We start from the raw sequence: 72,089 nt of genomic DNA on the forward strand, positions 1-72,089 counted from the left end.
TATGCGACAAAGACCGTATTTGTTTCGCATTTGCTTAAATCTAACCATTTTAGTATAAACTAGGAGCGGCCAATCCAAAACCGGCAGCGCAACATGAGCCGATTTCTGATTGGTCGGCTGGCTTGTTAAATTTTCCTACGGTCTGTGTGGTGCTGGGGATCATAGACAGTGAAAGAAGGTGGGGATTTATTCCAATGACTCGAATCTTTTGAATCAAATGATTCATTCGCTGATTCTTTAAAATGATAGTTTTACCCCCAAATTTAAATCCTGTAATAATTTGCTCACCCTCACGTCCTTTTAAACCTGTATGACTTTCTTTAGTTTGTTTTGGTGACCATTGGTTTCCATTGTCAGAAAAAAAATATTATGAAATTTTTCAAATTGTCTTTTATTTTCCACAGAAATTTTTGAAATAAATTTCATTTTTGGTTGAACTATCCCTCGAAGTCTGGGGTTTTAATTTTTTTACATTCCATGGAAACCCCCCAAATCTTTTTTTATTAAATGTATATACCTTTTTATTTATTTGTCTAATTTTTTATTAAACCTTTTTATTATATATCTCCATGTTATTTTTATTTATTTTTACATTTCTTACAATAAAGAATGCATAGCATATTATTTAGTCATATTAAGATGCTATTTCGAGACAGTGAAAGAATCAGCCAATATCCTTTCAAATGAACCGATTCATTCGCGCAAACAAACGCCAGAGCCTTACGTCTCAAACTAGACCCGCCTCACATAATAAAACGTGTAGACAACCCGGAATGTTGTTTCTGACCGCTTCCAAAACACGCGGTTGCTATAGGGGGGTTGAGTCAGGCAGGACATTACATTACATTCTGTTGCTTCAACAGTGACTGAATGAATAGGCTGCTTACGACTCGTTTAATACGTTTATGGATTTGCGGACATGAGTGATGTATTTACGTTGCGAACTTGAGATGTGTTTACCCTGTAGGTGCGACGATGAAGCGAACATGATCAGTACCGATGGCCCCTCCACCACGTGCGAGGAGACCCGGGACGCCGGGAAGAAGAAGAGGGGCAGGCAGCCTCCAGAAATGTTGCACCTCATGTTCGCTGTGTCCGTGTGGCTGGTGACGGGCACCACTATATCCAGCCTCAACAAATGGATATTCGCCGTGTACAATTTCAGATACCCGCTGCTTCTGTCAGCCCTCCACATGCTGACGGCCATCGTGGTGGACTACGGACTGATCAAGTGCAGGGTGATCCGACACAGAGGCGTCGGGGAGCAGGATTTAACCACCAGCGCCAAATGCAAGGTGTTCCTGCTGAGCTTGACCTTCTGTGCCAGTATCGCGTTTGGCAACGTGGGACTCAATTATGTGCAGCTCTCGTTCGCGCAGATGATCTACACCACAACGCCGCTGTTCACGCTGGCTATCTCCACTCTGATTCTGGGGAAGCAGCACCACTTCCTGAAGTACACCGCGATGATGCCCATCTGCCTCGGGGCGTCGTTCAGCATCATGGGCGAGGTCCAGTTCGACCAGACCGGCTGCCTGTTCGTGTTCGCCGCCACCATGTTAAGAGGCGTAAAAACCATTCAACAAAGTACGTTTTATTTTGTAATCATTATTAATGCCATTGCCATATAAAGCAGGGCACAATGATATATATATATATATATATATATATATATATATATATATATATATATATATATATATATATATATATATATATATATATATATATATATATATATAAACAGTTATAGAGTACAATGAATAATAAGTTAAACATTATATATACACACTAGAGGAAAGGGGTTCTTCAATAAAGTAATAAAGCATTAAGAATGTTAGAATAATTTAAGCGAACCGGTTCGTTCGAACAATTCAATTTTAATGAATGGTTCACTCATACGGTGCCCGGGAGATGCATTGGTCGGTCCACATAGTTTTGTCGCGGCCACGACATCATAACTCGCGGGAAAGTGATAATATGACTTGTCATGTTGAGGGAACACATTTTTCTCGTGGTCACAAGTTTAATGGGTAAACAAACCTGTGTGACCATAGCAACCAGGGATGGAAATTAGCACCCGCCACCAGCCAAATCCGGGTGATTTTTTTTGTGTTGTGGCGGTTAAACTTGCTTCGCCTACCGGCCACCGTGGCGGGTAAATAAAAATAGTTGTTCCCAGTACAGTGTTTGCAGCTGAAGTTAGTGACGCCGGCGGAGTGATATATTTGTTGGTTATTTACAGTGCTTTTTTTTTCTCAATGGATGCGCAACGCACCTGTATAATGTACCTGAAACTCTAGTGTTAAGGCGCACAAATCGCCGTTGCTTTCTCTTACACTCACACAGAGAAAGAGAGAGAGGGGATTGACGTGTTACATTTAAACAATATTATTTGTTGTATTTTCCTGTCAAAATAACAGCGTTCCTGTGAAAGATTTCAGCTTTCAAGAACAGCTGGTTTTTCCGGTAGTGGGTGGAGTTAATGCGCAAATGGCAATCTCATTGGCTGGCGCTCACTTATTATCGTCCCTGTTTTGATTTCAGCAAATTAGTTCGAGCGAACGCACAAAACCTAATTAATATTCATGAATCCAGTATTATCAGTATTTTTGTAAGATTTTTTTCCCCAATTTTTTTTTTTACAGAAACAATGAATGACCAAAAAAGCACCACCACCAGTCCAGTTAAAATGTTCAGTTTAAACGACTAATAGAGCTCGGGCGTAGACGTTATGGAATGGTGCATTGTGGGTAACGGCGGCCATTTTAGAGGCATCGCAAAGCAGGTTTGTAATAAGATAATAAATAGCCGGTCTCCAGAAAAAGTTATAGAACGTGACAAAAAAAGTTGCCTATACCTATACGGACAAACTTAATAATGAAGCCAAACAACGCTACTTAAAAAAAAAAAAAAGAGGTTGTAGGCGGAATCGATCCCTATGAACACATGAAAGTTTACCAAGCCTCAGTTTCCCTGATAATTTCTCCTACCGGGTCTGTGGAGTGAGCGCTTACACCTCCGATCAATTAAAAAATTTAAAGTCACTGGAGGCTCACCTGCAGATCACAAATGGATCTGCAAATTAAACGTGGCGAAAACAATCGTTCTCACTAAGGAAATGTTAACATTAACCAAGCATCAGTGGTGACACACACACACACACACACACACTTCTCAGATTCTGCGAGCTATGAAGCTTGTCTATGCGGGTTTGTCACACTTCAGGAGTAATTACTCACCTATCATACTTGCAAAAATCCACTGTTTTCATCCGGTAGTTCTGTAATCCGGTATAATATTGACGAACATTCACCTCAGACACAACCCACCATTCACCAAAACAAGACGCTTAACTTCCTATTTTGAAGTTCGTTCCATTTTTTTTATTTATTTGTTTTTTAAACAAGTTGTTCAAATTTGTTAAATATAGTCAGCACAAAAAGCAAATTAATGTATTATAATGTATGTATCTATGTATTATAATATTATCGAAGGTGATGGTTTCCCTCCGTACAGCGGCGACCCAAGCCATCTGACGCCTCTTGGTGATTTCAGACACCTTGTGTTTTTTTTCCAAGTAGGAAAATGTTGAAAACTAATATGATTCACGAGGCGTTTGCCCTGTCGATCATGAAACCGATTACAGCAGTTCACAATACAGCAATACTGAACCATTTTCCAAAAAATAATCAAAATTAATTACCAAATGACCAACGTTACCTAATGCCTACTATACAGTACATCTACTTCTGTACCGCGATTCCCACAATGCATTGCGACGTCACGCAACGATCCCGAGCTCTATAAGCATTCAAACATGGTTATCAAGTTTACTTCTAATTAATAAAGTTCTATTCTTAAATGATACTTGATTATTATAAAGTTTGACTGACTGGCGAGCAGGGCCCCCCCCCCACCCCCCCCCCCACCCCCCGACAACTACCGTATTTTTCGGACTATAAATCGCACCTAAGTTTAAGTCGCATCAGTCCTAAAATACGTCCTAAAAAACTTATATAAGTCACACTGGGCTATAATTTATTTAGAATCCAGAACCAAGAGAAAACATTACCGTCTACAGCCGCGAGAGGGCGCTCTATGTCTTCAGTGTAGACTACAGGTGCACTGAGCAGCATAGAGCGCCCTCTGGCGGCTGGAGATGGTAATGTTTTAACTTTAACTTCAATGGTAAACAGGGAGAGCAAGCGAGAGTGCAGTCAATTGCTTCTGTGTCATTGTCGTTCTGAGCTCATTCTTCACTCGTTTTAAAAAAACCTTTCGATCCCTGGAACATTTAGAATTGTAGCTAAACGTCTGGCGTCCTTGTCTTTCTTTAACTTTCTTTTTGCAAAACCACTCAATTGACGTCTGTCCATTTTTATTCATTTTCTGTAGCCATTAAAAAAATTACACATTTGCGCGTACTTGTTGTGGACCAACTCAACTCTGACAGATTGGGGGCGGAAGGGGGGGGGACTGATAGTGGTCATGTAATCTTTATTTATTTATAATTTATTATTATTATTGTTAAGTTAGTGTTCATAAACGAGCAATTTATGGTCTTTTAAGAATTTTAAGGTAATAATAAAACAGTTGTTGTGAATGGTTGGTGCCCCTTGGCACTGGCCCAAGTGCCCTTATGGATAATCCGGCTCTGCTGGCGAGTAAACTAAAATAATTACTAGCCAATGGCGATTCAATTGCCAAGGTGTCCGTAGAGGGTTTTAAGTTGTTATGTAGAAACAACATTGTATCACTACACATGTTTGACAGCTCTGGCATGACGAGACGCGTAAAAACGATATATTAAAAACAATGTGCGTTGTTTTGGCCACAGTGGCCAGTGGACGAAAAAGTTAATTTCCATCCCTGATAGCAATCCTAGGAATAGAAATCCATCCTTTTGAAGGGTGACAATGATTGTCTTCTGGATAACTGTCAGATCAGCAGTATTCTTCATTATTATGTAGCCTAGCGAACCAATTTAGCCATATAGATTCAGGGTTCTCACAGTCATGGAAAAAACATGGAAATAATTGGGAATTTTAACTGTAAATGTCAAAGTAATTGATAGATTAATTCTCATGTTCAGCTTCAAAATATTTAATTGGATATAAACCGCTTTTTGTAGAATCCCTTATTCATTTATTATATTTAATATTTGTATACATTTTTTTGTAAAAAAAAAAAAAAAAATGATTGAAAAAGTCGGATGCATATAATGCACTTTCTCATAGCTGCAGAGCGTTTTTCTGATCTCTTTGACAATAAAACGTGTACAAAGTTATAAAAAGGAATTTGAATCTGTATCTAACTTAATCATCATTCAAAAAGCCACTGGCTGTTTTAGTGATGTGAAAATATTCTTAACCAAATGTTCCAGAGAGCAAAGCCTATTTTTTGTCTCCCCATTTGTCTAGTTCACAATCTCCCGGTGGTTATGTGTTTAAGTTCCTAGTGTGTGTCTGAATCCGAGAGGAGAACGTCCTGTCTGCCAAAAGCTGGCACATCCCGTTCCTGACACTCACCCGTTAGCACTGCTGTTGTTTTTCTAACCCGATTTCCCAAATAACAAATGACCTCACACTAACGATAGGGATTAGACCCTTGACTGTTTTTGATTTCTTAAAATGAGAGTCAGTTGAGCTCCATTAGTTTAAGTGACCTCCTCCCAAGAGTGATTATGTGGGTGTCTGGCCCTGAGAACATCAAAGCCTAACCTGTTTTGTACACTGTTAGTGTTTTTATGACACTATATCTCGTCAGATACAGCCGCAGCCATATATGCTAATGTTATTCAATGCTATGTGTGTCAAAGAAAATTATTTAGTCATTGTAGAATTACATAACATATCCTGCATCTAAATGGGCAGTGCCTTGTTTTTAACAAAGTCAGCGTTGTTTGTTCGATGTGTACAGTACAGCAATGACCGGTCAATATTAGGAAACCATGAACTACTGCTACTTCTGCTACTAATAATAATGTAAAAAAAATAAGGCAAATATATTTTTGCCTTCGTCAGGGTGTGATTATCACTTTAATAATATTATTATTAATAATAATAATAATAATAATAATAATAATAATAATGATTTAATGTTGTGATTGAAATTTTATTTTGAAATTTATATAATTTAAACCAGAGGGGAAAATATCATCAAAAATGTTAAAATTATAAATTTAATGTAGACATTTAGATTATGTATAATGTTTAAATAGTGCAATTCATATACAATGAACAGTAAAAATACAAAAAATAAATTAAATTAAAACTAAATGTTTAATAATTCATTTATTAACTACACCTTTAAATAAATAGGCAAATATATGTTATTATTATTTATTTAATTTTTTTATTATTGGTTAATTATTTAAACCAGAGGGGGAAATATCATCAAAAATGTTATTATTATAAATTTAATGTAGACATTTAGATTATGTATAATTAATAAAAAAGAAAATACAGAAAAATACTTTAAGCTGAATTAAATAAATTACATAATGTCTATAAATTTATTTAAACAATTTACAACCCCCAGAGATATTCAGAGATATTAATTAGCAATTACTCATTTTCATTCAGAAAAATGTTTGATTATTTATATATATATATATATATATATGTATATGTGTGTGTGTGTGTGTGTGACAACGGACCACAAAATCAGTCATAAAGGTTAATTTCTCGAAATTGAATCTGGAAGATACAAAATATCTTCATGGAACGTGATCTTTACTTAATATCGATAGGTTTCAAAAACGATTAATCGATTAATCGGGGGTGGGGCTTAATGCGGGGGGCGGGGCATGGCCATAATGTATATAATGAAAACATCTGAAGATTGTTATGAAAATGAAAAAATAAAAAAATAAAAATCTGACATGAAAATCTGTCTTGAAAACATGAACACATGATTAGGACAGGTTAGATTATGATTATGATGAAGCAATGTTATTAATAAAGGAGCACGAAATATCTGCCTGAGGTGAAGAGTATACCAATAAACGGAAGCTGAGATACATATCAGACGTAACATTACAACTTGTATCAGCACAATAGGATGCTAAGTTATGCGTTAGACAGAGAGAGAGAGAGAGAGAGAGAGAGAGAGAGAGAGAGAGAGAGAGAGAGAGAGCGCGCGAGCTCCCGCTGATGCGTTTTCATGACAGCGCGCTGAAAGATGGGCAAGGACAGATTTTACTATAGATTCCTATAAAGTTCTCATTATAAATGTATGGCAGATTTGTGTTATATTTTCATCTACGTTATTAAGTGTAATAGTTGTAATAAAGCTGTATTTTTAAGTTAAGTTTTATTTTCCATACACCACCTGCGCGTTTTCGAAGCCATATGAATTGAATTATGCCCAGAAATATGACGGAAAAAAAGCTCGGCTGCATTATTATAACATCAGTAATAAAATAATAACAATAATAATAGAAAAATAAAACATTTAAGAGAAATATCATTATCGTGCATTGCTTATATGAGCATGAAACGAATCGCTGATATGCAGCGATTTCAGCATAATTGTTCATGTTAATTAATCAGATATAGACTAGCTCTAGCAACTTTTATCTGGAAAAAAAAAATAAATCGCCCATGCAGATGTGAAATTGACCGAAAGTGTAACTCGGATTGCGCTTTACAAACACGAAAGTACAATAAATTCACATTAGTGTCACTATCGTTATTTCTTATGTAGTATTCTAATATTTAATTAATATTTTGTATTAAATTTGCACTTTCTGATCAACCAAAATATTATTTAAATATTATTTAACACTATGGAAATAACTGATTATTGCTAAATAATTGAATAAGATTTAAAATATATTTAAGATAAAAACTATTACAAACAAATAATTTTCGTCATCTCTACGAACATGTTTAATAGGCTACAAATATATCCAGTGCATTTTTATTTTATAAAGACCATTTCATTATTTGTCTGTGATTTAAAAATTAACACACAAAGATACTTTTTCTTTTTTTGCTACTTTATTCAACTGCATTTTTTTTTTACAAAACATTGTCTTCCAGTATAACTTTAGCAGCATATTTTGATCCAGCGGTGAAACGTAGTTTTTAAAAAATAAAGAAAAAAGTTCACCACGTTTAACTAAACAACTATTATGAGGTATAAAACAGAGACCAAATATCCTAGATATTTTAACTATGGCTAAAGCTCAAAACTGAAATAATAATATTATTTAAAAAATGGATATTATATTTACCACGACCGGTGAAACATTCAAATGTCTATGCAAAAAGATAAGTCGGTCTACGTGCTCAGATGAGAGCTGAGTGTGCAGCCTGTTCACATTTAGAGGAATAAATTCGCTCCGCTGGAACAGATGTTGCAGGAACAGCCAGGTACCACTGGACAAGTAAACCTTCTCTGTCCCTGAAACGAATGGGCAGCAAATCTTTCATCACCATTTCAGCGAACAGCTTTGTCGTCTTCTCGGTTCTGCCTGCATTGCATTTAGGTCTTACGGCAAGTGATTCAATGCTCGTCTGAGTTTCTGCTCTGTTATCGCCAGATATTTTATGTACACATTTTAGATGATAGCGCATTGTATTTGTTGTAGATTTGTGTGACAGCTTGGCGCTGCACAGCTTACCCTGAACTGTATTTTCATCGTACTTATATATATGGAGAGATACTCCATGTAGGCATATGTAGGTCATCTGTAGGTTTTATGTTTCAGTGGCCTATTTTAGCTGTGACCATTGCAGCAGAGGTCAAGGTTGTCTACTGTATACATCGCACCGTAGCTCAGCATGTGCTTTAGTAAATGACTATCCAGATGGCAAGAAAATGTGTCAGTGCTGAGCAACTACATATAGAGGTATAATAGCTCAACTGAAACATTCTTTCTTTTGTATATGTATAATTATCAGGCATCTTGCTCCAGGAGGAGAAGATCAACTCTGTCTTCCTGCTGTATCTGATGTCCATCCCCAGCTTCTGCATCCTGGCCGTAGCCGCCCTGGCTCTGGAGAACTGGGCCGCGCTGCAGTCCCCTTTCCAGTATGACCACCACCTCTGGGGTTTCATCTTGCTCAGCTGCCTGGGCTCAGTGCTTTACAACCTGGCCAGCTGCTGTGTCATCACCCTGACCTCCGCTGTCACGCTGAACATCCTGGGGAACCTGAATGTGGTGGGGAACCTGCTGCTGTCCCAGCTGCTGTTTGGGCACGAGCTGACGGCTCTTAGCTGTGCTGGAGCTGCGCTCACCCTCTCAGGCATGATCATCTACCAGAACTCAGAGATCATCGTAGCTTACATCGATGCACGGAGAGACAGGACACCAACCGGTGGCAGTGGAGAGGACGTGGCTTGTGACTCGAGCATATCAGAGACTCCAGAACCTTGTTCAGAAGAAGAATTATCTGCAGAAGAGAGGACAGATAATCAGGTCCATGAGAAATCAGACTGAAGCGACTGAAGGCTGAGTTCCAAAACCTAGTGAGCTGCAGTGCTGCTGTCTATAGACAAACACCAGAATTGTTTTCTTGTAATGGAGCACAAAATGAAACAACCACTTTCTTTAGATGAAAAAGAGAAGCTTGGAGCAGAGTTACTATAGTTAACTAAAACTGAAACTAGAACCATAAAAATGTTAAATAAATGATAAATGAAGTAAAATATCACTAAAGTTTTATTTTCGTATTATTTTAGCTAGTTGCAGAGACAACATTTCTCATTTTAGTTTAACTTGATGTATTAATAAATTTTTTTTTTTTTTAATTGTTACTTTAAAGTTGCCACCTTGTGGACAAACTAATTAGTGCAAACTGATTTAAGACTCACCTGTGAGTTGACTGTACAGAGCATGTGCGATTAGAAACGTCAGTCTGCGCACATACAAACAAAGTATATTTTGGGATTAAAGTTTAGCGATAGCATGTTGCTAAACTAATACTGTAATATATTAATAAGCATAAAATAACAGAGCACAAAAATAGTGGAAAAAATTGTCTATTTTTAATTAGATTGAACTGTTTCATTGATACATTTCAGCCCTTTATATTTACATTCAATGTTTCCCTAATTTGTCTACCATTTTTGGATAAAAAAATTATTTTTCCACTGAGCTCATCACAGTGCAGTATGTATCATAAAAGATATATGTAGTTTTGATACTAGGATGCTTCGATGAAGATGGATCAGCCTTCATGCCGGGAGTGGGTCTATGATGCCTTCTAACGCAGTTGACTAGATTTTGGAACCGAATCATCCAGTGTTCGCTGGTTTAATATGGAGTCTGATCAGATACGAGGTCTCCTGGTTGGCGGCGATGATGAAGATGATGGTGATATTGGAGGTGTAGTTTCCCCCAGTACTTCCTCACTGTGCCAATATATCTTTTTAAGTCAACCTTCCAATGGAGAAGCACCATCTACCAGAGACTGACTGAAGGAGTGAACACATGCCTTTTTTTTAGCAGATGCTGACTGCAACCGTTTGTTTGGATTTTATTATCTCTGTTTTTGCCAACACACACTTCTAAGTGTGTAAAAACTCCTGCAAGAGCATCAGGAAGATCTCCAGTATCCTGCCATATTCATTCTGTGACTGTATGTTTATCTAATGCACTGTGAAATACAACTGCTCCATTTGCTCGGGTCCTCTTTAACGGTCAGTATAGCTGTTACTGGACTTGTTCGCACTTTCTGAATACTAGAGATGGACACACACACAAACAATACATAGGAATAATGTAGTTTTAGATACTGTATCAGCCGTCTTGATTTGGTGATATGGGACGGTACTTTAAAGGCAGATTTCTGTATCCTGTGTTCGTTACAGCACTATCAGTTTTTATCTTGGTTATGTTTACATAATGGAGACGAGCAAGAATACTGAATCCTCGCTCGGGTTCACTTTTATTCAGCTTGGTGCACTATTCAGACGTTTGTTTTATACCTCTCTGGTTTAGAAGAAACAGTCAGCTAATATTCTTCTTCTAATTAATACAAATATGTTTTTCTTATGTCATTACTGCAATGCATCCGAATGATTTGGTTTGACACTTTTTCTCACATTGCAGTCAGTAAGGAGAACTAGGAAATGTTCTAAGAATATATGTATATTTTTTTGTTAAAATATGAATTTTTTTTTTTTTTATAAATAAGCTGTATGAATACAATCATGTTCCATCATAGGCAGGCAGGTTTAAACTGGTGCCTCTTCAGTAATTCCCAGTGCAGGTAATTATTTATATATCATGTATCATACATCTTTGGCACACTATGATCTCTTAGGAGAAATCAAAATGATATTCATTCATTGTCCTCAACTAAAGGCCTCCTTGCTATTGCTGGTCTCCTCTGAGTGGGTGCCCATGATTTTTCATTAGTTTCTTGATTGATTAGTTCTATTGATTTATTGACACCTGCTGAACAGTATTATTCATTTCCCTCCACTTCGATTCATGCGTTTTGATGCTCTTACAAAAAAATTCACACTAACAGAAGTTCTAGACCAAGGTACATATCAAGGTCATTCCCTCAGAGTTTTGTTGCCATCTGCTGGATAGAAAACATTATTACTATGACTTAGTTTTTAATGAATTGAAGTGCATTAGATGCAAATATATGAGAGTTTGCCTGTTTCTCAGCGTGCTGGGAATTCAAAGCTGGGGTTTAGTATCATAACTCAGTCGAGCCATTTTTGGGTTCTTAGATTTGGCTAACTGGAAATGAATGAGGACGTGAATGTATCTTTAAAGTGTAGTCTTATGGAGCCATGGTAAAAGCCTACACTGATTCAAGTGTGCCTACCTGAGGGCTGATTTCATGAGGAACACCAGCCTTTTCAGCTTTATTTATTAAGGTCTCAACTATCCATCCATGCTTCAGTGATTGCACTCATTATAAGAGCATCATAGGAAAAGCATCACACAACATCAATCGATGAACGGCAGTTTATTTGCTGTGTTATTAATTGTTTATGGTGGTATATTTTGAAATTTACACAAAGGGGTGCTAACACTTCGGTTAATTGGCAATGCATGCATAATTAATGGTCTACAGCAATCAATTTAAAATGGTCCATTAAATAGCCTAGCTGATACACCAGTCTAAAGGTCCAGTCACATTTACTGTAGATCACTAAAATTGATTTGCATAAGGGTATAAACTTTCCCTACATGTTCTTCATGCAAATTCGCCTCATTGACCAACAGAAAGCTGATTTGTTTAAATGTGACCTCTGTGTAAACTGTGCTTCATACATTGCTACACTGTTGACAGTAGTCAATGGGCTTTTGTGACCGGACCTTAAAGGGATAGTTCACCCTAAAATGAAAATTTTGTTATCATTTACTCACCCTCATGTATGAGTTGCTTTCTTATTTTGAATATAAAAGAAGATATTTTGAAGATTGCTGGTAATCAAACAGTTGGTGTTTCCTATTGATTTCCATTGTATTTTTTTTCCTACTGTGGAACTCAATGGGAACCACCAACTGTTTGATTTCCAGCAATCTTCAAAATATCTTCTTTTATGTTCAACATAAGAAAGCAACTTATACAGGTTTGGAACGAACTGAGGATGAGTAAATGGTGACAGAATTTTAATTTTTGGGTGAAGTATCCCTTTAATACTGCAAGTGGCACTGCGTATTCATACTGTGTAATGTTCGTCATAAACACAGCGGTCAACTTCAATTACTATAAAAAATACTTGTCAACAAAGTAAGTAAAGTTTCTGATACTTTTTACTCTTCACCGTCAAATATGAGGTGAGGCTTGTCAGATAAATACCTCAGATTATTGCTTATTCCTGTGAAGAATTTGCAGAAATCTTACTGGGTCACTAATGTACCAGATGATGTTTCAAATGCTGAGATCTCAACACTGATGGTTTTGATGTGTCTTTTATTGCTTGCAGTGCAAAATTGCACTGATGATTTGCATAACTGTATGGCTCCTGTGTATATATGGTTTCTGATGTCAGCAAAATATCAGATGTAAATGCTTATTTTATTCTATTTATGTATTTTACAATAATAAAAAACTGTTAATATACTGGTACAAAAAGCATAGAGTCTCATGCTTTTTGCTGTCACACATCAGTATAACAGTATGCTATTTTAGTATTAGTTAGCCGGATGCTAAACCTTGTTAGAAATATGTTGTTAACATGCAAGAAACATGCTAGCAACATTAAATCAAACTATACATATGTTAAAACATACATGACATGACAATCATACTAGAAAATGATGATACATGTTAGCAATATGTTGAAATGTTAAAACATGTTAGAAACATGCTTAAAAATGCTAGCAACATTAAATCCAACTATAAACATTAAAACATACTAGCAACATGGTAAATCATACTAGACACCCTTTAAAACATGTTAGCAATGTGTTGAAATGTTAGAAATATTCTAAAACATGCTTAAAATGTTAAAATATGTTAGACGTTAAAACATGCTAGAAACATGCTAGCAACATTAAATCAAATTCTAAACATTAAAACATACTATTTGTAATCTATTGACATGTTAGAAATATGTTAAAACATGCTAAAAATGTTAGCAATGTGTTAAAACATGCTAGTAGCATGTTAAAATGAGAAATATGTTAAAACATGCTAGCAACATTAAGTCAAACTATAAACATGTTAAAACATTTTCACAATCTGTTGAAATGTTAGAAATATGTTAAAAAATGCTAAAATGTCGAAATATGTTCGCAATGTGTTAAAACATGCTAGTAGCATGTTAAAATGTTAGAAATGTGTTAAAACATGCAAGCAACATTTAATTATAAACATTAAAACATGCAAGCAACATGGTAAATCATACTAGAAACATGTTAAAACATGTTTCCAATCTGTTGAAATGTTAGAATTATGTTAAAACATGTTAAAATGTAAAAATATGTTAGCAATGTGTTAAAACATGCTAGTAGTATGTTAAAATGTTAGAAATATGGTAAATCATGCCAGCAACATTTAATTATAAACATTAAAACATGCTAGCAACATGGTAAGTCATACTAGAAACATGTTAAAATATGTTAGCAATGTGTTGTGATGTTAGAAATATGTTAAAAAATGCTAAAAAAATATGTTAGCAATATGTTAAAGTATGATAGTAGCTTGTTAAAACATAATAAATACCATGTTATGTGTTAAAACATGCTAGGATGATAGTGGTCTAGTATGGTCTGGGATTTTGTTTTCCTGTCTTAAAAAAAAAAAAAATACTGAAAAACTTAAAATGGAGATGAAAGGGCCATTAAAATATTAGCTTTCAAAATAGCCAATATAATAACATGCCACAATATGCATGTTAACATAATTTTAGCGTGAAAAATATAATTGACCAACCTTTTCTGTGTAAAGCTATTTACAAATGTACAACTTTGTTGGTGTCACAACATAACGCTGCACAGTTTAGCAAAACTAGCATGTTAAAAGTTATGAATCATTACATTGTAAGTGCCTTTGCACGACTCCGTCACTATAACAGCACCACTTGTGTATTATTAATATGCCACATTAGTCACAATGACTCACTAAACATCCAGTCTAAGTCAAGGTTTCCTTCACCCTCACTGTTTCCATGTGTCATGCTAGCTCACCTCTGCCAGCAACTGACGGAGATTCCCATCAGCCACCACTAGCTGGAGCCAAACACTGCTTTATCTTTACACACACAGAACGCCTCCATCACACTGTAATGGTGTGAACATGAAGATGTAGATGTGCCAATGACACTTCTGGCCCCTGCTTTTGTAGATAAACGCCATGATGAGCATGTTTATGTCTGCATAGGAGAAAAGGATGTGTCTGACCTGTGTAAACATAGAGATGCTGCTAGGCAACATCACTCTTATGCCTTAATAAGGCCGTGTTCTCCATCTGTCCCCTCATTCACTGTTTAGTTTTGTGTAGAGCCAGGCCACCTGCTTATACAATCATTGTCAGCACACAGCATGCTGGGGGAGAACCATTAATCTCAATGTTTCCTTTCCTCTGGTTTTCAAATGTATAAATACTCTGATGCCCCTTCTGAAAGTGAGAGTGTTTAGATGAAATGATGACCCAGTGTGATCTTGTGAGTAAAGACCGACAGAAGAGAAAGATCAGGAGAAGCAGTGCCAAATACGTCACTAATACTTAATGTCCCATTCTGCTCTTTCCACTTTTTTTTCCTGGTCCCTTCAGAAGAGGCTGAGGTGGAGGGGTCGGGTGGGAGGGGTCTCACGGTGGCTCTGAAAAACTCAGTCAGTCCAGCATCTGAGTTGAGCTGAGTGTAAGTGATCACACAGATCCGACTGCAAGACCTTTCCTCTCGGACAGCTGCTGCGAGATCGGTGAGCTACATCTTTCTGTTTGTCATTTTTGCAAGATTTTACAAGAACTTTTTTTCCATCCATCTTTCAGTGTAATGATTGTGTGATTACATAACAGCTATTAGATCAGTGTGAGAGCAAATTGTTGTTGAGCGGTTATATAAATTCTGTCGACATTATTATGTGCTATTAGGGTAAAACTGTATCCTGGGATGCAGAAACAACATTACCCATTGTGCTAGCTTTTACCCCACACATAATACCCAACAGATCCTAACATAAAGCAGCACCAAAGTGTATCTGGACGCCTGAGGCATCTGCAATCACAGAGCTTCTCTCTTTTGCTTTGACTTTTAATCAACTGGTCAACACAGGTGTCCTTCAGTGTAATTTATTGCTTTAACTATGAACATGATCCACTTATGTATGACAACTAAGTCCCCTAAAGGGGAATTATATGAAAATTATATTTCAATGCTCTGCATTCCCCCAAGAAATGCTGCATTCATTCACAAAAGAACACAAAACATGACATGGGAGCAAATAAACTATATTTTGATGCTTTTGTGAGTGAACGCAGAGTTTGGGGGAATGCAAAACATTAGTGTGGCCAAATTGTACTATTTTGTCCCCTTATTTTAATTTAGTAAAATTGTGGCCATTTAACTAAAATGATGAAACTGATTAATAGATTGTGGGAACTAATTAGTACCACATGGACATGATTTACCTAAAACAAAGGAACTAATTAATAACTTGTGGGAAGAAATTCTTATTTTGTAGCCACAATTAATTAATTAATTCACTTTTCACATGTCATGTATGTACTGTGATTTTGGTGAGCGAATGCGAAGGTTTTCGGATGAATGCAATAATTGCTGAGTTTTAAGAACCAACAGTTTCATGAACAAATGCAAAACATTTGTAAGAAGATAAAACTGATAAAGAAAAGAAGTTGGAAAGGAGGAGGACAAATAAGCAAACTGATTTTCTTGGGGAACACAGGGGAACTTTTGCAAAAGGAATTTAAAAGTTTTGTGAGTGAACACAAAGCATTGAAATTTATGTTTTATTTTTCCTCCCATCTCTTATTTTTTCCATCACCAGCCTTTGAGGGCTCTGTAGACAACCACAAAATGCCCTTATACTTCATTTTGAACAGGATATATCATTCAAAACATAAGAAAATCTTTTTTGATTAAAAATGAATGCCTGGTTTGATATTTTCTATCTGATGCAGTGATATTAAAACATTTTAAATATGTCTTAAAGGGATAGTTCACACAAAAACAGAACAAAAAAAAAATATATTTTTTTTTCATTCAATGTAAATCGAAGGGGTCTAATGTTGGACCCCACTTTCATTAACTGAACTGAAGTAATTAAAACATTTATTATATAAAATATTCCACAGATGTCTTTTGCCTTTGAGTCTCAGTTGTTTACAGGACTATGGGCTGAAGGTGCGAGAAACATCCTAAAGCACTGGCTAATGTCAGTGCCAACCAGCATGGTTTCTGTTTATGTTGAGATTAATATTTGGACATTGCCATTCGGATGTTCTTTCCCCACGTACACATGGAGATACACACATCTCGTAACCTGGCTCCATCAACACGTCCTGTTCCTCCTTCTGTCCCAGCTTTCACTGAAGATGGAGGGTGAGAAGGGAACATTAGAGACAGGTACCAAAGAGCAACCTGATATGACGTGTCCCCTGACAGCCGAACAGCTGGCAGCTATAGAGGACGAAGAGATCCTTAATAATATGGTAAGAGGCAACTAATGGCGCTTTGGGCGCAGTGGGTTTGTTATCATGATTTGTCTTAACCATATTTAGGAAAGTGTTTCCCTTCTGTTCATTGCATGTACCAGCTAGATAAGGCTGTGGATTTCGAGGAGAGGAAAATGATCCGCGCTGCCATGAGAGAACTGCTGAAGAGAAAGAGGGGTGAGGACTGGGACGTGTCCTTAATATCACATATTCAGTATATATGGCTCAGATTATTTTTGGGTGAATCTCACGAAATAGTCAGAAATACTGAACACATTTAAGCCAAAATAAATGAATGTATTTTGCATAAAGAAAATGAAGTTTTTTTTTGTGATGTTACTGTAAACATAATTCATAATCTGCTGTACTGTCTTTAGTATTTATGTTAATTAGTCATACTTAGTGGGGGGAAAGTATCTGGACAGGGCAATTCTCATCACTGTCAATGAGATTTTTTTGTGTTACAGTAATGCAGCTTTGGGAAATGTGATCAATTGTCATGAAAATAATGTCATAATGCACCTCCTGCCCCCTTTTTTTACTTAGTGTTAATAAACATTCAAGTTTCATTATCTTTATCTCATTATCATATTCATCATTAGTATTACCATACTGTTAAAACTAACTGAACATGAGTTGAAGAGTGCAACAAATGCTACCATCATATAAAACACGTACAATTTCAATTATAATGATATTTAAAATAAATTAAGAGTATTTTTGCATTACAGTAATAAGAGATTTTAAATCATAGTAATAAAAAAAATGAACTGGTTTTGTCTTTAATTGGCAAGAATTCATGCAATAAAGCAAAAGATCAAATTAATAAAATAATGCAATCAAAAAGGTTATTGTTGTCTTAATATAATGTTCTTATCTTTTTATAATAAATATAATTCTATTTTTTTTGTCAAATAATAGCATAAAAAATTTAGATTTGAGGTTTTTAATGTTTTTTGAAAGTCTCTTGTGTCACCAGGGCTGCATTTATTTGATCAAAAATACAGTAAAACTGTATATTTTGTAATATTACAATTTAAAATAATTATTTTCTATTTGAATATAATATACTTTATCATGTACTTTATTCCTGTGATCACATGCCTTCAGATATCAAATTAATATGCTGTTGTGCTGCTCAAGAAACATTTCTGATTATTATCAATGGTTTTTAACATTGATAATAATCAGAAATGTTTCTTGAGCAGCACAACAGTATATTAATCTGATTTCTGAAGGCATGTGATCACAGGAATAAAGTTTTGCTGCTATGTATTTTTGTTGTTTTTCCAGGAATCTTAAATAAATAGTGAAATCTATTAGATACCTATTTTTTATTAATTTTTTGAGTTAAACTCCTTTGTTTCTGTCAGAGCGGCGTGATAGAGAGCGGGCGGCTCGAATGGAGACCCTGCATCAGCAGGCTGGTGGAGGAAAGACAGCTGCTGGTCTGAATAAGGACCAGAAATCCGCTAATGTTACGAGCGGAGTTCAGTACAATGCACAGAGTGAGTGAACATTATTCATGAGGATCTGAACATTATGTACCTGCTCTTCAATCTGCAAGGCTTTGATAACCGTCCCTATCTCTTTTTACCTTACTTTGGTACAGGGATGGCTCAGGCAAAAACATTTTCTCCACCAACCTCTACTTCCTCTCCAAAAACTGTGGGCAGGTGAGTCATTCCTAGAGTCATTACAGGACGGCAGCATGGGACGTATCCCATTGATCGATTGTGTTGTTTTGCTCTTGAAGCCTGGCTCAGTCCCATGTGGCCAGGGTTAAAGTGCCGGGCGGCTCGGCAGTCGGGGGCCCAAATACCAAAGATGTCAAACAAATGCTGCTGGACTGGTGCCGAGTCAAGACTGAACCATATGAGGTGGGCCTGAAGAGACAAAACAAGATCAAATCAAACCGTTTCTGTTTTGCTACATGTCTCAGGCTCTGCTAGCCTCCTAGTGTGAATCTCACGGAAACATCCAGGTCACATTTCACCCAAAAATATAAGAAATTACACATTGACATAAAAAAAAAAAACGATTTTATGACTATAAAGATTTTTGGCATTATGAAATTATTTTTATTTACTTATTGTCATTGCTGTAACGCATAATTAATTTAAATTCTCAATTTTTATTCCCTTTATTACAACCAAATACTGTATTTTTTTAAATTATTATTATTTTTGTGTGTGTGTGTGTGTGTGTGTATGTGTGTGCGTGTGTGTGTATGTTTGTGTAAATCAAAATAAACTGAACAAATACTGGAGGTATAATTTTTTTTTTTATATATATATATATATATTTTTGCAAATTTAGAAAATTAGGTGTGAGGTGTGATTTATCATTTAAACAATGCAAAACAAATAATTTATTTATTTCTTCTTCTTCACAGCTTTGTTGTGATTCTCCCTCTTTTTCTTGTTTTTATGTTTAGGGTGTGCACATCCAAAATTTCTCGTCCAGCTGGGCAGACGGTCTGGCGTTTTGTGCCCTGGTGCACAGATTCTTCCCAGAGGGCTTTGAGTATTGCACTCTTGACCCCAATGATCGCAGGGCCAACTTTGAGAAGGCTTTCAAGACTGCAGAGTAAGATTTGACACTTTTTATTGCATCCATCTTTGCGTGCCAAATAAGAGCATAATTCATGAAAACAATGTCACCATGCAAAAAAAAAACAAAAAAAAAAAACATAATGGTCCTAAAAATGAGTAATTGTCTTTATGCGTGTAGGAGACTAGCTGACTGTCCTCGGCTGCTGGACGTTGATGACTTGATGCGGATGCGAGAGCCCGACTGGAAGTGTGTGTACACGTATATCCAGGAGTTTTACCGCTGCCTCGTAGAGAAAGGCCTTGTCAAGACTAAAAAGAAGATGCCATAGACACTTTCACATTTTGTGCATTTTCACTCTAAATAACCAAAGGACTACAACAGGCACACAACATAGCACACACGTGACCTGACCTGAAGCTTCAACCAAAGACCAGTCTATTATGTACTTCTGCTCTTCTCGGTTTCATATGTACACGCATGCAGTGGATGAGGATTATAACCTGCATGGTTTGTGCTCGGGTACAGCTGGGGCTCTGAAACAGCGCATTCCACTGAGATTACACATGCATTAATCTCATTCTATGCTCAGAGATTGTGTGAATGTGTGTGTGTGTGTATAGCTTTTTATGGTACTGCTACTCCCTGTTTTGAAAGCGCTCCAGAACTGAGACATCAGGCTTATAAGGGCATGAGATTTAATGTGGAATTATACTTAACTTAGATTTATTGTTTGTTTAAAAATATACAGAAGCTCACTTTTACTATTATATACGAGTTTGGAAACAAAAACAAAGCCTTGAAAATGTCTAATTTGTTTCCTATAGATTAGAAATGTCACCTGCTTTTGCTTGTAGGTTGAAATATGACAGCTTGAATAATTTTTGGTTTCCATGGTCCATGGTACGAAGCATTTGCTTGGTACTAAAAAGAAAAATGACCATAGACCTGCACTAAGAGAGATTAGGTCCAATCAAACCCCTCACTCAGGGACAGGCAGGCCCTTGAGGCCTGTAAGACGCCTGTAAGTCTTGTTTCAAGAGACCGGTGGTCATTTCCAAGTGCTTTTGAAATGTTCTTGACACTTTGTTTGCTGCATGGCCAATGACTTAAGTGCACTTTAGATGTGTATTTTGAGCATATTGACACTTCTGTTGTTAACTAATAATGTATGAGAAAAATATGACATGAAAAATATAATACAACTTATATAAGCATTGTTATCTAGTACTTTAACTCGTACAAGTGCAATTCCTGTCAACATGTATCATTGATTAAATTATGGGTGTTATTTTCCTCCCACAATGCCTCACCAAGTGTTTGCCAAGCATTATTAAATGTGATAAAAATACTTGGCAAAGCAATTATCCTAAATAAACATTTTTAGGTTAGTTTTTGAAGTTAGAAATTGGTGCAGCAACCGGAAACATGATGAAAATGGCAATATCCATTCAAATAAAAGTCATGAAATAACTTTAAATCCATTTCTATGTTCAAATAATATTACTGTTGTGATAAAGGAAAACTAACTAGCCTAATATGATTTTCATGTTTAATAACTGATATCGAGGACATAGTAAATTAAAACTATAAACTGATTACCTCTTATTACAATATTTTCAAGTTATAAATGAGTGCAGATGTGGGTATTACAAAAATGGTAATATCCACTTAAATAACTAATGAAATTAATAAATTTTTATGTTCAAATATTGATGTGGCAAAAGAAAGTCAAGAGTCTTTACTAGTCAAGAGTCTGTTGAAGATGTTTCATGCACAGTTTTCGCTGCCTTTCCTCGTGCCCTCTTGGGACTGACTTATCCACTCTCCATCACACCAGTGTACGCCGGTGCAGAGAAACAGGACAGGCAAGAAATTAAGAAATCAACTTAATTGTGCTTTTACAAAATGAAACTTGTCAATGAGGCAGTCAGATATGATCTCTTAGTGACGCACACGGAAACACAGCAGAGAGATCAAAACAAATAAATTGTCACTAATTAGAAGTACACAACGAGGATGTGATGAGTGGGGTGGGGCCGAGAGCCATGGGAACTGAGTAAGGCCAGTGGAATAATTGAAAAGCACCTGCAGCACTCACCGGTCTCGAGTCCAACGGAGGAGCTCTGGAAGGTTAAAATGAGGAATGACGACAGTGAAGGACGAGCGCAAAACACATCCTTAATTATAATCCTCATCCACTGCATGTGTGTACATACAGTATGTGTTTCGATTCTGTTTGTGCATGGCAGTCATCCGTGAGGGGCAGTAGCGCTATTTTGTTTATTTAATTATTAATGTTTTGTTTAAATGTTTGCCAGTTCCTGCCTCCTCCTTCCCACCTCCTTTTTCTCGTAACTACGAACGTTACAGTGTTACAGAGGATTTGTAAAGAAGAATGTCAAAGGATTTTGACATAGGCCAAGAGGTGACTGGTTTTCCTTTGCTAAAGTAAGGAAACTTTGTCTTTTTTGATCCTGTAAACAAACACTGGTTTACACAAGACTCACTGGGACATGCGCAGCGCTGACCTCATACGTCAGGCTCCCAGAGCTGCTTCAATTTACAACTGTTGGCTCAAACTAGTTTAAGGTGATTATTATGTTTTATATATATATATATATATATATATATATATATATATATATATATATATATATATATATATATATATATATAATTTTATTTATTTATTTATTTTTTTCTTACAAAAACACATGGATTCTCTACAGGACACCTTTGTTCATCCTCTGGAGCCATGTGAGACACTTTTTTTTTTTTTTTTTATAGATGGGCACTTTTTATTTCACTTCTTTTGGACTGAAGCCATGCAACACCCACTGACTGCAATGATAGCGCTTGAAAGATCAAAGACAATTTTTAATATAAGTCTTACATATATATATATATATACATACAGGTGCATCTCAATAAATTAGAATGTCATGGAAAAGTTCATTTATTTCAGTAATTCAACTCAAATTGTGAAACTCGTGTATTAAATAAATTAAATGCTCAAAGACTGAAGTAGTTTAAGTTTTGGTTCTTTTAATTGTGATGATTTTGGCTTAACAAATTAGAATACTTCATAAGGCCAATAAAAAAAAAAACATTTTTAGTGAATTGTAGGCCTTCAGGAAAATATGTTCATTTACAGTACATGTACTCAATACTTGATAGTGGCTCCTTTTGCTTTAATTACAGACTCAATTCAGAGTGGCATGGAGGTGATTAGTTTGTGGCACTGCTGAGGTGGTCTGGAAGCCCAGGTTTCTTTGACAGTGGCCTTCAGCTCATCTGCATTGTTTGGTCTCTTGTTTCTCATCTTCCTCTTGACAATAGCCCATAGATTCTCTCTGGGGTTCAGGTCTGCTGAGTTTGCTGGCCAGTCATGCACACCAACACCATTGTCATTTAACCAACTTTTGGTGCTTTTTGCAGTGTGGGCAGGTGCCAAATCCTGCTGGAAAATGAACCTTCAAAAAGCTGGTCAGCAGAAGGAAGCATGAAGTCCTCCAAAATGTCTTGGTAAATGGGTGCTGTGACTTTGTTTCAAAAAACACAATGGACCGACACCAGCAGATGACATTGCACCACAAATCATCACAGACTGTGGAAACTTAACACTGGACTTCAAGCAACTTGGGCTATGAGCTTTTCCATCCTTCCTCCAGACTCTAGGACCTTGGTTTCCAAATAAAATACAAAACTGGCTCTCATCTGAAAAGAGGACTTTGGATGACTGGGCAACAGTCCAGCTCTTCTTCTCCTTAGCCCAGGAAAGATGCCTCTGATGTTGTCTGTGATACAGGAGTGGCTTAACAAGAGGAATATAACAACTGTAGCCAAATTTCTTAACACATCTGTATGCCTTGACCCCAGCCTCAGTCCATTCCCTGTTAAGTTCACTCAAATTCTTGAATTGATTTTGCTTGACAATCCTCATACAGGTGCTTCTCAGTAAAATCCTCATAAGGCTTTGGTTCTCTCAGTTGTTTGTGCATCTTTTTCTTCCACGCCTTTTCCTTCCACTCAACTTTCTGTTAACATGCTTGGATACAGCACTCTGTGAACAGCCAGCTTCTTTGGCAGTGAATGTTTGTGGCTTACCCTCCTTGTGAAGGGTGTCAATGATTGTCTTCTGGACAACTGTCAGATCAGCAGTCTTCCCCATGATTGTGTTACCTAGTGAACAAAACTGAGAGACCATTTTGAAGGCTCAGGAAACCTTTGCAGGTGTTTTGAGTTGATTAGCTTGTTGGCATGTCACAATATTCTAATTTGTTGAGTTTTTTGTTAAATGTGAGCCAAAATCATCACAATTTAAAGGTTTGGAATGTGTTTAGCATTTTCTAATATTTAACGTATACTTGAGAAAGAATTTTATCTCTTTATTGAAGATTTGTCCCAAGACATCGACGTGCACAAGCTCTGAGCTATTATGCCTAGAACTTTCTTTAAAGATTGCCCTATTGATCAGAATCCTGTTTATTAAAGGAAATATTCCAGAATGTTAAAAGGATAGAATAGACATGTTTGAAAAGTTGAGGATTTCGGGGAGTTGAGGATTTCTTTGACTCGGTTTCATTGGAGATGACCTCGGGTGGAGGAGAGGGTACCTCATGCTCTGTGGCGGGAGGGAGAAGAGGATCAGTGAATGGTTTTAGCAAGGAAACATAGAGATGGCACAGAGTGAATTTCTCTTGATATATCAGGCGACATCTTGGGCCATATTTGGCCACCAGTAGCGGTTCTGGAGAAGTGAGAGGGTTCAGGGGCTGCCTAGGTGCCAGGATCCCGGAGAGGTGTGAACAGAGTCCAGAAGAGCCAGACACAGGGTGGATGGATCTGGTCGTCGAGTGCCCACTGGATAGGAGACATGAAGACTGAAGGTGGTAGGATGGACTCTGGCACCCTCTAACCAATGCCGCCTTTCAGACAAATCCAATCCAGTTTTATAAAAAATTGTCTTTGCTCTTCCAAGCCTTTCAATGGGGGTAAGCGGGTGTTTGTTGTCAATAGTTCAGAAGAGGTGAAATAAAGGCCCCCTGTAGCAAATCCATGTGTGGATTCAAATGTAATAAACACTTTTTTTCTCACTTCTGATGACTGTTGGGAACCAGAAGACGTGTGGGCAGAAAGGAGACAGCTGTAGGGGAAAAGCTGTTCCTGAGTCTCCTGGTCCTTGTACAGAGGCTTCTGAAGTGCATCCTGGAGGGCAGGAGGTTAAACAGTCTATGGTCAGGGTGAGAGGAGACCTTAAGAGTGCTGTGAGCTCGATTTAGACTGCATTTTCTATGGATGTCCTCAAAAGAGATAAGTATTGTCACTGTGATGTGTTGGGCGGTTTTTTCATCTTCCTCTGCAGTAGAGGGCTGCATTGGGTTTGTGCTTCCGCGGGACCCAATGCAAATCTTGGGGGAGCAGGCGAATTTACCTTTTCTGTGGGTGGTCAGAAAATTTGACAGGAGACCTGCAGGGAACGGTGGTGTGTAGTAGAAATGGAGTCAACACAAGAAGTTGAGAAGACAATTAAAGCTGCTATTTACTTGACAAAAGGCAAGTCAGTTATCTCTCATTTGTCACTGGAAAAAATTTGTTTTATTTTGAGCATTCCCGCCAGAGCATGTGAGCAGAGCATTCTATTTTGTTTTATTTATTTTGTTTTGTATTTATTTTGTTTAAATTATACCTAGTGTATTTTCAAAGTTCTCTGTGTTTATTTAATGGTAAAGTGATTTCCTAGTTAATCGTTTGGTGCATGTATGCAGTAGGCCTACCCTACGTTTTAAAACTGAGGAGCTGGTAGTTGCGGTTTTGTTTTAACAGTTATTGTTTTTTAAAGCTAATAAAAAAAATATCTTAAAAAAGGCCATGTGTGGTGCTTTGGTTTATCATCGGTTACATCATATTATTTAAATACAACCATGTTTATTCTGGTTATTCTGGATGTTAACTTGAACTAATATTTAGTCTGATTACCTATTTGTGTACATTTTTCACAAGCTCTGAGATAAAGTCAGCGGGAGCGGGCGGGAGAGGACACAAGTGCGGGCCCGGTCATACATTCAATGGGAGCGGGCGGGTGCGGGTTTAAGAAAACCGTCCCATGCAGGGCTCTACTTTGCAGTGAAAGTGAAAAAAAAGTGACGTGACGTACAGCCAAGTATGGTGACCCATACTCAGAATTCATTCAATTCACCGGTATAAGTTCTTCTTCAGTGTCTTAAGGAGGAAAAGGCACCGGTGAGCCTTCTTGACCAGGCTGGAGGTGTTTGAGGTCCAGGTCCTCAGAGATGGTGGTTCCCAGGAACTTGAAGCTGGAGACATGTTCAACAACCATCCCGTTAATGTGGATGGGGTCATGCATGCTTCCTTTCTTCCTCCTGAAGTCCACAATGACCTTTGTCTTACTGGTGTTAAGGAGCAGGTTGCAGACAGGTGCTGAACGTCCTCCCTTTAGCCAGTCTCATCATTGCCTCTGATGTGGCCAATAACCGTGGTGTCATCTGCAAACTTATTATTTTGTCTTTGGGTTGTTATATTTCTCACAGATTTCTGCTCGTTTTAAATCAGATACAGATAAAGTAGCACAGTAAAGATTACATTCATTTGAACACATTAGTGAGAGCGATTGCATGTGTGAATTAATTCTACCTGGCAACGTCTCTCTACTAGTGAAGCTGTGGGATTTCGTTATTACGAAATAAAATCTTTTTTATTGAGAAATCACAGAACAGTGTTTGACAATACATTTACATGCTGAATGATTCTGTGTGGGTGCGATCTATGCCTGATGTATGAGCTACTGTCTGTATGGCCTATGTGTGTGCATTACAGTGCGGCAGCGAATTAGATTAGAACGGCAGTTAATTTACCTGTACAATATGTGGTTTAAAACATGCCTTTTCTCCCATCCAGTAATATAATCACACATGCATGTGTCGTGCTTTCAGAGTATCGGTATTTAATTTTAATAAATGTGGAAGTCCTTCAAAGATTCATTATCCTGTTGCACCCTTAACATGACCAGCGACTAGTCGACATCAAGCATAAAGCGTCAAGGCAGACTGATGACATCACTTCCTTGTTTGGACCCAGTGTTTGCAATGACAGCACTGACATGGTCGTTGTTGGGTAAGAATGTGGTGCATTGTTCAGTTTTCTAACATCACTTCCATTCTTGTTGTTGAATTAATGAAACTTCCTGTGCATCCTCTGTGCTTTTTCTCATTTCCATTTTCTTTTTTGTTATCTTATCCTGGTTGTCCTTGTTTTAATGGTATTCTTTTCTCATCTGTCTTTATTTCCTGCTTCTGTCCTTTTCTTTATTTATTTTAGACCGCAGGAAGTAAACTCTATGATAAACAAGCAGCTCAAAGATACTCTCTTCACAGACCAGTGGAGTGAGCTCTGCATGGAGACACTCAGTCGTTTTGGACATATGTATTGGTCACTATGAAACCAAATGCATATCAAGTTTAAAGGGACAAATCACCAAAGAAAAATAAAGGAAATGTTTTCATGATTTACTCACTCTGATTACGTTCTAAACCTGTTTTACTTACTCTCTCCTGAGCAATGCACAAGAAGATATTAATGGCCTCCCAAACTGTTTGGCTACCAGCATTCTTCAAAAGATCTTATTTTGTGATCCACAGAAGAAATAAAATGTGTTGCTGTGTGGTCATTAAAATCTTCTGATTGGTTGTTTCTTATGCAGTTGCTATTGTGTTTGTGATGGCTGTGAGCATGTTGCTAGGCGGTTTCTGGGGTTTTTCCACAAGGTGGCAACACTGATGTGACTCTTTGTTGCAAAAAGATGAGACCGAACAACAACAGCAAAATACTAGAGACACAACAAAATTAGATACCCATGTTGGTGAGCACTTGTGTGAGGTGGTTAAGACTCAACATTTTTATATAATTCTAGTAGAAAAAAGAAATGTTTTCTTTTTTAAATTGCTTATAACTTCTGGAAAGAAATTGTACAGACACTGGATGAAACTTTCTAGTGTGTATGTGTCCTGCACCTGTTTTTGTGCATGCTATCAAACGAAGTGTACTGTGAAGGGTTGTGTGTTCATGGCAAAACTGAAATATACTTTGGATAAAAGGGTAAAAATAAAGTAAACCTCACCTTAAAACTCATTTTTTTAGGATATGATTGGATTTAATTAAACATTTGTATTATTTTTTTTTTTTAATTGTTGTATTTGTTGTTGTTTTGATTTGTATTTATTTTCATTTTCTTGCTTGTTGTATTATTTTATACAGTGTATTATTTGTCAAGGACTTATTCAAAAAATTTTCTCACACAGAGCAGATACCCCCCAACATGTACAGAGTCTGCAATTTTTCAGGAGATAAATATTTACAGATCAAGTAACATTTATGACCAAAAACAGTTCTAAACATTTATATCACAGGATTTTGATGTGAGAGGACAACAGGAGATGGACTTTTCCCCTGGAAAAAGCATTATAATGGATTATTTACTGGTATTTTGGTCAGAAGTGACGGTTTAAAGTTAAAAGCCTTAATGATGGATTTGTTTCTTACAAACATGCTGCTTTTCAGACTCCTTTTCTGACGGCACCCATTCACTGCAGATGATCCATTGATGGGCAAGGTATATAATGCAAAATTTCTCCAAATCTGTTCTGAAAGAACAAACTCTCCTACATCTTGAATGGCATGAGGGAGAGTAAAGTGTAATTTTTGGGCGATCTATTCCTTTAACTGCCTTACTATATGAGACGCAATCATCTATTGTTGGGTCTCTGGGAAAATGTTATTGCTCCATTTTTGTTTATTTCCTGACTGTTAAAATCAGGTGGTAGCAGTATTGCCACCTTGTGGACAAACTAATTCAAGGTGCATGTGCAAACTGTTACTACTAAGGATAGAATAATAGGTATGCACACATACAGTATGTGTGTGCTATGTTGATGATGAAATTTACATCAGATGCTCTTCATGCAAACCCTAGTGTACACGTAAATGCTTAAGTATACATTTGGATTTGGTTTGTTCAAATCGTAATAGGTATATATGCCTTCGTAAACCCCACTCATAAAGGGTTCAACTTCAAATATCTTTATTTCCCTCTAGATGGAATCTCAGAGGAAGCAAGGGGTTTTCTTACTGGTGTTTTCCAGGTTCTGCCACCCTCTGTTCCTCAGAGGAGTACAAACCCAAAGCACACGCACTGGGTTGGGAGACTACTGGGTGAATCAAATGAGAAAAGACGTCTGGGAAAGAGTGTCTAATTTTTAAATGCTTATGTGATCAGTGATTGTTGTGCTGCATTAATACTTTAATACCGAACATTAAATATCTGCATAATGTCACGACTCCTGCCGTGTGATGTCTTTGATGATTACAGGAAAAGAAGAGTCAAAGGGGGAGCGTGGAAATTAGACTGCGAGCATGTTTTTGATGATGTGACCGTGAGTGTGTTGTTGTCAGCATGGCTCCAGGCTCATTCTGCAGTCTCCTGTGAGTAGGACACAGTAAGACACGCAGCAGCTCTGTTTCTGATCTGACTTCCACACACATCTCTGATCAAGTGACTGAACACACACACATCAGCTTCTAACTTCTATGATTGGTTTAGCAATTCATTCAGTAACTCTTTTTGCAGGTTTAATTGAACCCACTTGCTTGGTGTGCAAGTTTAATGAGTGAGTCATTGAATTATTTACTAAACAAGTAACACTGAATATTTCATGACTGAAATTAGTTTAATTATCCTTTATTAAAATGTGCATGTCTAAAAGGCTCCAGAAAGTATGTTTAAGCATCAGTTTGCCCAATTTTGTAAACTGCATGGCTTACATTTATCAAGCTATAGAAAAAATAAAAATATGAATCATTAGGTGTTAAAAAGAAATTAAGTTTTTACATCATTTTAATTGTAAGATTGAATCACATTGCAAATTGAATGAACATGTCCCCACTTGTTTAGTCAGCAGTATAATAATTATTAATATTGATACATTTTTGAATTAGCTCATATACTTTTCAGTTTTCATTATAGTTTAAGCATTTTTGTTGTGCTTTAGTCATTTAATTTTTTAAAGAGCTTTAATTTTTTTATTCAGTTTTAGAAATTGTACTATTTAAAATCATTCCTATCAATTAGTTGTCAAGGCATTTTTTTTTTAGATTAAATGTTTCATCTAATATTTTTATTTTATTTTTGTTTTATTTTGATTCTTTTCAACTTCATTCAGTTTATTTCAATGACCAAAATCTTCATTGTTTTAATAGATTATTCATAGTTTTAGTTAAAATAATAGTTAATATAATAACAACACTTTCAATCAGTCAAATGTTTATCAGTCCGTTCTGTTCATTCATGAAGGAGATAACTGAGTAACTGACTCATTCTGTGAAGTGTATTCAGTCGATCAATTCCAGCCTTTCCAATCAACTGAATGTTTGTTCTTTCTTGGAGTTTGACAGCTGTGGTCACCATAAACTGTTATTAAATGGGAAAAAGCTGCATGAAGATTAAAAATGTTAATTTGTCATTTTGGATTCTATGGAAAAATAACAGCATAATAGTTTAGAACAACATAAGGGTGAGTAAATAATATCTATAATAATGTTGTTTTTTTCTTTCACCATTAAAATAGACACTTAAAAATACAGCTTACTATGGAGGGCAGAGCTACTGTATTATTAATGTCTTTCATTATCCTCTGGCTCTATATGTTTGTCCCTGTGGAATAAAGAGGGCGTAAGTGCATGCATGATGGTTTTCGGAGACCCTGTGTGCTTCCTCAGCTGCCACCTGCCAGCTCACATGTAGCGGATGGAAGACTTTGAAATTGTCATGGATGTTGTCAAACAGTGCTCACGAACACCCCTTTGAATCATAGTGGACATAGGATGAGGTCTCAAGGCTACATCAAGTGTGCCATTTGGAACGGGGCCATAAAGGAAACTGACTGTACAGGTGCATGTGATTTCAAGGGTATGTACAGATCCAACTGTTGAAGCAATGTTGAATATATCAGCTAATCTCAGAATATTGTCCTTGTCTCAGTCACATAACACCAGATGTCTCTACAGATTTTTTTCAGTCTGTAACCACTAGAGTTCAGTAATACATCTATAAACAGAGCGGCTGGATTCAGCTCTTCAGCACACCAGATGTTGTGATGTCTGCTAGGTTGGGATGTTGTTAAAAAGATAAAGTGAAAGAACACTTCTTCTTTTTGTTTTGTCTTTGACACAGCTCAACATGGCGAAAAAAAGCAAATTCGTTCTGGAGGGGTTTATGGAAAGACCCCTCAATTTCCCACCAACCTACAAGTTTGATGTGTGGGGAAACTTTATTATATCATCTGTAATCCTTTTTAACACGAGTCTTCCTGTTCCTGTTCTTCTTGTTCGAATTAATGGCGGTTGACATGCCAACTTATGGTGTATTACCGCCACCATCTGGACTGGAGTGTGAAGCATTAACAGGAAACAAGGAAAAGAGGGAGAAAAAAACTGTTAGTATTAATATGAAATTTAAATTCTACTTTCTAATCCTGTTCTCTTCAGATAACTAGTAATTTCTATCATAATACTTGTCTGTCCCGAGGCACAACTTAAAAGATTTGATATAGTGAAATTAAATACTCTTTTGTTTCTCAGTTTCTTAAATAACTCCTCTCTTTCTTATACTGCACAGTGTAGAAGCACATGCTCAATAGTCTCTGCTTCACTGCATGTAGTACATAATCCTGACTGATTTTTCCTTACTATGAATAATGAATGTTTTAAACCAGAATGTCTTATTTTCTTTTGTTAAAGCATATTCTCCCTTTTCCAACTTGTTTTTGGATATTGTAGGTGTCTGCTCTTTAAGTCCCACATTTCCCATCTATTAAGTAAAAAACTACTTTTCATTAAAGCTTAGTCAGTCCACAGCATATATATTTTTTAAAGAAATTACACAAATCATATTATAGAAAATAATTTGTATTTTTAGTGGTATTGTATTGTGTGTTGTATTGGTGTTTGTTATATGTGTATAACTGGTCTGCCTATCTTGGCCAGGACCGTAAAAGAGATTTTTTTTAACCTCAGCGAGGTTCTTTCCTGGTTGAATAAAGGCTTAATAATAATAATAATCACAGTGGTGTTGCCGAAGTGTGCCATGTATGCTCCACAATCTCAACAATAATAATTATTCAGACATTTTCCCCAGATAATCTCCCAATGAATACATAATCTCGCACCAAACCCATGCAACTGGTTGAGCTAGTGTTACTATGTTGGGCAGGTTAGGAAAATTTAACAAACAGAGCAACATTATGAAAGAACCACTGAAGGGCAGCCTTTTCTTTTCCAGGACATTAACCTATACATTACTTATCATCATAGAAAAAAATACACGCTTATCAGTACAACAAATCCACAGAATAAATCATTAATTATTTTGATAAATGTGAAGTGACAAATAATATGGAAGCTTGTTTACAAAAAAGTTGATTTCACTAATTCCATTCAAAAAGTGAAACTTGTATTCATTCATTAAACAAAGACTGATATATTTCAAATGTTTATTTCTTTTTATTTTGATGATCATAAATGACAACTAAGGAAAACCCCAAATTCAGTATATCAGAAAATTAGAATATTTTGAAACTGTTCAATATTGAAGAAACCTGGTGCCACACTCTGATCAGCTAATTAACTCAAAACATCTGCAATGTGCCACGTCATCTGCTGGTGTTGGTCCACTGTGTTTTCTGAGGTCCAAGGTCAACACAGCCGTATACTTCAGCCGTAAACCAGGAAGTTTTAGAGCACTTCATGCTTCCTGCTGCTGACCATCTTTATGGAGATGCAGATTTCATTTTCCAACAGGACTTGGCACCTGCACACAGTGCCAAAGCTACCAGAACCTGGTTTAAGGACCATGGTATCCCTGTTCTTAATTGGCCAGCAAACTTGACTGACCTTAACCCCATAGAAAATCTATTGTGAAGAGGAAGATGTGATATGCCAGACTCAAGAATGCAAAAGAGCTGAAGGCCACTATCAGAGCAACCTGGGCTCTCATAACACCTGAGCAGTGCCATAGACTGATCGACTCCCAGCCGCATTGCTGCAGTAATTCAGACAAAAGGAGTGCTCATGCTCATACTTTTCATGTTCATACTTTTCAGTTGGCCAAGATTTCTAAAAATACTTTCTTTGTATTGGTTTTAAGTAATATTCAAATTTTCTGAGATACTGGTTTGGGGATTTTCCTTAGTTGTCAGTTATAATCATCAAAGTTAAAAGAAATAAACATTTAAAAAATATTGGTCTGTGTGTAATGAATGAATATATACAAGTTTAACTTTTTGAATGGAATTAGTGAAATAAATCAACTTTTTGATGATATTCTAATTATATGACCAACACCTGTATGTAAACTGACTAGGTGTGTTATGCTTACTTTCTCTTTCATTTATGTTTAAAAGATCTGTTAAGAGATTATTATTTGACAGTATGAATACAAAAGACACTTTGTTGTGTAGCTCACAACGTAACCACAATGTACTTGTTTGTTGTCTAGTATCACATGCTGTGATACCCACTCTTTTGGTTTCATTTATATTTTTTATTAATTACAATATATATATATATATATATATATATATATATATATATATATATATATATATATATATATATATATATATCTTTTTTTTTTTTTTTGCTGTTAGTGATTTAATGAGCTTTTTTTTTATCACTTATTAAATTCCTTCATAAAAATAGAAAAAAAAACAGTCACCCATCAAATCTGTATTTTAAATTTTAAAATCTTATTATGTAAATTTGTTTAGGTGGGATTTAACACAACAAGGATTACGCTGCATATGTGTGGGCCAAATCTGAGCATTCGACACAGGTAGGATGTGTGCGTAAGATGTGATGAGATCTGAAAGAGACTAGCAGTCTGACCCTGAACTTTACGTCTCTCTGTGTGTGCACTGGACAACACTTAAATCCCAAAATCAAATCATTCCTGGATAATATTGGATTGAATGCTTTAAGATGACTGAACAGTATTAGTAACAAAGAAGATTTATTGTGTAGCCAGTGCTGACTATCATGATCCTTAATTTATTTTATTCATGACCTTCAGGTGACGCTTCCTGAGGAGGATCTGCCTCAAGACTGAGACCAGAACAGGGTCAAGTTTTAACTGAGACTGAGACCAGAAGAAGGTTGAGTTCATTCTTAAGACTGAAACCAGAAAAGGGTTGAGCTTGAGCCAAGACAGAGGCCCGAAGTCTGAGTCAAAACACAAAAATGTGGTCATGTTGTCATGTCATGGACTTGGGAAATTGTACTTAAATGTCTTTCATTACACTTTATTATCAGTTCTTGCAATCCCTGGGAACCAAAACAATGACCTTGGCATTGTAAGTGCCATGCTCTACTGTTTGAGGCCTTGAACCACTATATATTTGTCATACAGACCACTTCTTTACGGTGCTTTTTTGCAATATTTGAAGCTCAGAAACTCTCTGTTCATTTTAATTGAGCATGGAAACATGCTTTGAAAAGTCTCCATTTGTGTTTTGTGTAAGAAAGAAAGAAATAAGGTTTATAATCATGGAACAAAGCGATTTTAACTTCTGTATAACATTAGAATCTCCGATATTCAATTAAGTTTAGTTCTATTTTATTTTTATAGTGCTTTTTACAGTACAAATCTTTGCAAAGCTACTTTACAGAAAATTAATATTTCTATAATATTTAGTAGTAGCTTATCAGTGGTGACTCAGTTTATGTACATATTGCAGAAATTTACAGAAAAATCTAAAGACATAATCAAACAGACAAATAACTCTATTAACAGCAATTATTATGATGCAATCATAATTATGAGCAGAAACCCACCCTCAACCCATCTCTTTTAGAGAACCAGAGACCAGTTTCCCTTCTTCCTTTCATTGCAAAAACACTTCAGAAGTGGACATTCAACTGAGGCTGCCTTGCTTTCAGTTGTTGAAGTCCTAAGCGGAATCCAAATCTTCAATACTTGCCTTGATTGATCTGTCCGGGGCTTTTGACATCCTCCTGTCAACCCTACTGACAAAGGGCATCTCAGGAACCGCACTTCAGTGGTTTGAGTCTTACCTATCAGATAGCTCCTTCAAAGTATCTTGGAGAGGTGAGGTATCCAAGTCGCTGCATCTAACTACTGGGGTGCCTCAGGGCTCAGTTCTTGGACCGCTTCTCTTCTCTGTCTACATGGTATCATTAGGTTCTGTCATTCAGAAACATGGCTTTTAATACCACTGCTATGCTGATGAAACTCAACTCTACCTCTCATTCCATCCTGATGATCCGATGGTAGCTGCTCGCATATCAGCTTATCTAAAAGACATTTCTTGCTGGATGAAGGACCACCCCCTTCAACTCAACCTTGCCAAGACAGAACTGCTTGTGGTTCCATGAGACCCATCATATCATCAAAATTTCACCATCCAGTTAGGCACATCAACCATAACTCCTTCAAAAACAGCTAGAAACCTTGGAGTTATGATTGATGATCAGCTGACTTTCTCAGACCACATTGCTAAAACTGTCTGGTCCTGCAAATCAGGCCCTTTTTTCGGAACATGCTGCACAACTCCTTGTTCAAGCTCTTGTTCTGTCCAGGCTGGACTATTGCAATTCTCTCTTGGCAGGTCTTCATGCCAGTTCTATCATACCTTTACAATATATCCAGAACGCAGCAGCAAGATGCATTTTTAATGGTCTGAAAAGAATACATGTCACACCTCTGTTTATCAATTTGCACTGACTACCAATAGCTGCTTGCATAAAATTCAAGGCATTGATGTTTACCGACTGTGACGAGTGGGGCGAGGCCGACTGCCGCGCACAAACGAAAACCTAACACAACTAAAATCCAGGCCTGGTCCTCTCTCGTCCTTCACTGTCGTCGCTCCTGTTTTATATCCTTCCATCTCCTCCATGGGACTCAAGACCGGTGGGTCGAGCAGGTGTCTCTCATTTCTCAATCACTCCACCGGCCTCGCCCCATTCCCATGGCTCTCGGCCCTGCCCCACTCGTCACACCGACAAAACCAACACTGGCTCTGCACCCCTTTACCTAAATTCATTACTTCAGACTTATGTGCCCTTTAGAAGCTTGCGTTCTCCAATTGAACGTCGCTTGATTGTGCCATCCCAAAGAAACACACTTTTATGGACTTTTAAATTAAATGTTCCCTCCTGGTGGAATGACCTGCCCAACTCAATCCAGGCAGCTTAGTCATCTTCAAGAATCGGCCATAAGCACATCTATTCCATTTTAATTTGACCCTCTAACTTTAGCAATCTCTATTGTAATTCTATTTTTTTTTTTTTTAAAACATTCAATTAGCTTTCTAATCTTTTTGTATTCTATTTGTTTTCTTTTCATTTATTATACAATTAACAAAAGCAAAGAAATACCTCTAACACTAGCTTGCTCCATTCCTTTCTATTCTCTATTCTATTCTATCTGTTTTCTTTTTATGTATTATATTATTTAAAAGCCATTGCAACATGTATTGCTTTTAAGCTAACTGAGACTTGTTATAACACTTATATCATTGCTCTTTTGTTGTTTTTGATTGCTTTCATTGTCCTGTATCATATACCTGTATCTTGTTTATTGAAGATGCAGGGGAACCACCAAGTAGTGCATTACACTAGTCCAGTCTAGAGGTCATGAATGCATGAACTGGCTTTTCAGCATCAGAAGCTGTTAACATGTTTTGTTGCTTGACAGTGTTTCAAAGATGGAAAAATGCTGTTTTTGTAACATGGGAAACATGCTTTTCAAAGACAAGTTGCTGTCTAATATAACACCCAAATATTTTAGAAAAAATAAAAGTACATCAGTCTTAGTTACAAATTGTAATATACGAGATTGTGTGTACTGTTTTTTATATCTCGGTCTTATCCGAATTTATTTTGAGAAAATTATTTGTCATCCAATCTTTTACATTTTCATTTACATTAATCTGGAAGTTTCATCTGGTCTCGTTGAGATATATTAGTTGAGTATCATCAGCATAACAGTGAAAACTAATCCCACAGTTTCTAATATTATTACCAAGGGGCAACGTATTTTGAAAATAGCAGAGGAACTAGGACAGATCCTTGTGGCACTCCATATTTTACTGGTGATAAATGAGATGACTCACCATTTAAACAAATTTAGTTGTAGCAATTGGCCATTAGGTTCTAAACCATCTTAGAGCCTGCACTTAAATACCTGGATAACTTTGTAATCGATCTATGAGTATGTCATGGTCTGTGGTCTTGAATGTGGCCCTAAGATCAAATAAAACTAGTAATGAGATGCAGCCTCGGTCTGACACAAGAAGCAAGTCATTTGTAATTTTAACAAGTGCAATTAAATGATGGTGGTATGAGTTGTAAGTATTTTCTTTGAATTTCATCCTTTTTTATTTTTCTTTACAGGTGCAGCTGCCCGTGTTTTTGCTGACAGCACTAGCATGTCATTTGCACTCTGCCAGTTCTGATGACAGCTCTGAAGATGACAGTATGCTGGTCCTGTTGGCCCCCAGCTCTCGTAGCCCCAGCCCTGGAAACCAAAGCAGCAAACGGCGCACTTTACCCGGCACTCTCCGGGACACCTCTTCCCTCTCTGCAGTCTCTGAGTCTGTGCCCACGTCCCCGCAACAGAGCTCCTCCCCTCACCCCTTGGCCAATAGCAAGAAAGAGTGTTTGGTTTCTCCAGACACATTATCCTCGCCCTCCCTCAGTCCTCTCAGTCCACGGAGCCCTGTGTCTCCCGTCAGTGCTCCAGAGGCTCTGATAGCAGCCATTTTAGTCAGGCGTAAGCAGATAAGAAAAGTAGGCAATGTCATTCTCTGACCAAACCCCCCCCCCCCCCCCCCCCTATCAATTCATTTCTAGAATTGAGCAGATATCGTAATGCTACTTGAGTGAAAAAACCTATAAAAGGTCGTCTTCTGGTGCCCTTTCAGACCTGCAGCTGTTAGTGCTCTTATGTCTCTTTCTCAGTTCTCAGTGGCTTTGGCAATAGAGATTCAACTGGTCTATCCTTTTTTCGTTATTTAATGATGATAGATTGTAAATGGAGACAGTACAACTGTGGACATCAGCCTTATAGTGCAGGACAACCTGACCCAAGGTAAAACTGTCCTTTTACCATAGAATTAAAACAAACAGTGATGTTAGCATTCATCTCAGCATTTACTTGTTGGTCTGGTAGTAAATGAGTACACATATGCATGTGTTGTGTATGTGTGTGTGTGTGTGTGTGTGTGTGTGTGAGAGAGAGAGAGAGAGAGAGAGACAGAGAGTGTGTGTGTGTGTGTGAATACATACTGTGCAAAAATGTACACTAATAAATATCATAACTGTTTGCCCTTTAAATATCAGGAGGTGATAAAATTTAAATAAGTCTCAGACTGACAGTACAAAGATTTCATTGGCACATCATCGCAAATATATGAAAAAAGGTCCTGATTTTGCATATCTCATCCTTTATTTTCTTGCCATGTTTTCAACAGTACAGATCATCTGTAAATGGCCAGAACTATTGACCTCGCTTGTCCTCTTTAATTGTATATTATTTTGTTAGAGAGCAAAGAACACAGAGTTTGTTTAGAATCATTTAATTATCTACACATATTGTCTTTTTTTATAAATTCTAATTCAAATCATGAACTGTGAAGTACGGAAATGTGTCAAAATGTACGAGGACACAATACTAACATAAAAAAAGAGAAACCGATTGTCACCAATTATTGAGTCTTGTGAAGTAACTCACAAAGTCAGTTGTAGGTTTAAATGAGAGAGAGTTTTAGCAAAGATGATATTACTGACTTTTCAATAAGACTGTTCTCTCAACACTCTTAATAATCCTGTTTTAGGAGCTCTGAGCACTTAGTCAGAGATTGGAATGATTGTTTAAAAACTATTCCAGACCTGGAGGCGATTAGACACATTGTGAAAGCAATTGTTTCGGAAGTTCAAAAGCCAGAACCAGAGAGCAAAATAGTTTTGTAATATATTGTGAGGTGTTTGATTAATTCGTAATTGACAGAAAACATTGCACAAAAGTTTTTTTAGTTTTCATTTTTAAATCATCTCCCTCAAGCAAAAAACAGTCACCTGGCTGCAACGTGATTATACATAAGAGTCATTTACTCTCACACTCCAAAACCTTGCCAGGTGCAAGTTTACGTCATTCATGTAGATACATACACAGAAATAAAATCAATCATTGTTTTGTCTGGCAGAATGTCTGCTATTCCTTTAAAGCAAAACTTTATTCTTAAAATAAATATATTTTTAGACCTTCAGAGCTTGCACAAAACGTAACATCTGCATCTAAATAAAGTTACTGTGGTTATCTCTTACATAAATATATTTATTATATATAAAATCAACAGTGAAATTCTGATAAAAAGACACTCTCTACTATGATGCTCACTAACAAGGAACATTTTCACTGTTTGCATCATAACATACCAATTTACAACACAAAAGGCAATAACAATAAGGTGTTGTAAATACTGCTAACATACAGTAATATCAAATACCGAAGACCTAATGGCCTTGTGACTAATTCTTCTATATCACATTTTTTTAATTGTTACAAATTATTTAGCATTTTAACCTGTTAACTGTCACTCACGTTTTTGAAGATAGACTTGAATGTGCATGATACAAACATAAATTTGTATAATTCATGACTGAAAACATTTTGTAACATGATTTTGATGTGCCATTTACATGGTAATGCAATGTCTGATTTTAAAATGGGTTTTAAAGGATGAATTTTGAGATTTTATGTTTTCAAGTGATATATAACTTCTGATGATTTCTAAAATGTGATAGAGAAAAAGGCAACGAGGAAATCTTTTTTTTAAACAAAGGTCAAAGCTCCTTTTGTAATGTAGATTTCTGAGGGTGCACTCTTGTCATAAATTCATCTATTACTTTTCCTCCATAATTTTTAACAAAAAATATTGGCAAAATATATATTTGGGAGTCTTAGACCTTTCCAACGATATATAGTTTGTCAAGATTAGATTAGATTAGATTGTAATATAGTATAGTCAACGTAGGCGTCCCATATACGGGACGGGGTGACATTTAACAGGTTAATAAATAAGAAGGGAGACAAAAAAAACTTTGATTTAATTTTGTTAATTGCTGCTGTCATGAAATCAAAAGGGGGGGACAAAAGACATTGTGAAATTTATCCAAATTATTCCAACCTTTCAGTCAAATTCTGAGATTTTCGCAAGTGGTCTCAAACGTCTGGACCCCAGAGCACATCTGAGGTTATGGATGGACAAACTCAACGGCCTCTGAGTTTCACTGTAGAGCACATGTCCCCTGCGCCTCCTGGCACTCAAGAAAAATTACTGCTTACAGATTAGACGGGATAAAAGAGGCCCCATGCTGATTGAAAGTGTGGGACAGTATTGAAGCATTGAGCAAATGTGATAGATTATAATAATGCTGACTGGTTATGCACAGAATACAAACACACACACATACATATATAATTTGCATACTACCTAGCAACTTCATAATCTTCTGAAACACAATCAGATACACACCCCACATACAGTATTATGTAAAGTAGTGAGACAGGCTTAGCAGCTCTGCCCACAAGTTTTCATTTACACGAATTTAATATGCTGCAATACAACAATTAATGCTTTGCTCAACCGAGTCCAAAGTGCACCTCCAAGACTGACAGACATTCCTGATGTAGGTTATACATTGTCAAAGGACAAAGTGCATTTCACATAAATACTCCCCTGCAAAGCTTAATTACATAATCATGTTACATCACATGTTTATACATTTGAAAGAACACATTGACATGATGCACACTGCACATCCATATTGTTCTGCAGTGAACATTAAGCCTAAGCAAGGAGCAACTAGAGGAAAAACAACCTTATTTTAAACTGTATGGAGTAGAATTTTAACTTTTTTAATTTTTTAATAGATTTAAAACAAACCTATAGAATTCGCTGGAGCAAAAAAAGTGTGACATCAAGCACTATATGTATTGTTTTGAACAGTTTTTTTTATTTGTAAATTTGTATTTGTTTTATTTCAAAACATGTAAATATATAACGTTCACGCGAAGCAGGGCCTTCTTTGTCTGCTCTCGTAACTCCGTTTCTGATTGGCTTGCGCGAAGACGGACGGGGGCGCGCACGAGAGACCTTCGAGGGATATAAACTTGTAGACCGGCTCGCGTTTTCATTTGAGGTCAAGTCTACACAGGGCGTCCGTGACAGAGCATCGCCAGAAACATCCGAAAGACCGACGCTTCAGAAGCAGAGAGAGAGAATCATACACTTAACGCTGTTCAACCAGACAGAGAAACACGCAGATTAAGACAAGCGCAACGGTCAATCCATCATGAACAGGCAGATGAACGGTTTCCATAACTCCCTGATTGATGAAGACTGCTTTTTGTTCACGTCTGAGTCTGTTGGTGAAGGACACCCTGGTATGTATCTTATTCATATTATGTTATAAATACGATTTTAGCGTCACAAGATCGCGCAGAAGGTAAACGATCGGAAACAAAACCCAATCGGCTAGCACGTGCTAGTAGCGGCTGATAAATATTTCACACTTCTATACACACTTAACATTAGCAATTATATCACTTTATTATGCTCAAATTATGTCAAGGGCGGGTATTTGTTGAATGTACGCGGACTTTAGTAAAGTGGGATGTGTTTGTCTGCTCGGCCACGCGCGCGGAGTCACCGGATTTGAGGCCCAAAGCTAATCTCGCGAATGTAGGCCATGAATGCTTTAATGGTTTGGTCGTCGTTTTATTTTCGTGTTTATATAGCGTAATTAATAAATAGTATTTATATTCACTATATACTGACTCCTAATAATTCGGACTATTTTAAATTTTTATTTGAAGGTGGCCGTCGGCGGCCTCGCGGAACATGTGTTCATACACTGTTGCCTAGTCCGTGGTTTTTTCCGTGGGGAATTAAGCTACTTTAACACTGTTTCCGTGGGTTGTTTTCATGTCTGTGGGTTGAAGCGACCAAAATAACGTGATGTTTAGCCACTGGAATGAGGGGGAACCCCTCAGAACGCGATTTCGATAGCTTTGAGAAGCGACAGGACGGGTTTTGTTGTGGTAAACCTGGCAACCCTAGTTCATGTGCACTGCGGACTCGCAGCGTGTTGTTGTTCTGCCGGTTTGCCCGGTTGCGTATTTCACACGTCAAGACGAGCCTCTAAGGTATTCCAGCCCAAGAGTTATAAATGATCGTTCCCGTTATGTCTTCCCTTCATAACCCTCATTCACTGGCCTATTAAAAATTATCAATGCCTGCGCGTGTCTGTTCAAGTGCGTCGCCGCGTGTTCGTAAAATCGTAAATGTTTATTGTCCGAGTAACGTTATTTCGTTCTCTCTACAAGCCGCCGTTTTTTTTTCTTTTTCTTTTTTTTTTTTGTCGCCCATGTGCTTTGACACCCCTGCACGTGGTGTTGCTAAAGTTTCATTCTCGCTCAAGTGGCCGCAACTATTGCATCAGCGCATGTTTTAGGCCCGAAATATACAATATACAATACTTGAAAGCAAACGCCTATAAGCATAGTTTTCCAAAGGTTTAGGGGCGTACACCGTACGCTTGATTTAAGTGCATTCTGCTTATTTATTACTGGTGGTGTATATACATGCGTGCCTCACGCACGCCTTTGACCACTGCTATGCGTCGCGCCGCGCGCCATTATTACTGCGTTCAATGCAGTGGGTCAAATGAGTTTGCAGCATCTGTAAAACCTGGTGCGAACACTATCCACGTGACATACTAGATCTGCTCAGATTCACAAGTGTGCACGGATGTATTATAATTCAGTAATTATACGACCTTATAAGCGGAGTTGTCAGATTAGGGAAATTAAGAAAACTGAAGAACTGTGACAGGCAGGTTAGTGCTTTAGAGACCGAAAACAACATTGGGGTTAAGTTGTAGTTGATGAAAACCAGTACTCAATAGCTTGTCAATAGTTTCATCACGGGTCAAAGAGCACATTGGTCATTGCAGACATGGCGTGATGTGGTTGGTATTTGCAGGAATATGTTTGCTTCACACACTTACATACTTCACCTATGAACCAGAAGTTAGTTATGTATTGATTCAGTTTTTACTCTTAAGTATGTAATTTCAGATGCCAAGCATATTGTTTTCTTTCCTGAGCCTATGGTGCATATCATTCTATTTTATTACAATATATTGCATACACACTTTAATATTTAAGTAATGTGTGCGCGTATGGAAACAGACTTATTTTCAGTGCTTCATGGGAGTGGGTGGGTGCTAAAGTGCTCTTTTGGCACTGGTTATGATTCTCTGATTAGTGGAGGATTCCTTGCAGAATCATGGGTAATGCAGTTTTTCACAAGGAATTCAACTGTTAAACTCTTTGTTGATATTACATGGGCTGATTGTTTAAAAAATGACATCATTGACCTATTGTAAGCTACAAGGTTGTTAGTCTATGAATTGATGTTAGAATAAATTTTCATGTGGAAAAAGAAAATATGATTTACTAACAGAACTAAATGTCGGGCTACATTATGAGATGGAAAAATAAATAAATAAAAATGAAAGCACTATTATTGCAAAAATAAAGGGACTTTTGATTGGGACTCAGGGGTGCACTTTTTCAGTGAGATCACATGCTTGTAATGAGTTGGCCAAGTATTTGTGTACACAAACAAACATTACAGTCCGTTGTTTCAAGTGTTTTTTTTTTTTCATACAAGTATAGTTAATCAAGTACACGCACGCACACATACAAATGTCATGTAATAAAAAAAATCACACAAAATAATACTTTTCACTGTTCAAACCCATGCTCCTGTTTCCCTTGCCACCATAAACCAAGCCGCTTCCCTTATGTGATTTTTGTGATCTTTTAAAGTTGTGTTGTGTAAAACAGGGTGATGCGACATTGCTAAAATGAGCAATTCCTCCATTTCTGTACCGAGAGGTTTCTTTGCGATGTGTTGATCTTCTATTTGTCTCACGGATTCACGTGACACGAATTTGCAGCATACTTGAACTTCGCTACACAGTGAAATATCTTCGCATGGGCTTGTGTTTCCGGTCTGACGCATTCGCATGTGTATGGATGGAAGTCAATGAAACGAAAAGTCAAGTGTAACCATGGCTTTAGCAGCCCTGCTGCAGCTTAGTTTGGCTTACCTCTAGCCTAAATATAGATGGTTACTCCAGGGGCTGCAGTGGACTGGCAGCATGGGCCTCAGTTAGGGAGGACAAACTGCAGTGAGCTAATTTACTTCACCTGTTTTATTGAGGCAACTAAGGCACTAGCAACGTCCTTGTGTCATTGGGAAACACTCTCTTGGCTCACACAAGGGTTGTAACCAATCATGTAATGGCACGGTTGTTACTAAAGTGCTACTGAGTTTTGCCAAATGCCAGTTACATTTGCTGGAGCTATAAAGAAGGGTTTTCGTTATTATCCAAAGCCATCAAAGACTGTTTTGTTATTTGAAATAAAGTTAAAATATACAAAATCCTAAGCTCATTTTAACCAGTTGCCAAAGAAACATTCCTTACATTTTAGTTTAGCCTCAATGTACTAAAATGATGATAAAATAAAATGCCAAAAACAAAGTGAAAAATATAAATGTTAGAATAAAGGCTAATTATAAAATAAAAAGAATGAAAAAAAAAAAATAGAATCTTAGTGATATTAAGCTAGTATAAAGTGGCTGGAAATTCCTGTGGCTTGTAATGATTCTTTTTGGTGTATACAAACACATGGGCAATGATGTTATAAAAACAAAAATGCATGTATGTATTGTATTAAATGTTCACATTCCATATAGTATTTGTTACAAATATAACTTGTATGAATGTATTGTAAAGATGTAATGACTGATTGTATAAAAATGTGTAAAAAAAAGAAATAAAAATAAAGTAATTATTACAACATGGGTTTGAATAGCACATAAAATCTGTCACAGGGAAATTGCAAGCCTGGTATTTAAATGTATAAGGTATACACATTCAAAATCCAGTTCTAGCCATCCCTGGAGGCAGTGTTAGCAGTTGTTACTTGGAGAGTCTTGATTAACCAGAATTCTCTGCTCTGATTGACTGATTAAATTATTAAACTTCTCTTTTCTCTTTTCCAGATAAGATTTGTGACCAGATCAGTGACGCTGTGTTGGACGCCCACCTCAAACAGGATCCTGATGCCAAAGTAGCATGTGGTGAGTGTCAAATTATGCTTTCCTGCACACTTTTCTCCGTGCTTGCAACTTGAATCTTTTTACTGTTTGCGCTCTAACCGCGATCAATCTGTCCTGGCAGAGACTGTTGCCAAGACTGGAATGATCTTACTGGCCGGTGAGATCACCTCTCATGCTGCCGTGGACTATCAGAAGGTGGTCAGGGACACCATCAAGCACATTGGATACGATGACTCCTCCAAAGGTATAACGGCACTGAATATGAGGGGAAAGAGTGCTGCTATGCTATTCTTATTGCCATGATACTTTAGAAACTTATGACACTGCACAAAGTGTACTGGTTTGAGATTTTTAATTAACTGCTAGTTGGATTTAGGGTAGAATTAATCAGTCTTTTATTGTACTTGTAGGGTTTGATTATAAGACCTGCAATGTGCTTGTGGCTCTTGAGCAGCAGTCACCTGATATTGCTCAAGGGGTTCACCTTGATCGAAATGAGGAGGATGTTGGAGCTGGAGACCAGGTAAGAGTTCGGTAACGACTTTGTTTGTTTGTTCATATGCCAAGATGTGAATTGGTCTGATTGACTGAGTACTTTGCTTCTTAGGGTTTGATGTTTGGTTATGCCACTGATGAGACCGAGGAGTGTATGCCTCTCACTATTGTCCTGGCCCACAAGCTGAATGCTAAAATGGCTGAACTACGCCGTGACGGCACCCTGCCTTGGCTGCGACCTGATTCAAAGACCCAGGTGAGATGAGACCAAAACATGTTGGATCAGTCGATTCAATGCAATTCAATTCAATAATTTAAAAATAAGTTAATGCTTTCATTCAGCAAGCATGCATTAAAATTGATAAAAAGCCAGAGTGAAGAAAAATGTTACAAAATAGTTTAATTTCAAACAGGCTGTGAACTTTCTAAAAATGAATAATTTCCACTAAAAGATTGATAAATGAGAAGTTTGAACAGGAAATTTAACCTATTAGAATGATTTCAGGAAGGTTCATGTGACACTGAAGGCTAGAATAATGCTGAAAATTCCACTTTGATCACAGAAATTGCGTATTAAAATATTTTTATAGAAAAAATGGTTATTTTAAATTGCAATATTCTAATATTGCTAGTTAAACTGTTTTTATGATCAAATAAATGCAGCCTTGGTGAGGATCAGTCATCTTTCAAAAACATTTAAATCTCAATTATTCCAAACCTTTGATGGTAGTTTATTACTACTGTAGGACTGAGATTGTGTGCCTGCATCTTGTAGAGATTGTAACCGTTCATCTCAACTTCTGTTACTTCTTTCTCTAGGTGACTGTGCAGTACAGACAGGACCGCGGGGCCATGCTTCCTGTGCGTGTGCACACCATAGTAGTGTCTGTTCAGCATGATGAAGTAGTGTGTCTGGATGAGATGCGTGATGCTCTGAAGGAGAAGGTGGTGAAGGCTGTGGTGCCCAGCGTCTACCTGGATGATGACACCATCTATCACCTGCAGCCCAGCGGACGCTTTGTCATTGGAGGCCCACAGGTTTAAACTATTACACTTTCAGTGCAGTGTTTCTTGGAGGTCCTATGGACATGGAAAAGTGGGGAATGTATAGATCAGGGATCCTTAAATCTGGCCCACAAGATCCACTTTCCTGCAGAGTTTGGCTCTAACCCTAATTAAACACACCTGAGCATGCTAATGGTGTCTTCAGGATCATTTGAAAATCACAGGTAGTTGAGTTTGATCATGGTTGGAGCTGAGCTAAACTCCACAGCCTATTGGTCCTCCAGGACAAGATTTGAGGAACCCTGGTATAGATTCTTAGTCCTTCTAAATTAAATTTTTTTTTTTCATATGAATATCTGATTTGTGATTATAGTGAAAGTAATAGGTGCGGGAAGTCTAGATTATAGGCTTGTGTTGAGTTTTATTTTTCTGTTGTGGTTATTAAAACGGTAAGATTGTTAATTCCTCATGCTGTTTTTACAGGGAGATGCTGGTTTGACTGGCCGTAAGATCATTGTGGACACTTATGGAGGCTGGGGTGCTCACGGCGGCGGTGCTTTCTCTGGGAAGGATTACACTAAAGTTGACCGTTCGGCTGCCTATGCGGCCCGCTGGGTGGCCAAGTCTCTGGTGAAGGCTGATCTGTGCAAGCGTGTCCTGGTCCAGGTGAATATTTGACAGTCTTTTGCCATGTATTAGTGTAATAGGGAAGGAATAAGTAAAGTCTAACCCATTTACCGGTTTCCCCAGTTGTCTTATGCTATTGGAGTGGCCCACCCCTTGTCAATCTCCATCTTCCACTATGGAACCTCCCAGAGGAGCGAGAAGGAGCTGCTGGAGATCGTGAAGAAGAACTTTGACCTCCGCCCCGGTGTCATCGTCAGGTAAAGAGTGCTCCTCAGTGGTGGCCCGACCGCCACCTCTCAGTTTGACGGTTGCCAAGTCCTCTTTGATATTTGCTCCAGTGTTTCCTGAGTTTGATCTTTAGTACCATTAACATTAGAGAGGCTCATTGAGTTTGACTGAACGTCATCCTTTGTGCGTGGCAGTTTTCTTACTCTGTCTCCTGTACAATTCCAGAGAGCTGGACCTGAAGAAGCCCATCTACCAGCGCACCGCCGCCTATGGCCACTTTGGCCGTGAGGCCTTCCCCTGGGAAGTTCCCAAAAAGCTTAAATACTAAATCTGTAACCCCCCCTCCTTTCTTTGGGCAGTAGGTGTATGTTACAGAGAAACCTACTCAGCCCGTCGGAGGGGGGAGGTGTACCAAAACCCCTCACTCCTAACCTCACACCCGTTCCCAAAGGTAATTCCCCTCCAATGGCGTTCTCCCGCGTACATCTCTACCTTCAATCCTGTGCTTTGCTGTACTGTTTTTGAAATATCTGTGGATGGTGACTGTGGGTTTTTTATTTTATGCTCCCTCTTCTCCACCCATCTCTCTTTGGCCCTTCCTTCCTTCCTTACCTGCTTGCTTGAAAGATCAAGTGACGGCACAAATGGGGGTCAAAGGTCGTCCTGTGATGCTATGCATCGCTGGCTGAAGCACTAACCCCTCAACTTTTTGTTTTACCAACTAAGAACTAATGCTTACCATTTTCCAGGTCTACCACTTTATGCGTACCATCGCGAATGGGATCAAAACCTCTCGTGAAATGTCGAAAACCTGTCTTTAGTTGGATTCAACAAGAATGTGTTTAATTGACAGTGCAGGGATCGGATTGAGAAATTTTAAGAGACTTTTTACACATGCGTACTTTCGCCATGGTTTCATCCCGGTCACTGCAGGCCATGTTGATTTTATTTCTGACGTGTTACAGAGAAGTCAGAAGCTGCTACCAACTGTTGAGGTTCTGCAGGACCGGCGAGGCCACCGTTCCCCTTCGGTCTCGATGATGGTGATTTCTGATTAAACCTCCTGGTAGCTGTTATGTGATGTTCTACTAGACCACGGGCGGAGGCAAAGCACTCCCTCTCTGTGTGCGGTGACAGCGGGCGTAGCTACAGAGAAGCCCTGCTCCCTCACCCGTGCAGAGGGGCCTCCTCCGCCTCTTGAATCGCTCCATACTTGAAAACTCAACCTAACATTTGCTCGGTGATCCTCTTGAGCCTCGGCATTCTTACAGAAAAGCCTGGGATCTCAAGGTGTGACTGCTGTGTAGTAATTTTATTTTATTTTTCACATGAAAGTAATAGTTTTTAAATTAATATTTGTTTTCATTTGCTTGAACATCGTAGTCGTGGTGTATGTCCTGTGTGGCGGCTCTGTGGTCTTCCCTTGGTGTCCTACAGAAAGCTTTGGGCTCTTGCCACAGGCTGGCGCTGGTAACTGTGACCATTTGTTACTTTTTTTTTTTTTTTTATATATATATAATTTGTTTTTGTTTTTTACGAGAGTGAAGACTGGTAGACGAGACTGTCCATACGCACTCGTGCACATGTTTTACGTTCAGGACTCCCGGCGCTCCCGCAGACAGAAGCGAGTCTGGTCGGTGTTGTACAGAGAAACCGACTTTGTTTACATGCTCTCTCTGTTGGGTGTGTTTGGATTGCAGTCTTTTTATACAATGCTCATCTTCTGTTTTTCGTACAAATATATTGTTTTTATTCCAGAGATTGGTGCATCAGAGTGGTTACTGAAAGAGTAGAAGTGCCTTTTTCTATAGTTTCTCTTCCTTTGTCACTCCTCTCCCTCTTCTTGACTTCCCCATTCACCTGCTCTCTTTCCCCCTGAGTTTCCTCTCGTGATACATGTGAATCCACAGCGAACTCCTGAATTCCCTTCCTTTCAATGCTCCGTGATGGTTCTGTCAGTGAAACGAATAAAAATTCTGACCCTTAAGACTCTCGTTTTATGATATTTCACATTCCTGCCAGGTTCTTTCCCACCTTTAAACATTTACAGCGCATTCTATGATTGAGGTGCCAAATAGGGCCTTCATTGTATGGTATGCATTGTTTTAAAGCTGATACAATAACTTCACACTTGTAGCTCATACAGCCTAATATTTAGTTTTGTTTAACCGTTTTGTTTGGAACATGAATGATTTTCTGTACAACTATACTACCTTTTTAATGCTTGGGGTTTGTAGTTTATTTGAGATTTATTTTATATTTAGATAAAAAAAAAAATACAGTAATATATTTTTCAAATATTTATTAACCTGGTGAAGGTGAATTTTCAGCATCATTCAGTCTTCAGTGTCAGGATACTTTTGAAGTCATTTTAATGTTTTGATTCTCAAATGGCTGTTAAACTTTTTTTATTTTTTTATTTTATTTATATAAACTTTCACTTTTGATCAATTGAACGCCTTCTAGCTAACAATCAAATCTCTGAAGGTCCAATGCACTTCAGAGTTTAGCTCCAACCCTGATCAAAGTCACCTGCCTGTGATTTGCAAATTATCCCAAAGACATTGATTAGCATTGATTAGCATGCTCAGATGTGTTTGATTGGGGTTAGAGCTAAACTCAGCAGGAGAGTCCAGATTTGAGGATCCCTGCTCTAAAGTTACGTGGCTTCAAAATAGCATGTTATTGGATACTTTAAAGCAGGGATCCTCAAATCTGGCCCACGAGATCCACTTTCCTTTAGAGTTTAGCTCTAACCCTAATCAAACACACCTGAGCATGCTAATGGTGTCTTCGGGATCATTAGAAAATCGCACGTAAGTGAGTTTGATCAGGGTTGGCCCTCCAGGACAAGATTTGAGGAACCCTGCTTAAAAGACTGAACTTTATTCCATTTTTTTTTCTGCAAGATATGTTGCCATATGGTGATACTTTGATTGAACTGAGTGCCATATTGTGTGATCCCTATATGAGTGGATTGAGCAGCATGACCTCATTCTATACTGGAGATAAATAATAAAACTCTAAAAAAACAACCTTTCAAAAAAATTATAACTTTAGCCAGACATAAGGTAAGTTCGAAAAGTTTCTGTTCCAATGAAAAACCACAAAGCCAAATTTCATTCTGCCCCATTGATTAAATATCAAGAAATCACTCAAATGAGCAAACGCGCTGCTCTTAAGAGATCTGATGGGGAGAAATGTAAACTTCCTGTGACCATTTCTTTGGACAGGAAATCCACAAGTCATTTTCAAAGGTCTGCATTAGTGATCCCATCATCAGTCTCACTGTGGACAGAAAGGTTTGGGTGAGGTATCCATGATATGACTGATCTTTTATTAAGGATAAAATACCATAGGTTGGAAGACAATAAAGGGTGGGCCTTTATACACCCTACACTATTCACAATTGAAAGCAGTTTATTAATGAAAGCGTTTAGTGAATGTGTAACAGTTATGAAATAATAGAAGTGGTCAACATGCTGAGAATGTCTAAAAATGTATTATTGTGTCTTTTCAGTAAGGGTTAAGAAATATTAAATTAAATATAGTCAACCATTTTTTTGTAGCAACATTTAACTATAGGACTTAACAGTGTCAAGTGTCATGAACTAAACTAATATTCCATACAATAATTTACCATAGTAAAAGTTTTAGTTAAAACACTATATTGATGTAGTTATTTTGATGAGATTGGTGTCTCTTGCATCATCTAGGGAGTATAGTGAACATCCTCTTAATAACAACAAAAATGTTTGTTTAAAAATGTGCATGATACCGATCAAATGTTTAGTGCAAAGTAATTCTTCATTAGATAATATTGTGAATGAACTTTGAATCAGCCTCTCTGAAAGCTTGTGCAAGACACTGAGAAGAATGATATGAGAAATATGAGATCAATGATGTTACTTGAGCAACCGTAATCCTTTTCGTTAAAATAACAGCTGCCCCAGAAAACATGATTTTATATGTGTCTGTTCTATTTTATCTTGTTTGCTGAAGATATTATCCAAGCTTATGACTTTGAGACCCTCATTTTTGACTTGAAAAAAGCAAATCTAACCATGACAATCCAGGATAGAAGGAAAAGTACTGTGGCTTTGATCCAGAAGCTCCATCAGCCTTTCATGAACTACACTGTTAATGCAGTGATTCTGAACTGTTGTTAAAACTCCCTCAAATGGTGGAATCATCCCTCATCTTTGATTATATTATTGGAAAAAAACACAACAGTCTAAAATCTTGTTTAAAAAAATGTAAAAATAAGACAATACACACTGGGTTGTTACCTTTATGTTAATGTTGACCCCTAAAGTTAACTTAAATTTTGTTGCACCCAACATTCATGAATTATGATTATGAAAAATGCTCTCTGTGTTGGCAAGGTTTGTAAAACTGGGTGTAATGACAGTTAATGGACAGTAAGATATCTAACGGTTCAGAATCTAGCTCAGTCAAAAAGGCAAACCACATTAAACGGATTTATCCCCACACAGAAGGAAAATGCAGTGTGTGTGAAAATTGACTGAGGGCATGGTAGGAATACCAGTATATAAGAATTAAAAAACTAAAATTAAAATGTGTGCACTAACATCTCTTGTTTGTTTATCTTGTGTGTAAAGTTTTATTTAGTATAGGCTAATTTCCTAAGAGCCTAATTAGGTTAAAGTGATAAATGTGCATAATAATATCTGTGTTTAGCAGTTGCATTAGTGTTAAAGTGATGTAAAGCAAATTAAACAAGTCCAGACCATTAGTTAATGATTTCATCTTTTCATTCAAGTTTAAGATGATAAAAATATTTTTATTACCCTTAATAGCTTATTACTTGACAAAATATTAAGATGAAACATTTTTCTTTTCTTTCTTTTGGCTGTGTTGTCTTTGTTTGAATTTCACATCACTTTGTATCTTGGCATTGTTGCAAAATGTCGTAACAGAATGAGGCTTAAACAACTGAATGTATGAATGAAAATGTACAATTTAAGATGAGTGTAGATGCCTTTTCTCAGTAAGGCCAGGATTCAATTAGGCTATAATGACCTCTAAAATAAAAGAAATATTGACTAATAATAAGGGGAAACCTGTGGAAAAAAAGATCAATTGAAACAAAACAAAAAAATATAGAACACAATGGGAAAAATAGCAAAGAGATTAATTAAACAAATTAAATAAATAAACGATTATTCAATGGGTTAGGATGACACTGTATGAGCTGATACAGTGTCCAGCTGTACACAATAAACCACTGTCAAATTTTTCATTCTTTATTACAGAAAATGGGTAAGCACAGTACAAATATATATTTATTAATAAACAGGTAGGCCTACCCAAATGTGCTCCCAAAACGCAGCACTGAGGAGTCTTGCTCCTCTAGGAGGTTGCAAAGATGTTCTTCGAGTGACATGACTTGTCTTAAAGATGCAATGCTCAATATGGCTGTTACATCTAAGGAAGCCCCGCCATCTAAGTAAAGGATACTAAAATAATCGCATTATAGGTTGCTATATTTCGTACACACTACTCCAGTGTTTTATACAATGAAATGTCATTATTGACAGCAAATATTAATATTTCATTAATATGTCATTAAACAATAAACATTCATAGCTTTTGCATGCAACAGTGGACTCCTTTGTTAAACTACAAATACCATCAAATGAGTTCAACAACTCTCCAGCAGATGTCATTCACTCAAAACTGTTCTGTTTAGCATTCAGACCCTGTAAGTATTATTGCAGTATTTATTCTTCTTTAGTTTCTTTAAATCAATTTTAAAAAATGTAAACAACATTAACCACTCGATTTCTCAGCTTCTTCTCTTTACTGCTGCACATACTATATGCAGATTTCTATAACTCTTAATTACAATTTACTGGTATGAAATATCATATTTATTATCTAAGTCTTAAATCGATATTATGAATTTCAGTGTTTATATTTGTGTGTATTCATATAGACTGCATTTTTATTGTGGGTGTTACACATGCATGTGTGTCTGTATGCAAAACAAACAAACAAACAAATAAGAAACTCCTGAAATAAAGGGGTAATATTGTGCGATTTCTAGTTTTCCTTTCTCTTTGGAGTGTTACAAGCTGTTCGTGAATAAACCACATAAACACATTACACCAAATAATGTTCTTTTTTAGCAACATCATATGACCTCTTTAAAACTATGCAACCCAGAGTCACAAAAAGACTTAATATATTTATGCAATATAGTTGAATTTTCAAACATGAAGAGTTGGATTCTTTCGATCATGATTTATTATGATTTATTCCGGGGGGTTTTTTTTTAGTCTATATAAATTATTTTTACAAGTTCACCTCATACATTAATTGCCAATAGCTGTAATTTATTAAAAGCAGTTTTCTGAAAAAAAAAAAAAAACCCTTGCACTTGAAAATAGGATATTCTGTTAGAATTTTACAGTCATATAAACAGAAATATGTGAAAATTACCTATTGTAGCCTAAGCGTTTTGTTAAAATATCCTTAGATATAATTATACAGCATACAAAAAGTAATCAACAAACATTAAACAGAACATAAATTGTTTTTTTTATATATATAATTAAAGTGCTTATATTTAAATTACCAAAATGACAGTCTTCATTGCTATAATAGAAGATGCAACACAATACAATCTTCATATTTACAACTATATATATATATATATATATATATATATAAACTGAGGATTTAGATTTACAGAGATACATATTTGGGATTAAGTCCAAATAATGCCGCTAGGAGGCATGGTTCAACAACTAAGAGACCTCAGTTAACATTAGTGAGTGACAAACACAAACAGGAGGTATAGGACAACGGAACTTTTACCATTTCTCGTCTGTGGTTAAGATCTGATATAATATTGTATATATATAATATTGTTTAAGTAGTGACACTAAGTCTGCATTTTAAATCCTTTATTTGAATTTGGCAACATAATATTGCACTCTACAATATTTCTTTAATCAGCCAATCACTTAGTGGATATTAAGCAAGCATGCTGATAAGGTAAAATGTTTTGTGAATATGGGCCCGTATTAAGGCGGTATACCTTTTTAAAAGCTTATTTTCATCAAATGTCTCTCAGATGTTTACATTCCAAGGCAGATTGCCGGTGTTATAACAAATAATGCTACCTATCAGATTATGTTACCAACATTATATTTATCCTACTGTAAGGCTAATAATACATGAGCAACTTTTTGAGCAATGTTGCAGTCAACGGGCAGCCAGGTGAGACACAGGGCCCACGACCAAACAAAACGATCCAGATAGAAATTTGTTACCCATTCTTAATTAGAAAATTCCCAAGCAACATTACTCAAAAAAAAGTTGCCCCATGTATCATCAGCCTAAGGCTAGGTGTACATGTTAATAAAGCCTCACACCTTATTAATATCATGCTGGAAGCAAAATCTGATAGCACTTTTTGCTGTCAGATTATGCTAATCTGTTTAAATGAGAGATAGCAAAATGACAGGGTTGCACAAATCATCAGAGCAACGACATCCATTTTAGGAATAGTTTGAGGTTCGGTCTTTTCTCAGATTAAGGGGGTAGTTTTAGTACGAATATGCTTAGTAAATACTCCTAGAGCAAAAATTTGGACTGACACACCCATTATTTTTATGATTTCTCCTAAATCGTGAGTTATGAGCAACTTTTAGACTTTTTTACTAACACAAAATAAACCAGCAGACATCCAGAAAGAACACAGAGCACAATAAAAGTTGAGCATTGTCTAATTTAAAAACTCAGTGTAAAAAAACAATAATCTTTCCAAAATACTGAAAACATGAGGAAGCCTATGACAAATGACACATCAACTGCATAAAGGTAATATTTCTGTTCTTCCCCTGCTCTCAAACTGTGTTAAGAATGAAAAGAGATAACAAAAGGCTCGCTGTCATGGGGCATTCCTGTTCAGTTCTACAGTAAAGAGGAAATCAGAGCTCGTATTTACAAAACATTTTACCACTAAGAGTTCTCCTAAATAGCATGATTTTAGCTAAGAGTTTTCTCTTAAAACCTATTCACGAAGCTGCTGAGACAAACTTTTATTAATTAATAGAGAGAAGTCTTAAGCTAAGAGTAAGGGCGGGGATGATGTCAGCATGCTTACTAATTATGCACACAGTGATTGGCTGATAGTCTCTGTCAGAGATTTATTCATGGAAATTTGTATTGTAGAGCACAAATAAATAAAGGTTTCAAAATAAAAATGTTAATTGCCACGTTCAAATAAAGATTTTAAGATGCAGGCTGTCACTAATTAAACATGTATATGTTCAGCTAATTGTCAGCCTCTTACATACGTGATTCTCAAAAATAATTAGCGGATATTAATATAAACAGCCTTTTAATTAACATAGTAGAATAATCATGGCTGATAGTTATTCATGCAAATACAAAAATAAAAAAATTCTTAGTAAAAAGTACTTTTCTAAGAGTAGGAGACTTTTATAAAGAAGCTAAAAGCCATTTTCAGTAAAGTCTAAGACTGATTCTTAAAGGGATAGTTCACCCAAAAATCAAAATTATGTAATCAATAACTCACCCTCATGTCGTTCCAAACCTGTAAGACCTCCATTCATCTTTGGAACACAGTTGAAGATATTTTAGATTCAGTCCGAGAGCTCTCAGTCCCTCCATTGAAACTGTGTGTACGGTATACTGTCCATGTCCAGAAAGGTAAGAAAAACATCATCAAAGTAGTCCATGTGACATCAGAGGGTCCGTTAGAATTTTTTTAAGCATCGGAAATACATTTTGGTCCAAAAATAGCAAAAACTACAACTTTATTCAGCATTGTCTTCTCTTCCGTGTCTGTTGTGAGACTGTTCAAAACAAAGCAGTTTGTGATATCCGGTTCATGAACGAATCATTCATTGTAACCAGATCTTTTTAAACCAGTTCACCAAACCGAACTGAATCGTTTTAAACGGTTCACGGATACAATATGCATTAATCCACAAATGACTCAAGCTGTTAACTTTTTTAATGTGGCTGACACTCCCTCTGAGTTAAAACAAACCAATATCCCGGAGTAATGCATGCACTCAAACAGTACACTGAGCCGAGCCAGATAACAAACAATAGACTGACTCGTTCTCGAGTCAAGATCCGGTTGCATCAGTTTTCGGATCACCAGTAGTTCTTTCGGACAGTTCCATTCAATAAACCGGTTGAAGCCTTGATTCAAGCCTGCGGTTTACCTGGGATCATAACATTAGCACAGAATCAGTTCAGAATCAATCACCAAAAGAATCAGTTCGGTTCAGACGCTCTGTGTGTCGGTCTGCTTCACGCTGAATCACACATGCGCAGTATCAACAGCTCCTCGGTTCTCGACAGAAACGGTTCTTGAATCGAGAACGAGTCAGTCTATTGTTCATTATCTGGCTCGGCTCGGTGTTCATCTTCAGTTCTCTCTTCACAGCAGTTCAGTCAGTGTACTGTGTGAGTAAATGAATTACTCCGGGATATTGGTTTGTTTTAACTCAGAGGGAGTGTCAGCCACATTAAAAAAGTTAACATCTTAAGTCATCTGTGGATTAATGCGTATTGGAGACGCGAACCGTTTAAAATGATTCAGTTCGATTTGGTGAACTGGTTCAAGAAGATCCGGTTACATCGAATTATTCGTTCGCGAACCGGATATCACAAACTGCTTTTTTTTTTACTCTCGTACAACAGACCCGGAAGAGAAGACAATGCTGAATAAAGTCATAGTTTTTGCTATTTTTGGACCAAAATGTATTTTCGATGCTTCAAAATATTCTAACTGACCCTCTGATGTCACATGGACTACTTTGATGATGTTTTTCTTACCTTTCTGGACATGGACAGTATACCGTACATACAGTTTCAATGGAGGGACTGAGAGCTCTCGGACTAAACCTAACTATCCCTTTAAGCACGGGATATCTGTTGAAGTGGACTTAACTGACAACAATCGCTCATTTGGAATGCCCTGGAAGGTCATCAAAGAAAGGCAACGATGGGGTCATGCAGATTATTATATAACATAAATATTGTAATTTATTTTATTACAAAATTTAAATACATATAAAAACATCAATGATGCATCTAATAAATATAGTCAAAATGTATATATCTTATATTAACTGGTCAGCAAAATTGTCTGATACCTTAACTGTCTCCTATCAGCCAAGAAGTGACGGCAGGTTTGCTGAAACAGGTTGGAAATAAACTTTGCAGGACAGTTTGTTCCCAGGAGCAGGGTTGAAGACCTCTGTCATATCCTCAAATATATAGCAGCAAATCGCAAATCTAAATGACCTGCCATTATAAAAAATTCACAAATTCAAGGTTATTTGGTAATATGAAGTGCTCCTCCTTCCCTATTTAGAACTGCAGTTGAATTATTATCTTTACTTCTGAAATCCAGAAATGATCATGATTAACATTCTGAATGGTTTGTTTTGTGCACGAAGGTTACTTCCTTGATATGTTTGACAGAAATCTGTCCCTTTTGTTGTTGAATTGCTTCTTTGTTTTGTTCCTCATTCATTCCAAATGAGCAGCCACATACCTGAAATAAGACAGTCAGATGAAGTATGACATAACCTTAGACTTTTAAAGGCGTTACACACAACCTTTACTTTAAAGCCTTTCTTTAATGATGCGTTTTCCCATTAGTTCTTCTGACATTCAGGTGACAACACTCACCCTTCAACTGTCGAACAATAAAAAAAATATTAATTAGTAATCTCTAAAAGCATAAAAAAATTACTTCAACAGACCAAGAATAACCCTACAAGTTCAATTATTTCCAATATAAGGAGTATTACAGACTTTAAATTTTACTTAAAATTCACATTTAAATTTCACTAATATGCCTAGACTTTACGTCTTAATCAAAAAATATTAATTAACTGGAATGTTAAGTGATAATGTTTCAAAGTGATTTCTGTAATTTTAATAGACAACAAATATTGTATTTACCTGCTTTAGAAACAAAACTGTAAACACTGCTGATAATGGAGACAAGTCAATTTTAATGCAACTTTATTAAACAATATGTATATATTTATTTGTGTGTGTGTGTGTGTATATATGTATATAGGAATATATATATATATATATGTGTGTGTGTGTGTTTAACAAAAATAAACCCTTTATACAAACAGTGGCATTGCCTGAGTGGCTTTATTTAAATATAATTTTAGGGGACAGTAGAGCATTGTTATACTTTACATGAAATGCTTTACACTACACAATTTTTGCCCCTCTTTTCCGCTGATTTACAGTCTGAGAAGTTGATGGTAGTTGCCGAATGTAAGAGTTTTTCCTCTGTGACTATAACAAAGATGCAGCCTTAAACTGCACTATGAACATAACATGGTTCTTGTAAAAACATGCCAGCAAAAGTGTCAAATTTTGTCAGAAGTGAGGCACAGTGGATAGTATGCTTGAGACAAAGCGTTTTGAGGCGGAGTAATGGTTTAAGGATCTACAGCAAAATATAGAGAGCTTTGGTGATAACTGAGTGGATATTCCATTACTGCAATATAAATTTCTTGCTAGAAATTACATAAAAAGTAGAAAACGTTGTTCAGAAATATACATTTACACTGATCACCTACCGCAACTTTCAGATGCCATCTTTAATTTTTGGCTTAACTGTCACATAACGGAACGCACAGGATTGTGGGATATCAAAGGCAGCGAAGGATAAATCTATGCTGCCTTCAAAAACCGGCCAGACGAAGGCATCTCAGAAGACAGGAAATGAAGCTGACATTGATTTCAGACGTGCCTTGATGTCTTCCTACCTTGGAATACGACCTCCAAAGGCAGCATTTTTCAGTTTTCGGATGCAGCCTATGAGAGTATGTTTATATGCCTGTCCTGATAAAATAGATTGAATCTCATTAACTCAGGTAAACAAGAGAAACATCTGATCTTTTTAAATGTTTAAATTGTAAATTGAGTTTGAACTGATTGATATGCTATAAGATAAGCTCTCACAGAATTTCACAGGTTCACAACATTTCACAAAAAGAATTTCACAACAATTGCATGATTGATTACATGAGAGTTTGATGTTCATATAGTGGGAATGTCTTTGTTGAAAGCTGGTCTTGAGGTCTGCTTAAAGTAACTTTCTCTAAATGATTATATATACACTATCTATATTAATTTGACCAAATATTATTAATAATAATAAATTAGTAATTTTTCAAAAATTTAATGATTTTACATTTAGTGCAATAAGAGCAGAGAAAGGGTGAAAAGGAATTGAGATAAAAAAAAAACATTAATTAAAATATATATGAAAAGCAAAAAGACTATACTGCCCAATAAGCATTAAGGCATAGGACAATAATAATAGAAACAAAAGTGATCTGAGAGCACAATTGATAATAATCATAATTTGATAAATGAGGTATATAGGTTTAAGGCTTGTCTTGTTACTATAGAGCCCTAATGCATACAGTTTTCTTTGAATTGGTCTGCATCAAGCAAACAATTAGAAATGCGGTGAAACTGCTTCTTTATAATCAAACTCTGACTCACCACATCATGTGCTTTAATGCCATGCACTCTGTGACAGTTCAGTGCTGGTAAAAAAGTTAAACAAGAAAAATGTTTCCTGTTCACATGAGACCTTACTGGAATCTTAGTTATTGAAAACTGATTATTGGTGACTACACTGAAAAAAATGTGTAATTAAAAATTAGGGTAATGATTCACATCTATATTTTTTTAACTTGAGCCAAAGGAAAATTAATAACTTCCTTTAAGGGCAGCTTATCACATTATCATTTTAAAGTTTATTTATGAATGACAAACTAGGAAATATTATAGATATTTTAAAGGAAAACATAGTCTAATATGTAAACAACATTGCCTTTGATTGTAAAACATATTACAAGACAAGTCAAAAAATGGATTTAAATGGTTGAACATATTCTCTACGCATCAAAACTTGACACACAAACATCAAGAATGGTGGCTTCCTCAGATGTTAAAAAGTTGAGCTCTTTACATCACAGCACAACAAATAACTAACAATAATGACAATAATGAAAAAACAACAATAAAAAAGTTTAAATGAAGTCATCAAACAGCAAAAACAATTCATGCTCATGAACCAACAAGGCCTTAACATTTCAGCAATATGAAATTCTTTGTTAATACCACCATGTTTGACTAGTTGGACTTGCACTTGCACTCTCAGACACTTGTGCTTCCGCTAGCAACGTCACTCGCAGTCTTTTTTATTTTGTTCTATTTATTGATAACTTTTTGTTTGAATCTCTCAACATTTTACAACAGTAGCCAGGTGGTGCATACAAGAAAAAGAAACTAAATTACAATGGAGACAAGATGCTGTGGTGGTGATTAAATGATTAAAACTAAATTAGTAGGCCTACTACTATAACGTAGTAACGTTTATTCTGGGCTCATCTACGGGAGGAAAACGCTTAGCGAGAGACTTTGTGCAAGCATTCATATTCTGGTGTTCTGGTCACGGATTTGCCAGTCTTGTCTTTTTCTTGCAGGACCCTGTACGTTTTAGTTCTAAATTAGGTTTAATCGTTTAATCACCACCACAGCTTCTTGTCTCCATTGGCAACACGCACGATTTGTGTCGATTGCAAGTGTCGCAGGTAGCAGAGAGTGCAAGTAGCGATTGCAAGTGACATTGTAATTTAGTTTCTATTTTCTTGTCTTTGCCACCTGGCTACTGTTATAAAATGTTGGGAAATTCAAACAAAAAGTAATAAAAAATTAAACAAAATAAAAAATAAAGACTACAAGTGACGTCTAGTGGAAGCACAAGTGTCTGAGAGTGCAAGTCTGAGAATGCAAGTCTGTGAGTGCAAGTGCAAGTCTTCAGCCAGACTCTCTTGGCTAGTTGGGACAACATTTGGGGTACTTTCATCCGATACTAAGTGGCACTATAGTAAGAAGATTTGCATTTTGGATCATAACTCTGTAACAATAAGGGCTAGAAATACCCCCCTTTTTATCCTTAATGTTTAATATGCTTTTTCTACAAAAAGATTTATGTATAATCAAGTAAACTTAAACTGTTTCAGCCCAGCAAATGTTCATCTTGAAATATCTACTATTCTAATTCAATAGGGTTAAATATTCAATTAAATATTACAATATTATTCTTATGCAGTGTTGGGAAGGTTACTTTGGAAATGTAATAGGTTACAGAATACAAGTTACCCTGATTAAAATTTAATAGTAGTGTAACTTTTTCAGTTACTTTATTAAAGTTTTGATTACTTTTTGATTACTTTTTCTAAATCTCTAATGAATGTTTATTTTCAACTGTTAATCATTTTCAAACATTTACACCATGCAGGGTTAACCTTACAGTAGTGCTCAACACTGTCAGACTTTCACAATCCTTTATCACTTGAACTAAGATGACCAAATTTGGACAAATCCACCACAAAATCAGACTTTAGTTCTGCCTTTTACTTTGAGATTGATCTGAAGTTTAATGCAGATTTAAAATAATAAGAAATTGTTAACTGATATTGTTTTTGAAACCAAATCTTTGGGTAACTACAGGAAACACTGCATCTAAAAATGGTTTGGGGAAAAATGGTAAATTAAAAAATAATAAATAAAAGAATATACGTCAACTCAAATACAGTTATCTAATAAGAATGCGTCCTATTCTGTGCACTAAACTCCTGAAACATTGGTGTCTTTTTGAAACTTTGGTGTCTCTTTGTATATGATAGTTCTCAAAACAAGTCAAATGGTCATGAAGTGACTCAGAGCAGTTCTATAGATTATGTTTATGTGTTAATGTACTCATATACTGAGGTGCCAGAGGCTGAAAACACTGCTAGCTTCAGTAGGCCTATGTGTAGTAAATTAAACTGCATGTAGTAAATTAATCTGCGTCATTAATTTCCAGTGGACTGGGAAAAAATGGAATCTGTGAGGATTTCCAGTCAGGATTTAGACCGTATCATAGTGTTGCGACTGCTCTCCTTAGAGTTTCAAATGACCTGCTCTTATCCTCTGATCATGGTTGTATCTCTCTTTTAGTGCTATAGTATGGGCTCTTAGTGCTGCATTCGACACTATTGACCACAACATTCTCTTGAATAGACTAGAAAACTTTGTTGGCATTAATGGAAGTGCATTAGCATGATTCAAAAAAAAAAACTGGATAACGAGTAATTTCTTACTGCAAAATTCTAAAAAAAAAAAACCCCAGAGGTGTTAATTATACGACCTAAAAATTCTGCATGTAATAACCTAGAATGCGGTCTAAGACTTGATGGCTGCTCTGTCAATTCTTTGTCATCAGATAGGAATCTAGGTGTGTTAATAGATAGCAATCTTTCCTTTGAAAGCCACATTTGTAGCATTTGTAAAACAGATTTTTTTAATCTCAAAAATATATCTAAATTACGACTTATGCTCTCAATGTCAAATGCAGAAACGTTAATTCATGCATTCATGACCTCAAGGTTAGATTATTATAATGCTTTATTGGGTGATTGTTCTGCACGCTTAATAAACAAGCTAGTCCGCAGCAGCTAGAGTTCTTACTAGAGCCATGAAGTATGATTGGTTCTGTCAACACTGGCTCCCTATCAAACATCGTATAGATTTTAAAATCTTGCTTATTACTTATAAAGCCCTGAATGGCCACCTCAATATTTAAACAAGCTCTTCTTGCACTATTGTCCTCCACGTCTGCTGCATTCTCAAAACACAACTGTGGGCGGCAGATCATTTTCCTATTTAGCTACCAAACTCTGGAATAACCTGCCTAACATTGTTTGGGAGGCAGACACACTCTGTCAGTTTAAATTTAGGTTAAACACCCACCTCTTTAACCTGGCTTTACATAACACACTAACACATTTCCATTATTCCAATCTGTGAAAGGATTTTTAGACTGCTTTTTAGGCTCTTTTTGCCTGCCTCATCTCTACACAGTTCCAACGCATCTGCCAGGGGGGCAGGTAAAGATCTCTGTTTATTTAGTTCAGGGGTGTCCAAGCCTTTACCTGGTGGGCCACTAACCTGCAGAGTTCGGCTCCAATCTTTGGGGCTGGTTAGAACTAAACGTTACAGGACAATGGCCCAGGAGCAGGATTGGACACAGCTGATTTATTCTATAAGGCTAGTATCTGTTTGAGAGGTGTTAATGCAAAAGTGTCATGGTGTGTTCAGGTTGTGGTGGGAGAACCATGGAGTGTTTACCACCAAACAAAAAGAATCACTGGCCTCTGTGTCACTAGCCCGCATCATCTGTGACAACTCCGGAATCAGCAGAGTTCCCAACAATCCTTTCTGCTTCACCAGTCCTTCCGATTTTATCAACTGTGAGGATATCCCAGCCCTTGGATTGAAACTGGTAAGGCACCAGAGTAAAAGAGCTCTTCAATGTATATGTGCTACATGATCATACTGTACATAAATCTTCTTCCTCTGACTGCAATTTTCTGCCTAAGCTTCTTACTACTGTTGTTTGTACTTGCAGAGTACCTAATTTTGATAGTATAGTTTCGGGCATCATTCACATTTAAAAATATGATTCCAAACAGTTTGGCTTATTACAAACATATAACATCTATTAATTTCTGCTCAGATACAGACCTCTTCCAAGGACCTCGGGGAGCCAGAGGACCTCCGGAGAAACCTGGTAAGCCAGTCATACATAAAAAATGCCCTCTAGATTTAGCAAAAACACAAAGCCAAACTCACTTTTTTTTTTTAATTAATATTATCATTTAAGCCACATAACAGAACTAATCAATGGAGCAAAAACTACAACTTTACAGCAAAAAGTTATTGTAACAATTAAACCTTCATAATCATCGGGAAGAAGGAGGCGGGAACCGGCGGACAATCAAATAAGATTTAATAATGACAAAATAAAGACAAAACAGCGCGTCAGCCACTCACGGACGACTGACACGCACAAATAAAAACCAAACACAACTAAAACCCAGGCCTGGTCCTCTCTCGCCCCCGTCACTGTCGTCGCTCCAGTTTTATATCCCTCCATCTCCTCCTTGGGACTCAAGACCGGTGGGTCGAGCAGGTGTCACTCATTTACAATAACTCCACCGACCTTGCTCCTGTTCCCACATCTCTCGGCCCTGCCCCACTCATCACAGTTATGTATTAAGAATTTTATCAAAACCACTTAACAATTATTTGTAATTTTCTCATATATTTAATTTTTCCAGGTCCACAAGGTGTAGCGAGCCCCCCTGGCTCTCCAGGACCTCCAATTAATACCACAGGACAACAGTCTGCCTTCTTTGCTTCTGTTGGCACCATCATTCGTGTCTCTGCTAAGGTTGTTGTGTTCAGTTAGGTCCTCTACAATGGACAGAACCATTATAACCAAACATCAGGACAGTTCGTCTGCCAGATTCCTGGTGTATATGAATTCCGAACTAAGACTTTGGCCACTGTGACCTTAAAGAAAAATGATGCTGTACAGCTAACTGCTGAAATAATCAACATATCAACTGCAAGATCATTTGCTGAAGGGAACGTGGTGCTGAACTTGCAGACAGGAGACAGTGTGTGGATAGAGGTTTCTAAGGGTGCTAATGGTATAAGCAAATCCAGCTATTTCTCTGGCCATATTCTTTTCCCTGTTTAAGGAAACTATTACTTTTAATGCATTGCCTTTAACCTTTCACAAACCTTTTTGTGCTGTTGTCTTATTAATAAAATATGACAACATTAGCTATGAAAATTTAAGGTTTCAGTTGTGTTTGAATTTACAGTTTTACATAAATGATTCATCATTTAGCAACAGTGATATTCACTCACCTAAAGGATTATTAGGAACACCTGTTCAACTTCTCATTAATGCACTTATCTAATCAACCAATCACATGGCAGTTGCTTCATTGCATTTAGGGGTGTGGTCCTGAAGACAATCTCCTGAACTCCAAACTGAATGTCAGAATGGGAAGGAAAGGTGATTTAAGCAATTTTGAGCGTGGCATATTTGTAGGTGCCAGACGGGCCGGTCAGAGTATTTCACAATCTGCTCAGTTACTGGGATTTTCACACACAACCATTTCTAGGGTTTACAAAGAATGGTGTGAAAAGGGAAAAACATCCAGTATGCGGCAGTCCTGTGGGCGAAAATGCCTTGTTGATGCTAGAGGTCAGAGGAGAATGGGCCGACTGATTCAAGCTGATAGAAGAGCAACTTTGAGGGAAAGAGGGGCTACAATTTGCACGAGCTCACCAAAATTGGACAGTGGAAGACTGGAAAAATGTTGCCTGGTCTGATGAGAATTTGGCGTAAATAGAATGCGAACATCAATCCATCGTGCCTTGTTACCACTGTGCAGGCTGCTGGTGACGGTGTAATGGTGTGGGGGATGTTTTATTGGCACACTTTAGGCCCCTTGGTACCAATTGGGCATCGTTTAAATGCCACGGCCTACCTGAGCATTGTTTCTGACCATGTCCATCCCTTTATGACCACCATGTACCATCCTCTGATAGCTACTTCCAGCAGGATAATGCACCATGTCACGTTTTCTCGAATCATTTCAAATTGGTTTCTTGAACATGACAATGAGTTCACTGTACTAAAATGGCCCCCACAGTCACCAGATCTCAACCCAATAGTGCATCTTTGGGATGTGGTGGAACGGGAGCTTTATGCCCTGGATGTGCATCCCACAAATCTCCATCAACTGCAAGATGCTGTCCTATTGAACTAGAATTACCATTCAGTAGGCTGCGCCCATCTCATCAGCTCCTAGTGTACACTTAGATTCAGCATCATCCCTATGAGGACAAGGGCACATCCTGCACAATTCCAGGACTTTGAAGCTACGTATTATACTAAAGCTTGGTGGGAGGGGGGAAAATGTTGTGGTTGCTAACCAGTTCTTAATTGTTATAATCTGTTGTAGTAATACTGTCGTGAAGTCATGCTGATGCACATGCTTCACCATACCATTCACCTGAAGCTCTGTTTTCATGTGTTTTGTTGAAAATAACAATATAACTTAAAACATTCAGAACATAAGATAAAGATTATTTGAAAGCTAGAATTTGTACACTTATTAAATTGAAAAGGCTTTTCAGTGCACTTACCCAACAGTTGACTGTAGCCTGGAGGTCTCTGCAGCTCTACATTGGTCCAAGGCTACAGGGGACAGCAGCAATGACAGGCTCCTTATCAACAGAAACACACAAATTTGCCCTCTAAATGCCCAAAGAAAACAGAAAAATATTTGTTAGAAATTCTGTGTTTTCAGTTTTTGTGAAGAGTCATCTGAATGGTGTACACTCACATGACATGCACTCACTACGGTAACACATTGCTGCAACATAAATATCATGTTTTCCACTCAATAATGTCACAATAACAAGATATTATGCCATTTAAATGACAGATTTTCATGTAATAACAAGATCCTGCATTGTTAAAACTAAATATTTCCTTAATTCCTTAAAATTACATTTTCCTTCAATATATTTTGTCATAAAAATTATGATTTTTCATTATAACAAGATATAATATGGTTAAAAAGACTGCTTGAGGTCTACTGATCTATAGGCCTATTTAAGAATATAGGCTATATCAGTGCCTTTACATAACAGGTTTCACCTTTCTTTTTTTTATGTTGCGGGTCATAGATATGCATAGTATAGATTTTTAAACAAAACAACTGGATTTCAAAACCCCTAACCTAAAGTGTTTTTTATTATTATTTTTTAAGTCTGTTACATAAACATATATTGGTCCAGCTTAAAATAAAAATGTAAGACTCATTACCTCTTGGCTAACTGCTAGTTGGTCAGACTTCTTCTAAAGACACAGTCCTGATATGATAGTTTATTCAATTGTCCCCAGAACACCTTAGCAACTGCACAGCAATGCACTGGCATTATTTTGGTGAGTTTTGCATAGGTAAACAAATTGGTGTGCTCAAATTATTATTATTTTTTTTTTTGGACAGCAAGTTTTTGCAGGTTAAATAATTTTAATAGAAATCCATGCGATCAGGAAATTCATTAGAGGGTGAAAGATTTTCTCAAACACATTTCACATTGGATTCAAGCTGGTCAAGCAAATTCACCGAGCTGACCAACTGAAAGCCTGAAAACCTGCTTGGTTTAAGTGACCTCTGGTTGAGTTGTGCTTCATAAACTGCCAAACAACTGACGATGAACAATAGACCTTTATTTAGCATACCTATGTTGGATTAAAGAGTGGCTGCCTGTTTTTTGAAAAAAAAAGCATATCAAGGAACACAATATGAATACGTGTGACTATATATTGAGATCTTATGAAGTTAAAATTATTCATCTGTGCAAGAAATTGGATGTTATTTACAATAACATTGGTTGTAATACAGAGACTTGGGCAAGTGGGTAAATCTGTTTCTTTTCTACAAACTAGTTCCTTCGGACAGTTTGTTTCAATTAACTGGTTCAGTTAAATAGTTTGCTCACATAATCACATAATGATGAATATTCAATTATATTATTGAAGCAACCAATAATGATGTTTTACATGTCTAAAGCATATAAAGTGAATAAACTTCTCTTCATCAGCATTTCACCCCTTAATTCAAGTGCTTGGTTCATACACAAATCACCGGCTGGCTTTGGACTGAGTTGAATTGTTGCCTCAGTTAAGTGACTGTTGGAGGGATCGGAGTGCTGAATATTTAATCAAAAACAGAGTGTTTTGGCTCATGTCAGGTCAGAGTGACTGTCATACACGTCTGAAAGTGAGTTTTGATTTAGTAACTTGTGGATCAGTCTGCTTTTTCAGACTGTCCGATTTGGTAAAGTCATTCTTCTAGTTCACTAAAAAGAACCGGTTCAAAAGAATGATTCGTTCGTGAACCGGTCATCACTTAAGACTGTTTGCCTGACACTCTTGATTGGAAATAATAATGTAAATAATGTTCAGTTTCTAACACGTTTCGGTCAATAATACCTAATATATCATCAGAAGATTCGGGTATTCCACGAGTGTTCTTTGAATATGATATTTTTTAATTCTCAAACATGTGCAGCTGCTGACTTACTTTTAATGAATCCCCTAGGACCATGGTTTCAGCTAAAAACTGCTTTACTACCACAGATAGAGAGTCAAAATAACAGCAAATTTTCATTTTCATCGAGGTGTGGAAATGTCACCACAATAACAGTGTGTAAAACTCTCGGACATATTTTAAAGATTCTATGCTGTGAACCTTAAATATTTCACATACTTTTGAAAATCCAGTGTTTAGTTGATCCTGATAAGCGCTTGTCATTACAGTTGGCAAGAACATGTAAGGCAAGAATCACAATCAGAAAGTGCCACAGCTGCTGTTCGATAAAGAGAGTGGGATGAAGAAACAGGATGGGAGGCAAAGAGATTTGTTTATAGAGACAAAGCAAACAAAAAAAATTAAAATTTTTGTTAATTATTCCTTTAATAATGTAACAGAAATGTTAATTCAAAGACAAAAAAATACTGTAACCCAAAGTCTTAACTCTAACCATTCACAGGATGCTCCCATATTTCACAAAGACGAAGCAGAGTGCATGGGAAGTTAGGAGAAGTTTTGTTCAGTAGCATGTCAACCAACAGTTGGACATATCTTATTGCACTGTGGCTGAACCAGATGAAGAAACTCACAGCACAAGCTCTACAGCAGCACAGTTATGATGCTCTGTATGGTCCATTTTCAAATGATCTGCAACAAAAAGTGTAGAGTATAATCAGCACTGAGTGCCAAAACACAATGCACTAAATTTGGCCTTTTATTTCCATTGTGGAAGAAAATTAACTGCATAATTTCAGCATCTGTTTTGACTTATTAAATTGTAACTTATTAATGGTAAATGGACTGCATTTATATAGCGCTTTCAACAGACCACGTGGCCATCCAAAGTGCTTTACAATTTGTATCACATTCACCCATTCACACACTGACTGTGGTGTCAGCCATTCAAGGCGCCATCCAGCTCATCAGGAGCAGCTGGGGTTAGGTGTCTTGCTCAAGGACACCTCAACACTTGGAGCTGGGGATTGAACCACCAACCTTCCGGTTTGTAGATAACCTACATGAACCACTGAGCCACTGCTGCCCCAAAACACTTATGCAAAACATAGTCAGGTCAAAGTGTCTGAATACATTTTGGTCCCAATTTCTTTTTTTTTTTTTTTTTTTACTGGTAGTCCACTGTATAGAAAAATTTGTGGGTATGTCACAGTTTACTTAATTTTTCTATACTCACTTACATAAATAAACTAATAGTGCCCTTGACTTAATCTATATCACACAGATTACCATTTTTCTGCAAATATTAGCATGAACACATTTTATTAATCATTCATTTATCATCATTTTATACAAGTTCAGTAAAGTTTTGCTAACAAAAATTGTTCCACACAAAGATCACAGCACTGCTTTGTGTCTGTAAGCAATGGGCGGTGTTTACTTATTGAATGAATCAGCTTTTTGAACAAATCGGTTGAATAAATGATTCAGAGTTTCACTCATTAACAATCAAATGCTTTGTTTCTGAATGAATCAGCCATTTGAATGAATCGGTTGAATCTCGCAAGGCGGGCTTTAGTCCTCAGGAGATGAGGATTCGGGAGTGCCAGCACTGAGCACACGTTGCCTTCTCATGCCCTCTTTGCCACTCAAAATCAGACATTCTGCCCCTGCTTAGGGAGGCTATGCCTCCCATACCAGGGCTGTCTGTTCCGCCTTGCAGCCCCACTGTGGGTATGCCTGTAGTTCCCTTGACCCCACTGGATCAGTTTCTGGGTGCCCGGCTAGAGCTCCTTAGCCCGTCCCGCTGGCTTATCCTAACGATCAGGCTCGGCTATGCGATTCAGTTCACCTGGCGTCCCACAAAGTTTCGGGGTATTCGCATGACGATGGTGGGTAAGGATGCTCCAGTCATGTGCACGGAGGTACTTAAGAAAACAGGTGGGTTATGGCGAATCCTGGACTTGCGTGACTTGAACCGAGGTCTTCACAGGCTTCCGTTCAAGATGTTAATGCCCAAGCGCATTTTTTTATGCATTCGTCCATTGGATTGGTTTGCAGCAGTCAGCCTGAAGGTACAACAGTGCTGGTTGAGGGACCAGCACATTCTGGTCCATACGGACAACACTGCGACCGTACACTCTGGCACACAGCTGGTCGCTGGGCCTGCACAACTATGCGTTTCCCCCAATGAGCCTTCTTGCACCCTCTGGCACCTGCGTCTCAATCTTAGGAACCTTCATGTTTGGGTTCTGGATGGGTCACGGAAGGTTTAGGTACCTTGCCACCTCAGGTGGTAGTAACCATCACTTCGGCTAGAGCCTTGTCTACCAGACATGCCTATGCTTTGAAGTGAAACCTCTTCATCACTTGTATTCTTAACATCATAAAGACCCCTGGAGATGCCCGATCGGGACAGTGCTTTCCTTTCTTCAGGAAGGGTTGGAACGAAAACTGTCTCCTTCCACCCTGAAGGTCTATGTGGCCTCCATTTTGGCTCACCATGACCCTTATGATGGTAAGTCTCTTGGGAAGCATGATCTGGTCATCAGGTTCCTGAGAGGGGACAGGAGGCTCAATCTGCCTCGCCCTCATCAAGTTCCCTCTTGGGCCCTCGCAGTGGTTTTATCTGCACTACAGAGGGTTCCCTTCGAACCCTTGGTCTAAGTAGAGCTAAAGTTTTTATCATTGAAAACTGCACTCCTGACTGCTTTCAGCTTTTGAGATCGGCTTTTCGCCACGAAAGCTTATAACTTGCATGTTTCATATCATGTGTTTTTAAGTCTTGTCAATTTAAACATTCAAAAGAGTTTAAATCATTCAAACACAAGATGCAGAAAAACTCAGTTGAGTAGGCACAGAGAGCCACAGAGAGAGCCACATCTTACGTATAGCAACACCGAACATAGCTCTCTCCTTCGAGTCCTTCTGCACCTGAACGAAAACAAATACAAATCACAGTTTAAACATGCAAACAGAAAAAGATGTGAAAGACTTCAGGAGTGGGGTGTTCTGTGTGCACAGAGTTTTTGCAGAGATACGGGTCTCAAAGCACTTCAAGAGTTCACCCTTACATCTAATCTGAAAGTTAATAGTAAGCATATTTTGGTGTGCTGTCCTTTGGGAGGGGTCCGGGCCCGGAGTATAGCCCGAACCCAAAGAACTCCCCCATCCCTAATTTGGGATGTACCGGAAGGGAGAGCCCCGTAGGATGCTGAATAGGCAATGAGACTCGAGCCACGGTTTGGCGTGTCGGATGAAGGGCTCCTAATGCAATGGTTGATGTGACTGATTGGATTGGGTTGATGTTAGGCACGGTTTTACGCCTCGAAGGGCTCTCCCAGCCTACGTAGGGGGCCCGTGACTCTGATAAATCGGGAATGCTGCCCCGGAGGGGAGAGCCCTGATTGACGCAAAATGGAACTGGTGCATCCGAAGGGAGCTGCGGCTCTCCTGCACCAGAAGGGCGAGTCCCCCTTGCGACTAAATGCGAGGCATGGTTTGATGCATCTGATGGATGGCTCTCACTGTGACCGAAGGGAGCCAGCAGCTATATTCCACCGGGAGGGAGATACCTGTCCACCCTTGAGCATGCAACATTACTCGGACAGGGGGGTTCACCCTGCGACCGAAGGGAGCCATGGGTCTGCTGCACCGGAAGGGAGAGCCCCTTCAGATGAAGAATAGGCAAGAAGATTCGAGGCGCAGTTTGATGCATCGGATGGAGGGCTCCTTCTGCGAACAAAGTGAGCCAGAGG

The 72,089-nt window shown here is 37.3% G+C and overlaps 3 protein-coding genes across 3 annotated transcripts; all 3 read left to right on the forward strand.

Moving 5' to 3' along the window:
- The first annotated feature begins 798 nt into the window (after positions 1 to 798).
- Positions 799 to 9,662, forward strand: LOC113054135 (solute carrier family 35 member E4-like). The gene is made up of 2 exons (XM_026219482.1): positions 799 to 1,587; positions 8,913 to 9,662. The coding sequence occupies exons 1-2, from the start codon at positions 927 to 929 to the stop codon at positions 9,449 to 9,451; spliced, it is 1,200 nt and encodes a 399-aa protein (XP_026075267.1). The 5' UTR covers positions 799 to 926; the 3' UTR covers positions 9,452 to 9,662.
- A 5,523-nt stretch (positions 9,663 to 15,185) lies between these two features.
- On the forward strand, positions 15,186 to 20,967 carry LOC113054143 (smoothelin-like). Its single transcript, XM_026219492.1, has 8 exons — positions 15,186 to 15,349; positions 16,971 to 17,099; positions 17,204 to 17,279; positions 18,476 to 18,610; positions 18,715 to 18,778; positions 18,859 to 18,982; positions 19,540 to 19,691; positions 19,836 to 20,967. Exons 2-8 carry the CDS (start codon positions 16,983 to 16,985, stop codon positions 19,984 to 19,986), a joined length of 819 nt encoding a protein of 272 aa, XP_026075277.1. The 5' UTR covers positions 15,186 to 15,349; positions 16,971 to 16,982; the 3' UTR covers positions 19,987 to 20,967.
- A 19,914-nt stretch (positions 20,968 to 40,881) lies between these two features.
- On the forward strand, positions 40,882 to 49,289 carry LOC113054136 (S-adenosylmethionine synthase-like). Its single transcript, XM_026219483.1, has 9 exons — positions 40,882 to 41,196; positions 44,891 to 44,968; positions 45,069 to 45,191; positions 45,358 to 45,470; positions 45,555 to 45,698; positions 46,262 to 46,480; positions 46,931 to 47,113; positions 47,198 to 47,331; positions 47,528 to 49,289. Exons 1-9 carry the CDS (start codon positions 41,106 to 41,108, stop codon positions 47,628 to 47,630), a joined length of 1,188 nt encoding a protein of 395 aa, XP_026075268.1. The 5' UTR covers positions 40,882 to 41,105; the 3' UTR covers positions 47,631 to 49,289.
- The last annotated feature ends 22,800 nt before the right edge of the window (positions 49,290 to 72,089 follow it).

This window comes from Carassius auratus, chromosome 35, assembly GCF_003368295.1.
Source record: "Carassius auratus strain Wakin chromosome 35, ASM336829v1, whole genome shotgun sequence".
Lineage (NCBI taxonomy): Eukaryota > Metazoa > Chordata > Actinopteri > Cypriniformes > Cyprinidae > Carassius > Carassius auratus.

Excerpts from the sequence above, each read along its gene's own strand:
- LOC113054135 (XM_026219482.1), top strand. The coding sequence starts at position 927 with ATGTATTTACGTTGCGAACTTGAGATGTGTTTACCCTGTAGGTGCGAC. Across the intron at positions 1,588-8,912 it reads CGTAAAAACCATTCAACAAA|GCATCTTGCTCCAGGAGGAG; the intron begins GTACGTTTTATT and ends TATAATTATCAG.
- LOC113054143 (XM_026219492.1), top strand. The coding sequence starts at position 16,983 with ATGGAGGGTGAGAAGGGAACATTAGAGACAGGTACCAAAGAGCAACCT. Across the intron at positions 17,280-18,475 it reads ACTGCTGAAGAGAAAGAGGG|AGCGGCGTGATAGAGAGCGG; the intron begins GTGAGGACTGGG and ends TGTTTCTGTCAG. Across the intron at positions 19,692-19,835 it reads AAGGCTTTCAAGACTGCAGA|GAGACTAGCTGACTGTCCTC; the intron begins GTAAGATTTGAC and ends TTATGCGTGTAG.
- LOC113054136 (XM_026219483.1), top strand. The coding sequence starts at position 41,106 with ATGAACAGGCAGATGAACGGTTTCCATAACTCCCTGATTGATGAAGAC. Across the intron at positions 44,969-45,068 it reads TGATGCCAAAGTAGCATGTG|AGACTGTTGCCAAGACTGGA; the intron begins GTGAGTGTCAAA and ends CTGTCCTGGCAG. Across the intron at positions 45,471-45,554 it reads ATGTTGGAGCTGGAGACCAG|GGTTTGATGTTTGGTTATGC; the intron begins GTAAGAGTTCGG and ends TTTGCTTCTTAG.